Raw genomic sequence first — 72,089 nt, 5'->3', positions numbered from 1 at the left:
CAACAAAAGTGCCAATTCCCAGACTTGTTTTTCATCTGATTTTATTAATGAAAGATTAGTGGATGTCAATGATCCAGTTGATAAAATATGTGTACTGCACAAAAGATATTTAGAAAATAAATTAAATTATCTTCTTAGCAAAACTGAATATACAAGAACTCTAATGCAATTCAACAGCAAAACTGCCAAAAATTGTATAGTTTATCTGTTAAAAATCTCATCACAAATGATTAATACACAAGGATCCTTGTAGAGTTTCAGAACAAAAATGCTCTTTATGAGGGTTCCATGGACGTTCACAGAAAGTGAATCAAACATAAATTTCTTATTTTATTCATACAGTAGCATATCTAGTGTCTGCCAACATGATGAGAAGTATCTAAAGTTACTATTCCCAATTCAATTTTTTTCATTTAGTAGGTAATTCATCAGTTATGTAAACATCACAAGTGTTTAATTTTTAATAATTTGGCTAATTTTCTAGATTAGAATCTGATAAAAGTTTATGATAGCCTTTAATTACTTTTTACATATTTTTCTTTTACTTTAGTGCCTTGTCCATTTTCCTTCTCCTCCATTAGTAAATAATGTCATTCAGGTTTTTCCATTTCCTTATCATGTTTTTTCTTATCTGTTATCGCTCTTCCTAGGGTGGCTAACCCTCCTGCAAAGGCACCATTAGCAGCTAAATGTGGTAGTGTAACCAATAATAAGAAAATAATTCCCCATTGGTATTTTATAGGTCTAGACCCTTTTCCTTTTTCGTTAGGTATCAATGTCTTTTTTGACAATAGGTAAGTTTAGTGTTGTTAGTATATCAGATTTTAACTTATTTATTGTTTTGAACATCAGTTAAGAAATCATCAGTAGTATGTAGTGATCATTATTCAGTGTCATTTTGATTGCTTTGGCATTAGTTTTGCCAATATGTAGAAACTGTGAAGAATGTAGAAATCATTCATTTGTATGGTATAAAATGGTGTGATGAAATCATGCGATTCTATTTACATAACATCCTAAAATCATCAATTAATTTCTGATTCTTACTATGCTATATTTTCATTCTCAATTTAATTCTTTATTTTTCATTTTCATACTATTCTTGGTGTTAAATATGTCTGTGATAATAATCTGTTCCAGTTTCCCATTCTGTTTTCGTCTCTTGACTTTCCATGTTTCTAATAATATGGTCAAAGGACATCCAATTAAACTGACTTATCATTTGCACAGGATAGAGTAGCATGGAGAGCTGCATCAAACCAATCTCAGGACTGAAGACCACAACAACAACAACATCATACCAATGTATTTTATTCTGCTCTCCAATTCCGAGCTCTTATCTTGATGTACTGCCAATATGCATTTTATTGTCAAAGCTTTTCGTAATCTTATATATTGTGCCATGTATTATAATGACTTAAATACAAGAGGTTTTCAAAATAAACAAATTAATTTGGCAGTGCCCAGTCGCCAGTCGATATGCATATATGGACATACGAACAAGTTCAGAGTAAGAGCAGTTGGGCTGTAAAATTTTTTCAGTAAACTATCGGAGTATTCGTAAGAAACTGCTCGGATTTGTTGCCCTCCAGGTAAGTTCTCAATTTCAAATTATTCTTGTGACTGAGGACTAGTCAAAATTCGAAGTTAAAAGCTGTGAGATATTTAGCGAGCCTTGTGAGGTTTATCGCTAAGACAGATTAGATGTGGTAGGAGATGGAGTGTTCATTACAGTCGCCAAAATATTATTTCTACTGAGGTTGAAACTGAGTGTGATAGTGAAGTTACCTGGTTACGCGTAAACGGTGTAGGTGAAACCAGATTAATTGTTTGATATTTCTACCGATCACCCGCCTCTGTTGTACAGTTTTAAAGTCATTCAAAGAAAGTCTATGGTCATTTGTGCGTAAATGCGCTATTACGCAATAGTAGCTGGTGGTGATGTTAACCTAAAGTACAGAATAGGACGTGTATGGATTCATTGGAGGGGGTACAGAAAGACAATCTTGAGAACTACATTTGACGTTTTCCGAAAACTGTCTTGAGCAGCTAGTTCAGCTACCTAGACGCAAGGGAAGTATCTCGGACCCTGTAGCTACAAACAGGATGAATCCTTCTTCAGTGTCACTATAACGACGGTGATTAGTGATCATGATGCCACCATAGCGACTAGGGTTCAGAATGTTAATAAATCAGTCAAGAAGACTAGAGGAGTGTTTCTGCTAGAATGAGCAGATAAGCAGTTGTTAGCCTGTCACTTACACAATGAACTGCAATCATTTACTTCCAGAATGATGGATATAGAGGAATTCTGGGCAAAATTTAAACTGACTGTAAATCGTGCTCTCGAAAGTATGTGCGTAATAAGTGGATTAAGGACGGAATAGACCTACCGTGGTTTAATGTTTAAATTCGTAAAATACAAGGAAGCAAAGGCTCTTGCAATCTCGGTTCATAAGAGGACGCATAGATGACGAGAGGCAAACAGTAGCAGAGACTCGTGCGTGTGTGAAAAGACATATGCGTGAAGCATACAACAGCTACCAGAGGACGCATAGATGACGAGAGGCAAAAATTAGCAGAGACTCGTGCGTGTGTGAAAAGACGTATGCGTGAAGCATACAACAGCTACCACCGTCATACCTTGGCTAAAGTTCTGGTGGAGAACACGAGAAAATTATGATCCTATGTAAAATTGCTAAGCGGGTCTAAGCCTTCTTTCCAGTAACTCTTTGACCAATATGGTTCGACAGTAAAAGACAGCAAAAAAGAGGCAAACGTTTTAAAATCCACTTTTAAAAAATCGTTCACGCAGGAGAATCGTACAAACGTGCCGTAGTTTTACCATCGCCAGAGTACCGTATGTAATAAGCATACCTGGCGTAGAGAAACAACTCAGAGTTATACAAAGAGTAGTCTATGTCATCGGCCCCTTACTCAGTCTGTATTTACCGCGAACATCACGGTCAGCGAAAGTGCCAAGCGACTGAAAGAAAGCGCAGATCACTCCTGTATATAAGAAGGGTAAATGAACGGACCCGCAGAATTACAGTCCAATATCCTTAAAACCGGTTTGCTGCAGAATTCTAGAGCTTAATCTGAGTTCGTATACAATAAATATACTAGAGACCGAAAAGTCCACGTCCAAGAAAGAGGGCGGATTTAGAAAGCATCGCTTGTGCGAAACACAGTTGCTCTTTTCTGATATGATACATGGCGAACTGTCGATGAAGGTAAAGTGGCAGATTACCTATTTATAGATTTCCGAAAAGCATTTCACATGGTATCTCACTGCAGATTGTTAACGAAGGTACATGCGTACGGAATATGTTACCAGATATGTGACTGGCTCGAAGACGTCGTAAGTAATAGAATCCATTATGTTGCCCTCGACGGCGTGGGTTCATGGAAGACAGGAGTAACATCAGGAGTGCACCACGTAAGTGAGATAGAAACGTTGCTGTCTTCTGTAGACATAAATGATCTGGCTGAGTATCGTACAGGAAGGTATCGAGGGTAAGGGATTGTAGGATGATACAAATTGAGCCAGACAAAATTTCTAGTTACTTTTGATAAACGGCAGCTGGTTCTCAGTGTCAAAAACTTAAGTAAATAAGAATGAGTAGGAAATCAAACCCGCAATTTTCGGATACAGCATTGGTAGCGTCTTGTTTGAAGGAGTCACGTCATTTAAATATGTGCCCGTAACGTTTCGAAGCGATTTGACATGGAATGAGCATTTGAGGATTGTGACAGGAAAGGCGAACGGTCGACTTCGGTTAATTTGGAGAGTTTTAGGAAAGTGGAGTTCATCTGCAAAGGGGACCGCATATAGGACGTTATTAGGGATCCGCACCAGGCCGTATTGAAGGAGACATCGAAGAAATTCGGACACAAGCTGCTAGATTAGTTACCGGTAGCCTTGATCAGCATGCGAGGGCTACATATATGCTTCGGGAGTGTGAGAATCCCAGGGGGAAGAAGACATTCACTGCGAAGAACACTACTGAGAAAGTTTAGAGACCCGGAATTTGAAACTGACTGCAGAACGATCCTAAGGGGTGCATTTTGCGTGCTTACCACGAAGATAAGATGCGATAAATTAGGGATCGTATGCAGACATATACACACTCGTCAAATGGTGCAAAGTGATCGAAATTCTGAGAAATTTGGGTTTAGCTGTATGGAGAGATGGGCTACGTGCAACATGTACAAGAGTCAAGGGGGAATAATAAGAGGTTAAGGTCCGCCACCCGTAGCTGAGTGGTCAGTTCGTCAGGATTGCAGTCCTAAGGGCCCGGGTACGATTCCTGGTTGGGTCGGAGATTTTCTCCGCTCACAGCCTGGGTGTTGTGTTATCCTACTCATCATTATCTCATCCCCATCGACGCGCAAGCCGCTGAAGTGGCGTCAAATCGAAAGACTTGCACAGGACGAACGGTCTACCCGATGGGAGGCCCTACTCACACTTTTAAGGACAAGAACGAAGTTCTCACATTAAAAATGTTGTAAGACAGGGATGTAGTCTTTCGCCCATCACTGTTCAATCTATAGATCGAAAAAGCAGTGATGGACATAAAGTAAAAGTTCAAAATAGGAGTTGAAATCCAGGGTGAAAGGATACCGATAACAACATTGATAGATGACGTTGCTATCCTCAGTGGACGTGAAGACGAATTACAGGATTTCCTGAATAGAATGAATAGTCTGCTGAGTACAGAACATTGACTGAGAGTAAATCGAAGAAAGACGAAAGTATTGTGAAGCAGGAAAAGGAGAATAACGAGGAACCTTACGTTAGGACTGATGGTCAGGAAGTAGGTGAAGACCGGGAGTTTACTACTTAGGCAGCAAAAAATCCCACGATGTATGGAGCAAGCTGGGCATCAACAGCAGCCTATTGCTGGCTAAAAGGACACTCGTGGCCAAGGGAAGTCTACTAGTACCAAACGAAGCACTTAGCTTGGGGAAAATTTTTCTAAGAACGTACATTTGGAACACAGCATTACTTTGTAGCGTAACATGGAGAGTGAGAAAATCGGGAGAGGAGAGAATCCAAGCATTTGAGACGTGGTGATGCAGACGAATGTTGTAAATTCGGTATCATGACAAGACAAGGAATAAGGAGCTTTTGCACAGAATCAGAGTAGAAAGGAAGATATGGAAAACACTGGAAAGAAGAAGGAACAGTATGGTAGAACATCTTTAAGTCATCAGGCAATAATTTCCATAGTAACAGAAGGAGATGTAGAGGGTAAAAATAGAGGGTAAAAACTGTAGAGAAAGACAGAGATAGGAATACATCCAGCATATAACTGAGGTCATTTGTTGCAAGTTCTATTCTGATATGACGATGTTGGTACACGAGAGGAATACATGGTGGGTCACGTCATACAAGCCAGAAGACTGATGACACAAATAGAAAAATAAAAAAAACTAGGTTCTGAAGGATTTATGCCCTCATCCCCATGTGCTAGGCTTTCATCTAGTTCAGTGTATGGTCCACAGTATTAATTTCTTCGTAGATATTTCTCTGGCATTGGGAAGTTACTGAAAAATCAATTTACTTCTCCCTCACAATGCTTTTCACACTCCAAAATGTAAGAGGAAAATTGTGGAGAAATCTGATTAAAAATGGATTAATCTCTGGATTAATTAATTCACCTCATTCATCCAGACATATTCATCTGTTGTTTCTGTATATTTTTAGTAAGCCATATTCTGATTCCTCATCGAAACTTGATTGTAAATCAGCTTTCAGATTTGGAAAGTAGAAATTGTTTCAAGCTTTCTGATTTTACCCTCTACTTGATATGGATTGCTATTAGAATATAATGCACCAAACTGAAAAAAGTCTACATAATTTGACACACCAACACTGACTTTGTGTTTAAATCATCCATAGTAATCAATTTTTCTTTTAGCTCTATGTACACATACCTTTCCAGCAATAGTTAATTCATCTCCATTGAATTCATCTGGCAAAAACTAACAAATTTAAATACAATAACAGGTTTTAATCCAAAAATGTTGTCTTTGCTATGGTTAATGTGTTTAACATTCATTCACTTACCTTTAATTGGTGGTATTCTCATATATTCATTCTTTTTTTAAGTTTTAACATTTCTACGTTTCGTTCTCTTCTTCAGGGAAGTGTCCAGGCGTCTCGGATGAACCAAATCTATGTTTTTCGGACATGGAGCAGATACGGAGAGACAGGAACTGCCATTACATGCCTCGCTCGGGCCGTCCAACGGCTAGTACTGCAGTGGATGATCCCTAACAACCGATTACGGCTCGGAAGAACCCTAACAGCAACGCCACCATGTTGAATAGTGCTTTTCGTGCAGCCACAGGACGTCGTGTTACGACTCCACTGTGCGCAGTAGGCTTCACGATGTGCAACTTCACTCCTGACGTCAAAGGCGAGGTCCATCTTTGCAACCACGACAACATGCAGCGCGGTACAGATGGGCCCAACAACATGCCGAATGGACCGCTCAGGATCGGCATTACGTTCTCTTCACCGATGGGAATCGCATATGCCTTCAACCAGATAATCATTGGAGACGTGTTTGGAGGGAACCCGGTCAGGCTGAACGCCTGAGACACACCATTCTGTGAGTGTAGCAAGGCAGACGTTCCCTGATATTTTTGGGTGGCATTATTTGGGGTCGACGTACGCTGCTGGTGGTGCTGGTGGTCATGGAAGGCGCCTTAAAAGCTGTACGATACCTGAATGCCATACTCCGACCGACAGTGCAACCAAATCAGCAGCATATTTGCGAGGCAATCGTCTTCATGGACGACAGTTCGCGCCCATGTCGTGCACATCTTGTGAATGATTTCATTCAGGAAAGTGATATCACCCGATTAGAGTGGCCAGTATAATCTCCAGACCCTATCGAACATGCCTGGGATAGATTGGAAAGGGCTGCTTATGGACGACACGACTCACCAACCACTCTGAGGAATCTACGCCGAATCACCGTTGAGGAGTGGGACAATGTAGACCAAAAGTGCCTTGATGAACTTGTGGATAATATGGCATGGCGAATACAGGCATGCACCAGTGCAAGTGGACGTGCTACTTGGGATTAGAGGTACCAGCAGGTATAACGATCTAGACCACTGACACTGAAGGTCTCCCTGCATGGTGATGCAACATGCAATGTGTGGCTTTCATGGGCAATAAAAAAGACAGAAATGATGTTTATGCTGACCTCTACACCAGTTATATGTATTGGTGCCAGAACTCTCGGAACAGAGGTAATGCGAAAGTTTTTTTGATGTGTGTATATTTGCTGGAACTTTTGGGTCATTTACTGAAGGCATAATACATTAGTAAATTATCTTTTATTTGAAGCGTTGAGATGCTGTAGAAAATCAGTAATTTGATGTCTGTGGTATCTTTCATTAGGTTTTCTAGTAATGTTAGCGTAAAAATTCCGAACTGATCCTCATTCCAGCATTTACCAGACTATTCTTCGAAATTTATCAGACTTAAAATTACCACCAAGAAACTCATGGTAAATATGATTTAGATTCATATCGCCTTGTCTAAGTATAGTTAAGTAATTTGATTAGCTCTTAGTAATTGTTTTGATTTCTTTTACATATATATATATATATATATATATATATATATATATATATATATATATATGAGCTAAATAAAAGTAATATATCCATCACGTCTGTATACTTTGAAATATTCCCTAACTGCATACTGATTTTCAAGAATGAAGTTATCAAGTACTACAGATAAATTATCTTGATATTGATGTGGTGGATTAATTTCTTCATTATTTTCAAAAAAATTATAATATTCCCATTAATTAGGACACAGTCAGAAAACAAATTTGTCTGTCACCTGGATTCCACATTTTAGTATATTTTTGTAAATTGTTGGTAATTGTCTGTTCTAAACTTTTAGAGTAAATACACTCCTGGAAATGGAAAAAAGAACACATTGACACCGGTGTGTCAGACCCACCATTCTTGTTCCGGACACTGCGAGAGGGCTGTACAAGCAATGATCACACGCAAGGCACAGCGGACACACCAGGAACCGCGGTGTCATCCGTCGAATGGCGCCAGCTGCGCAGCATTTGTGCACCGCCGCCGTCAGTGTCAGCCAGTTTGCCGTGGCGTACGGAGCTCCATCGCAGTCTTTAACACTGGTAGCATGCCGCGACAACGTGGACGTGAACCGTATGTGCAGTTGACGGACTTTGAGCGAGGGCGTATAGTGGGCATGCGGGAGGCCGGGTGGACGTACCGCCGAATTGCTCAACACGTGGGGCGTGAGGTCTCCACAGTACATCGATGTTGTCGCCAGTGGTCGGCGGAAGGTGCACGTGCCCGTCGACCTGGGACCGGACCGCAGCGACGCACGGATGCACGCCAAGACCGTAGGATCCTACGCAGTGCCGTAGGGGACCGCACCGCCACTTCCCAGCAAATTAGGGACACTGTTGCTCCTGGGGTATCGGCGAGGACCATTCGCAACCGTCTCCATGAAGCTGGGTTACGGTCCCGCACACCGTTAGGCCGTCTTCCGCTCACGCCCCAACATCGTGCAGCCCGCCTCCAGTGGTGTCGCGACAGGTGTGAATGGAGGGACGAATGGAGACGTGTCGCCTTCAGCGATGAGAGTCGCTTCTGCCTTGGTGCCAATGATGGTCGTATGCGTGTTTGGCGCCGTGCAGGTGAGCGCCACAATCAGGACTGCATATGACCGAGGCACGCAGGGCCAACACCCGGCATCATGGTGTGGGGAGCGATCTCCTACACTGGCCGTACACCACTGGTGATCGTCGAGGGGACACTGAATAGTGCACGGTACATCCAAACCGTCATCGAACCCATCGTTCTACCATTCCTAGACCGGCAAGGGAACTTGTTGTTCCAACAGGACAATGCACGTCCGCATGTATCCCGTGCCACCCAACATGCCCTAGAAGGTGTAAGTCATCTACCCTGGCCAGCAAGATCTCCGGATCTGTCCCCCATTGAGCATGTTTGGACTGGATGAAGCGTCGTCTCACGCGGTCTGCACGTCCAGCACGAACGCTGGTCCAACTGAGGCGCCAGGTGGAAATGGCATGGCAAGCCGTTCCACAGGACTACATCCAGCATCTCTACGATCGTCTCCATGGGAGAATAGCTGCCTGCATTGCTGCAAAAGGTGGATATACACTGTACTAGTGCCGACATTGTGCATGCTCTGTTGCCTGTGTCTATGTGCCTGTGGTTCTGACATTGCGATCATGTGATGTATCTGACCCCAGGAACGTGTCAATAAAGTTTCCCCTTCCTGGGACAATGAATTCACGGTGTTCTTATTTCAATTTCCAGGAGAGTATGTCGACTATTGATTTCATTTCACTTCAAGCATCCCAGAGTCAAACGATAATGGTCAGTCATTAATATTGTGTTCCTACATCTGTTTGACCCTGTCAATGTACATTGAATGGAATTGGGCAAGAGCCTGTTATGCTTATTTCTAGAATTATTCTCTGGAATTCTTATTTTTGGGTCCCCATCGGTTTCCATCTAATTAATAATATTTTCATTAGTAGTAGGCTTTAAGTGGTTCATCTGTTTCAGCTGATTGGTAAGACATCTGTTCTCAAGAAAACATTTACTGATCCTACACGACACAGCTGTTCTAATGTCACACCAGTAGGTTTTCATACAATATATTATCTCCAAATACTTCATAGGAAAATAATAACTTGTGCTTTAATGGAGAGGCAATAGGAATATTGTTCAGTTTACTTTGAAGAGTTAACAAATATTAATTCATTAAGGAAAAACTAATATTCACATAAAGTTGTTACTGAAAGTCATGTTAAATCCCAAATGGGTATATGAAAAGACTGATGCCCATGATGTTCCTAAAACTTTTCCATTTGAATTAAGCAGGATAAATTTAAGCTAGGTGATGGGATGTTTGTGAAACATACTGATCACTTTCATTAAGAAACTAATATTTTAGTTTAATTCAAGCTTAATACTGAATTTTGTTGATCACTAATTGATGAACCTCATTATCCTGTACATACCGCATTTCTTAGGACTATTTAGTGTTTAGAATTAACTGTAACTGATGTTAATGATAATTTAACTAACTTCATTGCTGCTTGTGTGACAGTTGTTTTAGTAATAGCACAATAAAATTATATAGTTATTAAAAGAACAAGATTGAAGGTTACCAATTTTATTCATTCCCTGTGAATGAGAAAAGTGGATATTACATAAATGTTCCTAACAAGGTTAGTGACATTAACAATCATAAATGAGATGGATACCTTCACCCAAGTCACACCCAGTTGTGCATGAGCCTAGATTTGTAATGCTTATGGATCAGATTACCCAACACGTGATGGACAATACAAAAAAAGAATTCAATCGAAATTTATCTGGAAAAGCTATTTAATTTTATAATAATAAAGAAAGATAATGATATCTTATTTAGAACTGAAATTCCCTTCATTAAATCATTAGTTTTGCTGCATTTGACTTCATTTCTTGCTAATACAATAAGCATGGAAGGTCATCACTTAAAAAAGGAAAATATATAGCAATAAAAATGAGGCGCTTAATGCATGCTAGGTCGATATTAAAAAAATATAAAGAGGTCATATTGAGGACTATCTTCCTGTAATTATTCTTAGATGGACTCAGGGAAACGATTCTGAACTGAAGTAAGATGTAATCTCCCAAGAGCAGGTAGAATTTCTGTACAGCCCATGGAAATTTGTGTGCCTATAGTGAAATATGAACATAGTTATGAGCTTGAGATGGCCGATTTATTTGTATGAAGTACAAACTGGGGATCTCTTGCATTTGGTGGTACATAGATTTTTGGATTAAATATTGTGAATTCCTACAACTCACCAGTCCACAGCTCGTGGTCTCTCGATGGCGTTCTCTATTCCCGAGCACGAGGTCCCAGGTTCGATTCTCGGTGGGGTCAGAGGATTTTTCCTGCCTCGACATGACTGGGTGGTGTTGAGTCGTCTTCAGCATCATCATTCATCCCCAGTACTGTCAGAGGAAGGCAATGTCAAATTACCTCCACTAGGACCTTTGAAAGTCTACCCCTAGTTTATTATGCTGATTATTTTTCATGTAAGAAGTATCTCCCTTTAATATAAGCGGACGCAGTGCTCCATGGTTCCCACTTCTACTGCTATGTGTTTAATTCTTTCAATTAGGCCCAATAAATTGAGATATGGGTTATCAATCCCACTAGGAAAAATAGTATTCTAATTTAATAATGAAACAACGGATAACACAACATTGGTTAATGGCCTGGGAACAATATGTGCACATTAGGGACGGTAAGACATTCTTTTTTTTGGTACTATGAATTCAGTTAGTCGCATGAAGTTCATAATGCTTACAATGGATATGCCTGGATTGAAAATTCATAGACTATAGTCATTACCTCAGTGGTATGGATGAAGGATACTGAAAAAGGCTAAGAGAGAATATCAATTATCATTCTGGTTTATTTCATTATATTTAAGAAAACTATTACCCTCTATGACGAAACATACATGAAATCTATTATATTTAAGGAAACGATCACTCTCAGTGACAAAACCTTCATGAAGCACTCACTATGTCTTGCATCTCGTCATACCGGAAACATAGACAACACTTCGTCGCCAGTTACATCTACTAATGATTGAAATGGGTAAAAATGAATGTTACTGAATGGTGGCCACATAACACCATTTAGTTATTGTTGTTGTGGATTGGCAAGAGAGCCAACCCACTATGGGAGGTAGCCAAAAGGCACGCGTTTTAGGTAACGCAGGTTACCGTGAGGTCTGGAACAGGTCAAGGAAATGAGACTAATAAAAAAAGTACGTAGCTGCTGGAATACTTAACTTTAATTCATAATTGGTGAACATCGCTCTTGACAGTACATGTTTTACAGCATCAATAGTAACTGGTAATGGCGCCTTGTTAGGTCGTAGCAAATGATGTAGCTGAAGGCTATGCCAACTATCGTCTCGGCAAATGAGAGCGTATTTTGTCAGTGAAACATCGCTAGCAAAGTCGGCTGTACAACTGGGGCGAGTGGTAAGAAGCCTCTCTAGACCTGCCGTGTGGCGGCGCTCGGTTTGCAATCACTGATAGTGGCGACATGCGGGTCCAACGTGTACTACGGACCGCAGCCGATTTAAAGGCTACCACCTAGCATGTCTGGTGTCTGGCGGTGACACCACAGTTGTCACACCTATTTAACACGTGGAGTAGGGAAGGATATCGCCTTTCACTCTCTGAATCATTCCTTGGGTTACTACACATGCAGTACCATGCGGATAAGTTCATGCTGAAACCGCGTATTATGCAGTAGTAATGCAACGTGGGCAAACCGGCCCAGGCTTCATGACTCCACATTATTCATGCTACGATTAACGAAAGGCAAATCCAGTGACTACCATTGTGAATGTTGTCAGCACGTGCCCAAGTTCGACAATAAAGAAACGAGTAAAGTAAACCGTTGAATCATGAAAAATTTATATTGCTTGTATCCAGAACTAAACTATGCAACAAATGAAACTTTAATGAACCTATCCGCTACTGACCTAAGAACAAGAACCGTTGGTTCATGCCCTCAATCACCTCGCACCCATTTCCTCTAGTTGAAACACATTAATGTAAAAAATTTCTACAAACAAAATATCGCTGAACGTTTCCCGGTATTAATTCACACCCAAACATGTTTCATAATAAATGTTACCCCAAAAACCCTACTTTATGAATAACTTTTCTCACCATCCCTGACGAGCGCCGCCCCCCATGTCCGTCTCGTTCAATCGGCGGCCCCAGAGTCCTCACATGGCACGATGCAGGACCAACCGCCAACCTTTCAAAAAAACTGGTGATGGGCGTAGGATCTCAGTGAGAACCAACCTCACAAACTCTGCCCTGCTCATCCCCACTATCTTTGCAATCACGAACTCTCTGCTGAATAAGCTCACGTTGGTGCTATACTACCCTACTGCTACCATCTTTGACTAACCCAGATTATTATATATTCCGCCGTGTGGCGGCGCTCTGTTTGCAATCACTGATAGTGGCGACATGCGGGTCCAACGTATACTACGGACCGCGGCCGATTTAAAGGCTACCACCTAGCAAATGTGTTGTCTGGCGGTGACACCACATTCCTCCCCCGCAAATCGGTGGACGGTTGTGGCATAAGGCTTCCGCCCGCCGGGGGAAGGACCCCATGTTGACGTATGCGACGTGGTGGGGAGCCTAACAACAGGAGAGGATGTGCCACCCGCAACCTGCCATTCGGACCGAGGGGAGCTAGGAACCGCCAGAAATCTGCTCCAGGGTGCACGTCAACATGCGGTGTATGCGCCCGTAGAGAGACAGGAGGGGCCGAAGGGTTGACCTCCATCGGGCCGGTGCACCCGACGGGCGAAGACGACGTATGATCCGCAGCGGGCAGGAGTTCCATGTCGGAGGACAACTGATCACGGGAAGCGATCGGCGGCGCGTGACCCAGGGAGGCGCCCGGCGGTTGGAGCGACGGGTCCACTGCGGGCGTCGCCGGCGGGAGAACAGGCGGCGGCGGCGGCGGCCCGTCGCCATGGAGCAAAATGGAAGGCAGCGTCGGGAACACCTGGGGCTGAGGCGAGCCAGTAGATGGGTCCCCAGGGCGCTGACCGGACGGCACCGTCGATGAAAGCAGACGGGATGCGGCAGATCCCGTGCGACGACAGAGGCGCAGCTGATTGAGATGCCAACGAACCTCACCAGAGGCCCCCAAAACCACATACGTAGCGTGGCCGAGGCAGCGAAGAATACGCCCTGCAAGCCAACGCCGTGAATCTCGATAGTGGCGGTAGTAGACAACGTCGCCCGGGGCAAAAGCAGGTGTCTGCCGCTGCACAGGAACCTGATGCGGCGGATGTAGCAAAGACATCAAGGTTCGATGAGGACGACCGTGGTGCAACTCAGCCGGCGAGCGACCATCTCGGGGCTGAGAGCGATACGTGGACAAAAAGAGCAATAACGCGTCCTCCCGAGAATGCGACTCTTTTAACTTCAACATCTGTGACTTGAAAGTCCGGACCAATCGTTCAGCGGCACCGTTTGACTGAGGCGAAAACGGCGGGGATGTCAGATGTGGAATACCATTGGCCTTGCAGAATGACTCAAATTCTGCGGACATGAATTGTGGGCCATTGTCGGAGACAATAGTCTGCGGAAGACCTTCAATGCAAAAGATAGCAGATTACTCTTGGATGGTGGCAGATGACGTCATGGAAGACATCCGGACAACAGAAGGAAATTTACTGAATGAATCTACCACAACCAACCATCGAGCATTCCCGAATGGACCAGCAAAATCGATGTGTCAGTGTTGCCAAGGGGAAGTGGCTGTTGGCCATGCAAAGAATTTCCGCGGTGGTGCGGATTGTTGTTCGGCACACGCCATGCAAGAAGAGCACATATGTGTAATCGCAGCATCGATTCCGAGCCAAGTACAGTGCTGATGAGCAAGTTGTTTCGTTCTCACTATACCCCAATGTCCTTGGTGAAGAAGCCGTAAGACAGAGGACTGTAACGAACGTGCGACCACGACCCTGGACTGATCATTATCAGAACGCAGCAGCAAAACACCACGTCGTACAAAAAGTCTCTCCTTGTGAGCAAAATCGGCGAACCAACGGATCCTCGATCCGTGACTTTGACAAGGGCCATTGCGTGGCAACAAAACGCAGAACGGTAGCAAGGTCAGGGTCGGCAGTCGTGGCTGTAGCTACACGACGAAAATGAATCGGAAACGAGTCGACCACGTCATCGGTTTCTGAATCAATGAACATGCAAGAAAGTTCGGAGGAATCGAATGCTCTATCCTCAGCAACAGGCAAACGGGACAACGCATCGGCGTTTCCGTGCTTAGCAGTGGACCGATACAAGATATCGTAGCGGTAGTGCGAGAGGAAAATAGACAGCGAATGAATTTCTGCGCTGTACGTGGAGGTACAGGCTTGGTCGGATGAAAACGCGATGTCAAAGGTTAGTGGTCTGTGATGATGGTAAAGTGACGACCATACAAGAAATCATGAAACTTTGTAACACCAATACGAGAGCCAATGCTTCTTTCTCGATCTGTGAGGAATTTCTTTGCGCAGACGAGAGCAATTTGGACGCAAAGGCAATAGGGCGATCGTGCGAACCATCTTTGTGCGCCAGCACAGCACCGATTCCGAAATCCGATGCATCCACCATCAACAAAAGGGGCTTCCGGGGATCGAATGGCGAAAGGCAAGTATTGGAAATCAACGCCGATTTCAACTGGCGAAAGGCGCGTTCGCATTCCGTCGTCCAGACGAACGGAACACCCTTACGGTGTAAGCGATGAAGCGGAGCTGAAATGGAAGAGGCATGTGGCACATATCTGTTATAGTAATTTATTTTTCCCAGCACACTCTGTAGCTGCTTCAAATTCTGCGGCGAAGGCAAGTCTTGTATGGCACGGAGGTGCTCTGTACTGGGATGTATGCCTTGGGCGTTGAGTACATGTCCCAGATAAGTTAAGTCACGAGCAAAAAACATACATTTGTCCTTCCGCAAGCGAAGACCATTTTGTCGCAAGACCTGAAATAATGTTCTGCGATTGGCTAAATGTTCTTCTTCCGTCTTTCCGGAGATCACAATATCGTCCAGATAGTTTGCTGCAGTAGGCACCGATGCACAAACAGTTTGTAGATATTGCTGAAACAATACAGGGGCGGATGCACACCCGAATGGCAGGCGGTTGAATCGATACAAACCAAGATGCGTGTTTACCACCAAAAGGCGCTGGGAGTCTTTGTCCACCGGTATTAGGAAGTACTCATCTACTAGGTCCTACTTCGAAAAATATTTACCCGGGCACAGTTTGTCAAAAATATCTTCCGGGTGGGGTAAAGGAAAAGTTGCAGTTGCTAGTTGTGGATTCACTGTTGCCTTGAAGACCATGCAAAGTCTCAATTTTCCGGAAGGTTTTTGCGAAATTACTAAGGGTGATGCCCAGAGATAAGCCTGCACACTTTCAATTACACCTTATGATTCCAAATCGTGTAATATTTTTGCGACCTCATCACGCTATGCGTGGGGAACATTGCGCGCTCTGAAAAATTTCGGTTGCGCGTTTACTTTCAGTTCCAAATGTGTTTTATGGTTCTTAGCGCAACCAAGGCCCGGTGCAAAAATGTCTGCAAACTCTTCACATAGACGAGAAACACTGTCTGAAGGCACAGTCTGGTTCACTGATCGGACCTGATTGACTACAGACAAGTTAAACAACTGAAACAAATCGAAACCAAACAAGTTCACTGCAGAAGAAGAACGAAGGACATACATTGACACAAGTTTTGTTTGTCCCTTGTATGTTGCAAGAAGGCTGCACTGTACTATCACAGGGAGCCCGTGACCTGAATATGTAGTTAGTTAGCTTAACATTTGTGGCACGCAACGGAGGTGTGCCCAGCTGTTTGTATGTGTCTTGATTGATTAGTGAAACTGCAGCTCCGGTATCGAGCTGGAATGGTATCACTTTGCCGTTAATGTCCAAGTCTACAAAAAGTATCTTGTCCTGCTGACGACAAGAGCGACTGTCTCGTGCAATGTGAACTGACACTGGTACAAAATCACTTGCGACTTGACGGGAGTTTCGGTGATGTCGATGCCCACTATTTTTGGGATGAACACAGTCACTGTTAGAAAGAGTGGCACTGGGCGGAGTGGCATGAACTATATGAATTTCCATAGGTGAAGTTTCACGAGCCTGAGTATCCTTGGTTCGATTTCGGCGCGAAGCAAAGGGCCTGGAATGGTTGTGAGTGTCTGATCTGAGCTTTTTCTGGCAAACACTCTGAACATGGCCTTTTTTATTACAGAAAAAGCAAATAGCTTTGCGTGATGGGCAATTCTCATGCGAATGTCTAGTAGCACACCGCGGGTATGATTTCACTTCATTTGTTTGCCGGCGCGGTACACGTGACCAAGAGCCAGGCAGCTTTGGCGCGGCCGGGCGCGAGGACTGTTTACTGTTCCGTGCAGCTCGCCCGGCGGGCCGGTTAACCTGACACACGAGTGGCGAAGTTTCAAACGATTCCTGAGTAAAGTCAAGTGTGTCCTGCCGATCCAATATATCCATCACTTGTTGAAGGGAAGGATTGATGAGTTTCAAAATCTGTTCCTGTATACGAACATCAGAAACATTCTGTGCAATTGCATCACGCACTATAGTATCTGAATAAGGGAGTCCACATTGACACTCAAAAGCAAAATCCCTTGTAAGGCCTTGCAAGGTTGCAACCCATTCCCGATTAGTCTGACCGGCCGTACGTTTAGTACGAAAGAAGGTATACCGTTTGGCAACGACATTCGCAGATTCTTTGAAATATGCATATAATGCAGACAAAATTTCGTCGTAGGCCAGAGTTGCTACGTCGCGTTGGGGAAATAATATGACTATCACACGGTACGTGTGCACGCCGACGGATGCTAACAAAAAAGGCTGCCGCTCGTTGCCTTGAATTCTGTATGCGGCGAGATGGAATCCAAATTGGCGTGACCACTCCGTCCAGCTTTCCAGTGCTGCATCAAAAGGACGAAATGTTGTTGCAACTGCGTGTTGTGGCTGCGTGAGCGGGGGAGCGGCGGCCGCCGCATCGTTTTGCATTGCACGTTGACCCTGGTCGAGCTGTCCAAGGGTATCCAGTAAGGCCTGCGTCTGCTGCTTCTGCAAGCGATAAAATTCGAAAAGTACATCTGAGTGGTGGCGAAGCCATTACACAAGTAAATCAGGGCAGTATAGTTACGAACGCGGTGTGGCCTCGTCGCCAAATGTTGTGGATTGGCAAGACAGCCAACACACTATGAGAGGAAGCCGAAAGGCACGCGTTTTAGCTCACGCAGGCTGGCGTGAGGTCTGGAACAGGTCAAGGAAATGAAACTAACAAAATACGTACGTAGCTGCTGGAATACTTAACTTTAATCCATAATTGGTGAAAATCGCTCTTGACGGTACATGTTTTACAGCATCAGTAGTAACTGGTAATGGCGCCTTGCTAGGTCGTAGCAAACGACGTACCTGAAGGCTATGCTAACTATCGTCTCGGCAAATGAGAGCGTATTTTGTCAGTGAAACATCGCTAGCAAAGTCGGCTGTACAACTGGGGCGAGTGCTAGGAAGGCTCTCTACACCTTCTGTGTGGCGGCGCTCGGTTTGCAATCACTGATAGTGGCGACATGCGGGTCCAACATATACTACGGACCGCGGCCGATTTAAAGGCTACCACCTAGCATGTGTGGTGTCTGGCGGTGACACCACAATTGTCACACCTATTTAACACGTGGAGTAGGGAAGGGTATCACCTTTCACTCTCTGAAACATTACTTGGGTTACTACACATGCAGTACCATGCGGATAAGTTCATGCTGAAACCGCGTATTACGCAATAGTAATGCAACGTGAGCAAACCAGCCCAGGCTTCATGACTCCACATAATTTATGCTATGATTAACGAAAGGCAAATCAAGTGACTACCGTTATGAATGTTGTCAACACGTGCCCAAGTTCGACAATAAAGAAACTAGTAATGTAAACCGTTGAATCATGAAAAATTTATATTGCTTGTATCCATAACTAAACTATGCAAGAAATGAAACTTTAATGAACCTATCCGCTACTGACCTAAGAACAAGAACCGTTGGTTCATGCCCTCAATCAACTGGCACCCATTTCCTCTAGTTGAAACACATTAATGTAAAAAATTTCTACAAACAAAATATCGCTGAACGTTTCCCGGTATTAATTCACACCCAAACATGTTTCATGATAAATGTTACCCCAAAAACCCTACATTATGAATAACTTTTCTCACCATCCATAACGAGCGCCGCCCCCCATGTCCGTCTCGTTCAATCGGCGGCCCCAGAGTCCTCACATGGCACGTTGCAGGACCAACCGCCAACCTTTCAAAAAAACTGGTGGTGGGCGTAGGACCTCAGTGAGAACCAACCTCACAAACTCTGCCCTGCTCATCCCCACTATCTTTGCAATCACGAACTCTCTGCTGAATAAGCTCACGTTGTTATGTTGGTGCTATACTACCCTACTGCTACCATCTTTGACTAACCCAGATTATTATATATTCCACGCATAATTACGTCTATCCATCCACATACATTACCTGATCACAGGTGGAGAGAGGAGATGTGACACCAACAGAAGAAAAAATATACACGGAAGCATTCTTGAATCCACATGTTAATTAGCTAGATGAAACAATGAAAGGACGCTCTCGGTGTAAAATGAATTATTAAACATGTAGGAATTAATCAGTTAGTTAAATGAAGTGTAAATCTGTGACGTTTCACCCTTCTTAGTAAGGCGGCGCGGGTGTCCCGCGTCGTTCCCCTTCGCTCTGTAACGAGGTATGGGACTTTATGATCATCATCATAACTCAACAGTATTTGATATGACTTACCGTGTATTTGTTACATTTCAGGCAAATCGAAAAAATAGTGAGCTGTTAGATTCATCATTACTAGACCATGTTAAACAAGGCACACTTCATCTTATGAACGAAAGAAGTGAGTTATTTCCTCAAGAAATGTGAAACTTTGATCCACCAAATAATTATTTGAAGGTCTACAATTCTTTTCTGGATTTTAAATACGTAACACACCTGAAAGATTATGTTTTCATAAATCCATATAATTTGATAACCAGTTATCCAAATCATATGATAATATGACCTATAGAAAGAAAATAGTTAACATTCGAAAAACAATGAAACTTCGTGCAACATTTAATAATAAGATTTTTGCTTATGTAACTTAATTATTATGTATGACATAAACGAGACTCGCACATGATGCACAGCACAGAATATTAACTGGCAATATTTAAAGAAGGTAGATGAGATAGCTTCCTTCACGTAGATAATGCTAACTTTTTGAATTTTTAAAAGCGGTTAATATTTGGCTGAGAAATTGTGGAGATCAGAAGCGGTGACGCATTAAATAGGTCCTGCCTGCGCGAAAAACCTGACTCAGTTGACCTATTCAGGAAGTGGGCATGACTGATGTAATCATCAGTTCACTACTACTGCTTTGGTCAGCCTTCATCTCTCCATCTCGCTTGCTCAGTTCATTTGCACCAATCATACAGCAGTTGGCAACTTCATTCATAGATAGCAATGAGGCAAATTGTATTCAACGCTTTTTAAGAATGTATTTTATATTTTACATGAAATATTCATATTCAATCTTCAATAAAACATGAAAGCGTCTCAATTTCAATGAAGCTTTTCACTTAAAATCCAACTACATATACAAGCTTGGAGACGCTTTATTCTGTCATACTATAAGTGAGTACAACTCCAGAAGGGATTTGGCCATTATCTGATGGAGTCGTAAAAGCATCGCATGTGGAGAGAGCTTGCCATTTGACAAAAAATTTTCTACCGTCACTTCTATACTATTCATCATCATCCTGGAAAAGGTTTAATACATGTCCTACAGAGGTGATGACGAGTGTCAGCTCACTTCGAACGAGCGCTCTTTGGTGCGCTGACTCGCGGACTTACAGAAGCTGGAACCTCTGTCTAATCATATCACTGAGTGGAATGTGTTCAAAAGGTAATGTTAGGAACCTTTTTAGTGTATGGTATGCAGCTCTCTGAATAAAAATTTTTTCTGCATCAATGGAGCATCTACTCAAGCAGCTCAATAACGCAATCAATTTTAATTTGTTTAAATAATTAGTGAGCTTGAAGTAAATGCTTTGTAGAACATTACCAGATGCGAATATTTTAATATGAGATCTGAAAAAAATTGTGTGGATCCTGATGAAGGCTTTAATATTCTTTTACCAGGTAAATATTAGAAATTAATTATTAAATCTGATTTTCAGTTTTTTGACTATGGACCCTTACAATGACGTAACATGGATTAAGGAAAATGAATAAAGATAATAATAAATTTCAGGATTCGGAATTTTTAGTTTAACTGAAATTCATTACTTTTTTTATTATTATCATTATTACTATGCCTACCTGCCGCTGCACTGAAGTCCATGTCCGCCCACTGTTCCCTCTTACTGTTGATGAGTAAGAAATAAATGTAACAGGTAATCTAGATCTTAATTATTTTTAGTGTTTAATAAAATTTTGTTTGGTGATTTTAAAATCTTCAGCGAACGGGCCCAAATCATCTGCAAAAGTGTAATGAATAAAATATATACGTATATATTTAACTTAGATATGTTGATTCCCGTCGTTATTTAGATTTTTATTGTTCTTAGTTTGATGTGAATGATCTGAAAGAAGATAAGGACAGGTGAATGAGTTTAAAGGAAATTATGTTTTTACTCATAATCTGTACATTTAGGCTAATTTTATTATAAGAAGAAACCAAGATTTCTTGTAAATAGTATGAGAAAATATTTTTTCTTTGGAATATTTAGCAGACATCTTTATTTTTTCTTATAATAGAATAAGTATGAACCTACAAATTATGTCTGCTGACGTTGACACATATACTGACTCCATTAATACAATCCTCAGCTCCATCAGTTTATGACAGTTGTTATCTCCAGCATCTGGAACCCGTACATTGTCTATAATACCAAATATGTGATTTCTTTTGACAAATCAACTGTAGGAATGCACATCAGTGTCCTAAGGTGCGAGGTGGGCAATGTCATCTGCCTTTAGGCCTCCAAGTTAGGGAACACGTTGTCTTCATACGGCGTCCCCATCCAGATAAGTTTTTTTCGTCTTCAAACAAATATGTCTTACTTGTTTACACATTAACCTCCGATAAGCAGAAATGTAAAATAAATCGTACATAAAAGAACAGTCAGTCTGCTACAATAGTACATTCGCAGTATTCCTGTATTCCATAAATTCAGTAGTTATGGACACAGGACTGGTAGTGGAATATTACAGAACAGCATTTTGTCCAATACCTATCATACATACTGAAGCACCGGAAACAAGCTCCATCACTTTTTCTGTAAAGCAAAGTGCCATTAATGTGTGATTTTTACTGAATGGAAGTACGCCATGATGATCGTAAAATTAACATAAATGGTAACTCATATCGTGAAGCAAAATATGTATTTAATTAGAAGAGAACGAATGCTTTCTCTACAAAATTGATGAAAGTGTTATAACTGAAATTTAGTGCATAGTTACAGAAAATAGAATGGCTGAAGTATTGCATTCCAACTTTATCAATGGGGCTCTACTGTGTCATGGCTAGTTAATTACAATAGCTATTGTTTTCCGTCGATTTGTAAGGAATATTTTTGTGACGATGGTATACATCTGTTGCGGCAACTGACATGCAGAGAAATGTTCACCTATTCCGACCTAAAATTGTATAAATGACCTACTTGCTGAATCCTTCTTAGCCGGCCGAAGTGGCCGTGCGGTTAAAGGCGCTGCAGTCTGGAACCGCAAGACCGCTACGGTCGCAGGTTCGAATCCTGCCTCGGGCATGGATGTTTGTGATGTCCTTAGGTTAGTTAGGTTTAACTAGTTCTAAGTTCTAGGGGACTAATGACCTAAGCAGCTGCGTCCCATAGTGCTCAGAGCCATTTGAACCATTTTTTTTTAATCCTTCTTACTCGTATATGGACTGAAAAATTGGGATCCTTCGATGGATACGTTATACTACTGTGTAAAATATTTAGATCCCTCACAGATGCGTTATCTCACTGTCTTGTTTATCATAAATGTCGTCTTTTCAGTCGTCGCCTCGGTGTCCATAGTTCGTTGCAGAATTAATCACTGTACAAACACACAGAATAATATGCTTTCGGTCATCTATTGTTTGTAATTTTTGTCATTGTCTACCATAAACACAAAAATTATTATTATAGTATTCATTGCGTACCCGAGTGTGGGGCAGGTCTCAATGTTGCTGAAACCCTTACAAATTCCATTATACCTGCATAACTAATGCAGCCTACTTCAGTTAGCTCCCAATTACTATTTGCCACCATTCGTCTTCCCACACGAGTTCTACTTCTCCATTTCAACCCACCAAACCAACATCTCCTTCCGCTACCAAATTAACTATTCCTTGACGCATCAGGACGTGCATTATCTACAGTGGTACCGACAGAGCCATTTTGCGTGAAAATCCTTCCGTTACTTCCTTTGTAGTTAAACCATTTACGAATCGAATCATAATTTTTCTGCAACACGACGTGTCCAACTACTCTTTTGTCCTCTTGTCTGCCTCATTTATCGTCGACGTTTCACTTCAGTACAACTCTACACTGCATTAAAGTATGAAGAGAATCTCCTAGCACTCAAAACTACTTTCACTGTCAACACATTTCTATTCTTCAAAAAAAATTTCGCATTATTACTAGACTGCAAGTTATATTCCCTGTAATTCACACGTTTCGGGTCTTTTTCTGACCAAATAGTAAAACTCGTCTATTTTTCTCAGGTTTCAATTGCCAAATCATTTGCTTCTTCACCACCTGAACTGACCAAACTACACTCTTATTGCGTTGTTAACCTTTTAATGTTAAGCATACAATCTCAGGAATTTTTTTTTCCTTCATTGTGTTAGTATGTTTTGTGTGTGTGTGTGTGTGTGTGTGTGTGTGTGTGTGTGTGTGTGCCATTGACAACAGAATTAAAATGGTATCTGAAAAACTTCAGATTATTGGAAAGTAATCTACAAGCACTGTAGAATTTTAAGGCCATTATCATTCAATAGGAAATGTAAGTGAATGTTTTCGTATGCTGCATAATATATATGATAGAATGCAACATTACGGACAGTGTGCTACATAAGAATTACGTCGCTTGGCCAATTAATTCGTCTGTAAGTATAACTACAAGTTCAGTTAAGTGGTACGTAAAACAGCATGCGGCAGGGCGTGGTTCTGTTCTCCTTATATTGTTATCACATTCACACGGTTCAGTCCACCTATCTCGAAAGGCTTCTTGTCTGCTCGTTCTCTCTTCACTGTGTCAGAGCATTGAGATCGTAGATCTACGAACCATCGGTACAACAGTTATAAATTATCGAAGTTGTTGCTACAAGTAATTGGTCATGTAGTGAAACTGAAGTGTATAGTTCCTGTTTCTCAGTATGAGTAGAGGTCATTCTTCGTAACTGCAAAAAAGTTGTAATCGGATCCTTTTATTGAAGTCCCAACTCAGATGATACAGTTGCTGAAAGGTTCGAAGAAAACTTGAGTCTAATATCAAACACATACTCGACTCGTATGATCATAGTTGGTGGTGACTTCTATTTACCGTTCGAGGTGTTGGCGGAAATACATGTTTAAATCCAGAAGTATGTTTAATACATCATTTGAAATAGTGCTAAATGCATTCACTGAAAGTTATTTCCAGCAGTGAATAGTAAACGGTTGTGGAATCACAATTGACTTCTTAGCATCAAATAATCTTGAGCTAACAACGAGCATAAAAGTGATAGAAGTATTAGTGAAAAAGGGGTTGACATAGCGAAACAGAGTGTTGTGCCTCCAGACCCTCCAAAAAGAAACGAATAATACACCTATTCAAAAAATCTGACGTTATTTCACTTTTCGCATTCCAGAGAGGCAATCTCTACGCCTCCCAAATTAACAACGTACCTATAGGTGTAGACCTTATGTGGTTTTAATTCAAAGAAATAGTATCGACAGCAGTAAGAGATTTATACAAAATATATTAACAAACGGTGGAGCTGATCTCCGCTGGTACACGAAACAGGTCAGAACAATGTTGCAGTAACAACTAGATAAGCCTGCCACATTTAAACGGGCGCAAAACCTCCAAGAGTGCGATCTTTTACAGAAGCTCGAAATTTAGTGCTGACTTAAGTGCGAAATGCTTATAACTGGTTCAACAACGGAACTTTATCTCTAAACCTGCCAGAAAAAGCAAAGAGAGTCTTGTCTTATGTATAATATGCTAACATAAAGACACAATCCCTCCCTCCTCTATGCGATAGCATTGAATATAGTATTGATTGCAGTGCTGCAAAAGCAGAGTTACTAAAGACAGCCTTCCTAAATTCCTTCACCATACAAGCCGAAGTAATTATTCCATAATTTAAATCAAGAACAGTTGCCAGCACGAGTAACTTAAAAGTAGATATACTCGTAGTAGTGGAGCAACTTAAATCACATAGTAAAAGGAAATCTTCAGGTCAAGACTGTATATAAATTAGATTCCTTTGAGATTATGGTAATGCAATAGCTCTGTACTTCACAATCCTATACATTCACTCGTCTCGACCCAAGATCCGTATCCAAATATCGAAAGTTTGAATAGGTCACAACAATATTCAAGAAAGGCAGTAGCGGTAATCCACTAAAGTACAAGGTCACGACAAAATCGTCGGTACGCAACAGGATTTTGGAACATTGTGTTGAACATTACGAACTACCCCGAAGAGAACGGTCAATTAACGCACAGTTAGCACTAGTTTACAAAACATTGTTCGTGGAAACACAGCTTCCTCTTCACTCACACGAAGTGCTGAGGGCACTTGACGTGGGATTTGAAATTGAATCCTTTCTTCTAGATTTCCAGAAGACTTTTGACACTACTTCACAAGTGGCATGTAGCCAAACTGCGTGATTATGGAATATCGTATCAGTTATATGACTGGAATTGTGACTTCCTGTCAAAGTTCACAGTTACGGATAGAAAGGCATAGAGCGAAAGTCGTTCCTCAAGGGAGTGTTATAGTCCGTCAGCTGTTCCCAATCTATATAACCGATTTAGGAGACAATCTGAGCAGGCGCCTTGGTTGTTTTCAGATAATGCTATCATTTATCGTCTAGTAAAGTTGTAAATTGCAGAACGAATTAGAAGAGATATCCGTATGGTGGGAAAATAGGCTAATGACCGTAAATAACAGAAAGTGTGAGGTCATCCATTGAGTTCTAAAAGGAATCCCTTATAATTAGATTACACGATAGTACAGACAAAACTAAAGGCGGTGATTTCAACTAAGTAGCTGGGAATTACATTTACGAACAACATGAACTGGATTGAAGACATACAAAATGTTGCGGGGAAGGCGAACCGAAGGCTGCGGTTTATTAGCAAAACGCTTAGGAGATGTAACAGGTCTACTAAAGGGACTGCCTACACTACTCTTGTCCATTATCTTATGGAGTACTTTTGAACGGTGTGGGACCCTTACCAGGATTAACCGAATACGTCGAGAAGCTTCAGGGAAGCGCATCACGTCTTGTATCATTGAGAAATTGGGTAGAGAGTGTCACGGATGTGTTACAGGATTTGGAATGGACACCAGTAGAATCAAGGCGTTGTCTTTGCCTCGGAGTCGTCTCACGAAATTTCTGTCACCAATTTTCTCCTCCGAATGCGAAAATATTTTGTTGGCACCGACAGATACGAAGAAACGTGTATCATAATGAAACAAGGGAAACCCGAGCTCGTACGGAAAGATATAGGTGTTGGTTTCTTTCGCGCGCTTTTCGAGACTGGAGTAATAGAGAATTATTGTGAAGTTGATTCGATGAACCCTCTGCCAGGCAAGTGTAATTTGCGGAGTACCCAAGCAGATGTGGGTATACATGTAATTGTAGATGTAGACGTATTCACGTGGTGCAAAACAGCGTTAAACAAATTACCATTTAATACCTACAATATGTAGGCCACTAAAATCTATCTAAAAAACAGTTCCTGAAAGTTCGTGATAAGAATCGGGCATTCAGGGCCTACATTATCGTAGCAAGATGTTCAATGTTCTGTACGTATTTATTGCCACAATAACTCAAGAAATCGCTATCAAGTTGGTATTTACGTCTGCACTAGTAGAGTCTCTTCAAGTTTATAGTTATTAATAAGGGCTACACATAGTCACTTGAAGGTAGCCAGAACTTTAGCAAGTTTGTCTCGAATATTATTCACTATCTAAAGAGTCACTGACCCACATCTTTACGCGAGTTTAACATGCTGTCAGTTCATTGGTTTTCCTTTACAAATGTGCTCGCCACACTATTCCGTCAAGAACGCTAAACATGTGCACAGTTTTTTTAAGTTCGACCAGAGGATATAACAATTATCTTTCACATTGAAGGACATAATCCAAACGTTCACTGAAATGCTTCTCATTCAAGTTGCTTTCTGTTAGCAATAACCAAATCGAATTAATGTCTGCAAATTTTTGTTTTACCTACTATTAACGAAGAGTGGTCTAACATTATGTGTACAGTACAATGGTCGGAAGCGAATCCCAAGGGCAGCGTCCTCGTACAGACAGCGTTCCTCGCTCCACACAGGAAGTTCTCAGTTATGATTGGCTGTTGACCTGGATAACGAATTCTTTCTAGATTATTTCCGCGGAAAAATCCTGTCTTATTCAATCGCAATTTAGAAAGTAATTTTATGTAAGCGAACCTTCAGTTTATTAGATTAGATGTAATTGTAAACCAAATAAACTGTCAAATATTTCCAAAAGTAAACAAAAAACCAACTTCGTTCCTAACTTCTTTTCCTGCTGCTTTTTACACAGCATGCTGACTCAGACATATATCACATGACTTACTGTTCTTCCCAGGAACTTATCCCTTGATTTGGATTCCAAGTAGATCTTCACAAAATAAAATATTTCATACTTTCATTTGTGTTTCATTCACTGCTCAATCAGTCCTATGCACTGACATAAAGACATATAACTGAATATTAAGTTTAAAATGTTCCAATATCCCACCAAAATTACAAATTTTATAAAATAGAAATTCTAGTTACTCGATTTTTACGGAGCTGAACTTTTCATAACAATTAGATATGATGTTGAAAGTTAATCTATTGCCGTTACTAGATCAGTTTTGAAATACAAGAATCGTTTTTTTAGTGATTTTGCGTTAAGAAACTTTATCTTAGAAAGCGCAATAATAACGAAATGAAATTATTTAAGAAATAAAAGATATTTGAATCGGAGAGTAACTGATGTAGTTTAATTAGGTTCATAGGGAGTAAATAGTAGTGGCGTTCTACTGGCAGGCTGTCACTGATACAGGTGGCATCTGATATAGTTGCGTAGCTGCGTTCTAACTAGAATAAATAAATAAATAAATAAAATAAAAAGAACGAGTCTCCAGCAGTTACTGGACCAGAGCCCCTCACCACTACATGCTTTACTGTACATATGATTACACAGAGTAGCTTGCTATGTTACATACGAACTTTTTGTAACAGATTTTCTTTTCGTATGAGTAACATGAAGCCGGTCTTAAATTGTCCAGACACAGTTGATGAAGTAAAAGACAGTTAAATTTTTGTAATTGCACAATTCAGTTTGAAAACTACCAAAAGCTGCTTATCACAGCGAACAGATAACAGTTCTGAAGCCTTTTAAACATTCACCATAAAGCGTTGTTTCTTTTTTCTTTTACAGATTTCACTTGAGCTTCGTTTAGCAGTTGCTCTCAGTACAGACTGATTTATAAAGGCGATAGACTACAACCGTTGTACCGTTCCACCTCTACTACAGAGTCTGTTGCAACTCCTACAACTATAGTCAAAGAGTGAAAAGGACATTTCATGCACGCCAGGTACTTTCATTCGACATAGGTCTGTCAGTGCTCTGTCATACTATTCTGCTGGTGCTTCATCTGCCTTCTAATCTTTCTGAAATTCCATTTCTACAGCGTTCTAAATAAATAAAAATTCAAATGTTCGTTTCTTCAAAATCTTAAATCTCCGAAAGTTATTCATCGATTGCCTAGAAATTTTGATACAACGTTTCCTTCGATTACGCAAGTGTTTGTATATACCGATTTGCGACGTTGTGGCATACACAGTCAGTTCCACAAGAAAGTGTTCGCCGTTATCTGTATGAAATAAAAGACAGTATTATAAATGTATGTTTACGAGAATATATATGTCATTACTAATTGCACAATTACCTCACAGTTAATCCAATCGCCGCCATTATCAATTATAGTTGGGCACTTCAGTAAATCACTCACGTTTCCAAACTCTATATGTCATTCGGCCCATTTCGCAACGAATGTCTTTGACTTCCTGAGAATTTTAGCAGCAGCTGCATATGAAAGTTTTGGTCCCTTTGGGTGATTTGCAAGGGTAACTGCCTACTGACGCATCAGATATTTTCACTCTTTTTAAGCTGGAACCGACAAAACAAAACATTTAACTCTCACACTGTTTATGTGTACACTGTGCGAAAGCGAATTGAGTACAGATATGGAACGTCGCTGCGGATATTACATTAAAATTATGGCATACAGTCTCTTGCGGAACTGACTGTAAATACGTATTTAACGTAGAAAGGTGGAATATTGTTACCAAAAACCTCAAAAAGTACGTGACTTATATCCTTCAAATTGTTACTCGATGCAATAATGAACATTGGGATGGAATTACATCACACACTTTTGAATATATATGATACACATGTACATGACAACACATACAGGGGAAACGTTGGTACCAAAAGCCTCGAAATGTTCCTCAGCGATTTGCTTGGTATTTTTACATATTACTGTAATGAACTTTCTGACGGATATATGCCATATTTTTAATAATATGTCAATAGACATGAAATATATGAAGGGGAAATGCTGCTACCAAAGATCTCGTAAAGCTCTTGACCGTTTTAGTTCTCATTTTTCCACGTTACTCCAACAAATATTTGTATGGTCACGGACAACATATTTTTAATTACGCAATACGTAAATGTCTGTATATAATACAAAAGGAAAACTCTGTTAGGAAATATCTGCAAAAGCTCTTGAGTAATTTATTTAAAAATTTTACAGAACTCTAACAAGCATTCATACTGGAATAGGCTATATGTATTTATTAAACAACGGCGTATAGATTGACATTTAGAGCCAATAGCGGGAGTTAATATGCTGCGTTTTGGTCTTCCGTTATTACATGGTCATTTGTTTTCTACCTCGTAGTCAGTTTTAACTATGATAGAAGAGCATTTATCCCTTTCAAAAAATTGCTTCTCTCATTCATGTAGTTTCCCATTATAACTGCAGACAAAAATTATATACAAAACAATGTATTTATGGACTATCAGCTTATGATGAAAATATCACTACGGAATATAAATTTGCCACAACAATAAACAAAACACAAGATCAGTGAACGAGAGAGGTGTAGCTAGACAGAGGAAGTAGGAGGATATAGATATTAGAGAGGGGAATGGACAGAGAGAGGGGGTAGTAGGTGATAAATACAGGGGGTAAGATGTGGAAATGGACAAATAGAGAAAGAAAATGAGATGCACAGAGAGAGGTGGAGAGGTGTTTTACGACACATATCCAGTTCCCATACATATTTAGCAATTAGGAAGCATTGCCGATTTCGCTAGTACTGTCTCTAAATTTGTTTCCTTCAAGTATCCCTTTCTTGTATTCTTCATCTCTTTCAGCCGATTGTTCTTTGTTTAGTAGTTGCATGACATCTAAACTGTCATATTCATAGTTTCTTTTCCCTATTCGCCTTTTTTAACTCTGTTTTCCAATTATTGATGACGCTTCTACAGCTTTGAATTTGTTGTCTAGATGTTCCTGCTTTGTCACTTTTCTCTTTCCGTTCGTATACGAACTTTCCTGCTCCTTTTGCCGTGTATGTATATACTCCATTACTCGTCAGTCCAGTTTAGTATCTCCTGTGTTACCTATAATTTCAGCTGTGTCTCAACTGTTTGTCTACGGAACATCTGTTGTGTTCACTAATTTACCTTCTACAGTATTCGCCTTCTATTTTGTTCCTTACAAATCGATGGTCAAAACTCTTTCTCAAATTTCTTGAATCACCGCAGTTCCAAAGATAGTTCTAATTGTATTGTGTATGCTACTCGCACCATAATTCGACTAGCTGATTGGCCACATTTACAGAACGAAGTTCACCCAAAATAGAAACTCATTCCGTCAACTAATATCTGATTATACAGTTCGGTATTAGTTTACTTATAACGTGATAGGAAACACCACTGTACACCTCAAAATAGTTACACTTAAAAAAAAAATACGAAGTTTAAAGACCGGTAGAAGGGTTTTCATGTCGAATGTGATTTAAATGAGATATATTCTCACCAGGAATACTCAGATTATTATCGAGATTTATATTCATGTAAAAAACTAGGCGTACCGCTGATAGCGTGGGACGGCGCGTAGTATTTTATTAGTGTTTCTCGAGTTTGTTGTCAAATAGAAGACGTATGCAATGCTAGGAATAGAGCACAGACATCACTCAACCATTTGCTAGAATCTGAGTGATGTAGCTGGTGATCTTGTGTCACAACTAAATTCCACTTATTTTTGAATTTCGAAGCTGATGAAGCGTGCAGTTTTAAACATCGGTTAGTACTTTAAAACATAAGAAGTAAAATTATAGGTCTAACAGTAATATTTATACAGACTAATGTAGACTGTATCGTAATAGTGAAATTCTGGTTACTGAAACCGGTTTATGTTTCTGCGTTTTTCTTAATGCGAAAGGTCAGTCGAGTAGTGTGGGACGTACCACAGTGCGGTGGCTTGTTTGTTTTATTTTTAGAGCACGATAACGAGCTTGATATAAAAAAAGCCGGGTGAGTGTCAAGAGGAATGGTCTGAGACTGAAATGAAGCATGCAGCTACAAGTCTTTAGGAAGAAGACATGAGAGAAAGAGATGCTGCTAGTCGTTTTAATATTCCTAGAACCACACTGCAAAGGACGTTAAAATCAGTTGTAGCGAATCTGAAGACAACTTTGATATCTCATAAAGGTTTTTCATCAAACTTTTTAAGAAAATTACGAGTAAGTGCGTAGATGTGCGTCCAAAGGAACTTTACATCGTATTCGGAATAATACAGACAGTGAAATATTGTATTTATCAGCCGACATGGGGGAAGTAACTTTCAAATAAAATGTCTCGCTTATACGGGAATATACACAATGGATGTACGAGTATAAGTTATCAACACATGGTTGACGCCGTACGTAAGTTTGAGTGTTTCGTCTGAGTCATGCACGGATAGCCAAATGTTAAGTTGACCACTTGCGATAAGCGGTAAAGCCGGGTTCGAGTCCTGGTCTGGCACACATTTTCACTGTCGTCATCCCATTCTACAAGTGATGGTTGTCCATATTCCCAATTGCGAATACATTCAATATATATGTAAATCATCAGTCGCTGACCTGGACTACCGTTTCCGGATGGCAAAACCAGAGTTTTCATTCCATTACCTTATTAATTTGGGCAATACACAGGGAACGTCAGTGGTGCTGTAGCTGGTGTTCCGACACGTGATTTCAATTATAATGGGAATAATAATACGTTACCACGAACAATTATAGCATGTGGAGTGGCCACAACAATAATTTGTACACTAGGGAGCAGGAAACAGGCCAGCGTAGCTGGACACACTAAAGAATATCAATAGACAGTGCTGTAATTGAATAGTCACTCACATTTACTTACCATTTGGCAAGGACTCATATAAAACAAAAGAATTTCCAGTCCCAGAAAAAACTCTTTTGTCAACTCTACAGTAAACTATCTCTCTACGTGCCCTGGTCCTCGCAGACCTAACTGTAGCGTCGGCAGCCGCAGTCCCGTGAAGCTAAGATGTCGAACTGAGGACGCGATCTGCCCTGACGAACTGACGCCGAAACGTTGTTGTCGTTATCCTTTATGCCAGCGTTGGAGAGGGAGCTAGTGTCGTGTAGCTGAGGTACATCGCCTGACTTGCACATACCGCCACTCCTTGGGATCGGCAGGTACTGACGTTCGCGTTGGCGGGCTTCTTACGGCTAGCGCACGAGTGGTGTCATACGATTTCTTAATAAGATTTCTAAATCAGGAACCCGCTAGATCTTTCCTCATATGATGAATGTAGTTCGCATTACACCCACCAAAATTTGTGCGGTTGCCCTAAATGCTGCTTGGCAGACTGTTAAGAAGGCTTGACCCACCCGTCTATATTAATATTACACAGGTGGGTATAGCTTCCACGTTGAGAGCTGTACATCAAAAGAACACCACCAACAACCATTCCACTACCTCCAACATTCGTTTTCATGTAAAGACCGTGCGAGCGAAGTAAGCGGGGTTAAGTGTTGTACATAATCACATAGGCCATCATTACGACCTAGCTCCATTAGCGATTGAAATAGAACGTGGAATGACTACCAGTCATACAGGGTATTCTCGTCTATGAAAAGAACAATACTTCCGAATTATGAGTGTACAGAGGCAGCTATACATTAGCAGTTTTGTAAATGTGACTATAATCAAAAGCTCACTGATCCGACGTAGCTCAATGTTGTATAACGTTAGTGGTCGAGCAATCTGTAACAGTGCACAGTGATCGATTTTTTCGACAGGTGCGACTCTAACGTAACGGAACCATGAGATGTAATGCAGTGCTTCGTTATTATGGTATCGTAGTATTTCATTAGCTACGTATTGCATATCATATTGGTAATCCGATCAAGTTATATGCAGGTTGAGGATTTCACTGTACGCGACTAGACTGTTACACTTGTCACTCACTGCTTTGTATGTTACATTTCTCGTACTTGTCTGTGATGCTCTGAACGTATTTTCATCCGGTATGTCGCAGTCATGTACCTAATATCACGTCTATAAGGCCAGTAGGGTGTAAAGTACGTGTCATACTAATTCCATTAACGTCATCTGGAATCTGAAAAGCGTGTCCCTCAGCCAACTCCTGCTCAGATAAAATCATTTTAAGTGTTAATTTTAAATATGTACTTTTGTAAGCTCTCATCGTGCACAGAGGTATCTTAAATTCGATGGAGTCTGCACAGGGAAAATCATGCATTATTATTCTAATTTTATTTGCTTCTTCTATAGTTCTTCTGATAAGGTTTACTCTTCTTCATCGAATATTCCGCAGGGCTGTATCTAGCTCAACATCTAATTATGTGAAGCTCTCTCTCTGTCCACCATGTATCAATAGTTTCTTCTACTTGGTGCACAAGATTTAATTTTCTAGAACTTTGTGGGACTTTAAACTGTATTTCAGGCCGCGAATGGAATCCAGAACTTTACCTTTCACGTGTGGAGCTGTCACCCACTCAGCTATGTAGACATGACTCACAACCTGCACTCATTCTCACATCTTCATTTCAGTCAATAACTCTCAATTCCAGAACTTCAATGAGGCTTTCCTGCATACCATGTTGTGCCTCTCATGGAAGAAAGATTATTGAGGAATCGGCTTGGCCACAGACTGGATGATTGCTTGCCGATTTAACCATTTTACAACCTATTACCTTGCTGTATGCTGTTATAGTCAGAGTTCCCAATCGCTTTTCTTTTAGTACTACCACAATGTTTTGTTTTACATCAATGCTAGATTTTCTCGAAGTATGTCACTGCTGAATGCACTATAGCACTATTGTTCAACTATAGCAGTGGCAGAAATGAAAACGTACAAAATATTTCTCTCTTGCCAACCTCAGTTACATGACATTCTTGTTCTTTGGGTAGGTCTCTGAAAATGTGTCCACGAATTGACCCCTTGAGAATAACATGGCGATTTACTTCTTTATTTCCTGATGTCTAACGTGTCTCTACACTAGTTGTGGACACTGATGTAGAGCACACTTCACATGTAGTACTCTTCCATTCAAACCAGCATCGTTTCAAAATGTTTGAAGGAGCGTGTGCTGTCTTTCATTGATGAAGCAACAGCTGGAGCTCTTTTAATGGCACTAACTCGTCAGGTAAATTGTCGAAGGTGCCTTTGATGTCAATAATATGTGTACGTTGTTTCAGTTAGTACCTGCATCACCTGGGTAAAGCCATCAACATTATACTGTCCAACCAAACCGTAAATTACTTGATGTACAGGTTTACCGGGGGACTGTCACACAGGATACACTGCAATATTTCGCCCAGCGTACTGACTAGAGAGATAAATCTATACGTTTTAACATATGGTTGTTCGTTGTCTAGGTGTTAAATGAATCTTATTATACGACAAACACATGAAGTTTACATTTTTGTTATATTCTCTCCGAATGCCTAATCTAGATATCTTCCCTTTTTAAAGGGTAGCCAATGAGTACTCACGACAGTGCGTTGTTATTGTGTTCATCACTTTTCCTTGGGCACAAATCATATACAACTGTCAATATTAGTTTCAGTGAAACTCTGATCTCACCAAGAAATGTTTCAAGATTGGTTTCATCCATTAGAGCATTCTCAAGTGCTCATAATAGACTATAAATATATATTCCTATGCCTTGCAACTTTTGTAAGTTAGACAGCAAATGTTTTATTTATAACGACATGAAAGAAGGTCTCCTGTCGTGTGCGTTTAATATGTTTATCAACATAAGTCTCACTTACAAGTAGTTTAATAAATATTTTAATTGTGACGAGTTGTCATGCAACATTATTCATAATTATGCTCTGTATCGTTAATAGTGCCTTATTTTCAAATATTTCTTATCTGTTTTTATGGCCAGTTGTGGACTCTTGAGAATGGTCTAAGAGACGTAAACAATCGCGTAAAAATTCTCGCTGCAAGTGGATCTATCACACAGTACAACCAGCAGATATACAACCAGTACATACGATTTGGATAAATGTATATGGATACATTACTTGTTACACTTTAATACAGTAACAAAAGCTCTTTAGATCTTTCTTCTCTAATTTATCTCGTCGTTAATCATACGTATTTTACCGAATAATTAAATTTAATGATTTAATTGGTTTCCACTTCTCTTAGTGATTTCAAGCTGATTACTACCAACTGAAACTGTTAACAGGGATATCGTAATTTTTTGCGATGGGACATAATACATAAGGTTGTTACATAACAAAGCATTGAACACATTTTCACGCTATATAGATAAAAATTCGAGGTATTACAAATCGTTGCGAACACTCATTCACATGCGTATCACACGCATGGTTGTGACTTTTCATGTACTGTCCAGGAGTAAACGGTTCTAGTGCACGACCTCTGAAAAACACACAAGGTTTTTCCGAAGCAGAAGCTCTTGTTAATGCACTGAAAGTGGAGCAGCTTATATCCAGGGTAATGTATAACACTGAACATTTCATAGTTGTCCTACACCGAAGTCCTACTTATATGTTCAAAACTTTATGATTTGTCCAGTATATGATTAGATCCCAATGCAAATAAATTTTTTGGTATCTGTCACTTAGAAAACCTTGAAAAGGTCATCTCACTGCGTTAATGTCGCTGCATGTGATTCCAGCTGTCCAGTGTACAGGAATGCAGGTAACGAATATATTTTTTATTCCATCGACAACGCATGAGTTCACCCAAAAATTCTTATGTTTCTTATAAACCAAAAATGCCACGTGTGTGCGAAAGTCGCTCTTTATATAATACGTCACATAAGTAAAGCTGTATTGTTTCATATGGAATCATACGATGAATGAAGAAGCTCGCTGACGGGTAAGGGTATCAACGCGTAAAGGTTAATGAACTCTGGATAGTATGGCTCATCGCATATCACCTTTAAGCACCCTTTTTATACTGAATATACGTTTAGTATCGGGGAAAGTTTGCAGCCATGGATCAGCTTGCTCGTATTGTCCCATTGCCCTTTGTGAGGAACATTCGAATAGCTGGCGAATCGGAGCGAGTCCTTTGTCACGGGGGTGTAATGTCGTTGCTTTGACTCACAGAGGAGCGTTTGGGGCGCTTCTCTCTTTCAGTCCCTGTTTGCACTGAACTTTTCCGTGGATTTAATGTCTGGCATTCAGTCCCCGATCAGACGTTGCGTCTCTTTATAAGCGTTAAACGTGCCTCTCTGAACAAATAGCACTGTTAAAATATTTTTCCATCAACTAATCAAATATTGAGATGTAGACTCTGCACTTTTTCATTATGCAAGAGGTTCGCGTGTTACAAGTTTTTCAAAGAGTGTTCCACAGTTAAATTTGTATAATATCGCAATGAAAAGTAATGTCTAACATAGAAGCGATAGTTCAAAGGAAGAAGAAACACTAAATCCCAACGACCTCTGGGCTACTTTGCATCTGCCCTGCTTATAACTAACACGTGATTTCCATTCGTTGGTGACAATTCCCTGGTGTCAGAAATATTAGATGGGTCTTTGGAGAGGTGAAGGAGGAATATGGACCATGGGATAGTAAATGGTTATAGTGGTAGATTAGACTAGTGTGTACTTCCAAGAGTCAGAAAAGTTTCGATTTTAGATAAGGGTATGTATGATGTTATTGATATCGAGAAAAGAAAGCCAGTGCTCAAACGCCGAAAATAAACTCTTTTGTAGAGCCTTATTTCGGAAGTGAGCCGAAGTAAAGGAGCAGACGTGAGTTGATTTTGAGTACCAGATTGGGGATTTTTATGCACATTTTATGGTGATACATGCCTTGGCAGTAGATGCTATATTAGGACTCGATTTCTCAAAATAGTGTTAGATGGTTCAACAATTACAGGAGACCTTAGTTACTCAGAAAGTAGTAGATAAAATTATGGTACTGCGTTTAAATAACAGTGTGGAAAAGGATGGAGGACAAGGAGTCGTGGCACTGAAAATAGTAGAAACCGACATTCACAATATCGAGGCAAATCATAGCTTTGTGGAAGTCGTAAGTCGACTGAAAACAATCACATTTCAGACTTGAAAGAATTTACGTTGTTAGAAGCATTGAATAAACTCACAGAGCCGCCCTATCTACCCCTCCCTTCTCACCCTCTCCTTCCTCGCTGCATGAATGTGATGTCAGGTGGGGACCATACTAAAATGTGTACATGCGCTTAGTTACACATATGCTAAGTTGGCAAGCTCTTAGATGAATGTGACATTAGGAGACATAACTTGAAGTGAATTCATCATTAGACTTTCTGATAAATGTGCATGAACAACGATCCAGTGTCGAAGCATGTCATAACATACCAAGTCAACATAAATGCGTGGGCACATTCACAGATGAGACTTATCAATGTTCACCCAATCTCACTGAAGGTTTGACAATTTTGTTCAGCATAGATACAGTTTGTAGCTCATATACTGTCAGCTTATGGTGTTAGAATACAATTTCAATTCTGAATGAGTAATTCCTGTGTCAACTGACACTGCCTTGTTTGATTAGCGTTGTAGGTTCCACTCTATATTACTGAAAGCAGCTCATATACTGTCAGCTTATGGTGTTAGAATACTATTTCAATTCTGAATGAGTATTTCCTATGTCAACTGACACTGCCTTGTTTGATTAGCGTTGTAGGTTCCACTCTACATTACTGAAAGCAGCTCATATACTGTCAGCTTATGGTGTTAGAATACTATTTCAATTCTGAATGAGTATTTCCTGTGTCAACTGACACTGCCTTGTTTGATTAGCGTTGTATGTTCCACTCTACATTACTGAAAGCTAACATTTTCAGCAGACAATCACTAATGCTTTGAATACGGGGCACTGTAATATATTTTGTTTAAATAGGACGATGTCCAGTTTGCTATAGCTTCGTTTGATTCTTATCTGCAACTGATTACAAAATGTGTCACTTCGTTATTGTTTTTCTGTAAACATGGTGACATACCTATGAAGTGTCATGTAGTCTACACTGTCTGTTAGCATAAGGTGGCAGTATTAATGGAAGATGACAAACGTTTTGTTCTGAAAGATAAGGTTAATACCGTTCATGGAGGCAGTGTTAGTTTGGGTGACCTTGAAAGTGGATGGAGGTGGGTACTGAATACACAGCAGCTCTCCATTTCTACCTGCAAAGATGTTTACTACCGCTGTTCAGGATGTTGTTTCACCCAAATGTCATGCAGGTTGCACTACCTTCGCTGTGCACAGCTTAGCCAATAAGATTTGTATTGCCGTTTGTGTTTAGTGCTATTATTAATGAATTTTTTTACATATATCGATAAATAACAGACAATTTATGGTTCCTTTCAAGTATGGTACTAGGATCAAACTACGCTCATTGCCCAGTGCAAATTAACATTTAAGTTCGATCATCTCTACTGCAATGTGTATTTTGGTAAGTAATGCAATAATTTTGGAAATGGAAACATATAATTTAGAGCGTATCTTGACCATCATCAGTGCAGTAAAAAAGTCGAACTATGCTCAGTGACGAGTGTAGTTTAAAGAGTAAGTTACATCATTAGTGTTAACATGAGAACTGGTTGCGCTGTTCCTTACTGTTATGGAACAATTAATTAGCAACTGTGGTTCCATGGGTAACTTTGTGCTCATAATCTTTACATATTGTCATAAATAACGCACAGAATTTAATTTTGGCAAAAATTGAATTTTCGTTCATTATCAGATCCTGTAACTATTGTTAGCTATTGTAACAGGCCAACTGGTTAGTTTTTGAACACTAAATATTTATGTGGTTTGATAAAAAAAAATTCGTTCAAAATGTCGCTTTTTAGAATGTTCGAACTTTCCTCTTTTTTATGAAGTCTGTCCATCATTATTTATGACTATTTATGTTTGCATTTCGTATTTGGTGCGTTAGAAGATACATTTGTGTCATACATAAATACGCAGTTTCAGTTCTACAGTGCATCATACATCTCTTAAAATCTCATATTTTTAGTGCAGTTTCTTGTGCTAAAGTGCCAGAATATATAACGACAGTGGATAAACGTTGTGGCGGTACGTCACATAAATGGACATTTGGAGAAAGGGAAAAGAAGTTTTTCTAATGCGACGTGTGAAACATAAATTACCTAAAGGCTAAGTACGTCTGTGCGGCGTATAAGAAATAGTAGAGAATGTAAATAATTATTATCAAATATCAATGTAATTAACAATGTACGGCTTTTTGTATAATCTCTGTGCAACATGGGCCATGATGGTCAGAGACAATGCTTGGATTGAACTCTCCTGTGTTTGTTTCGTCTAGAGGTAGGCCACCATTGTAGCGCTGGATAATAATTCATGTAAGTTTTTTCTGTATTTTTGCAAAATATAACAGAAATTGTTATTAGAAAGTGTGTATTGTCGACTTAGTTGTCACCTCTCATGGTCGCAACCATTAATTATCACCAACAAGTTTTTTCAGAAGTTCGAGTTGCGAGGAGCTCTTCTCCCCTGGCAGCATTTGGTCGGCCATTAACGCTGACGATCTTTCATAAATAATAATTCATGTTATAATATTAAATGTAAATGCGAGAGACTTCTCAGTTTTGATCTTTCACAAATTTCAAAGTTAAAAAGAGTAGTGATAGATTTCATTTACAAAAATGTACAGCACTGAATGATTTCAGTATGTTTCATTTTGGTCACTTAACGGCAGATCAGATTATTTCCAGTTTTGCCTTGAAAATAATAAACAAGAAATATTAAAAGTCATTCCTTTGAACTAGCTCCACAATATCTCTGATAATCTTTGTGAAATTTGGTACGTAAATAACCAGTAGCCCCTGAGACCAATATTAATAATTACAGTTTGCGTAAGAACACGCATATTTCCTCTTCTTAAAAGCAGCGCTCACGCAAACTATCTATTAGAAAGCGGTGAGTTGCGCGTTGTGTTTAAAAATTACTATATCGTACGTACATCGGGGCAGCCGATATCCGTACGAGTGTTATCGCGGTATAATTTAATTAAATGTCTCATGCTGGCCCACAATATTTAAAGACACCCCAGCCACAAAAAATTATAAAGTATAGTTAAAAAACTAAAAATAGTTAATTATACAGTTATAAGTCACCATATATATAGTTATATCGTGATAAGTGGCGCCTAAGAACGCGGGCCTCGTATTTTTATGGACCAACATTGTATACAGAAAATTCTACAAAAATTTTAGTAAACATTTATGTGTATGTAATAATGTGTTGGATGCAAGGACTAATACCATATATGTAACATTGATCCATGTACCCAATATCAAAACATTCACCTGTACGAGACTGAGGCAGTGACGATTTGTGGACCTGAGGCTGAATCGAAACGTACAATTGTCTCAACTGAGACATACTCAGCAGCAACAATACTAATTACTAAAGCTAAAGGTGTAAGTACATGTGCTTCTGGGCTGAAACCAAGAAGAGGAAGGAATCCGTGGGCCATGCACTGTGCTGACTTTCTGGGCAAAGATTTGTCATAATTGCGTAGATAAAGTGAATCACGTTCTTTTGCTACAGTGAGAGTTTGGTCAGATTCATTTACTGTAACTTAGTATTTCTGTGTCATTTAGTGCTAGAATTTGCTAGACACTGAATAGTATTTGACATAGAGGTCACACAAACAGCTGTGTGCATTTCAGATAAACTCAAGTGCAATTAACTATAGGTCCACTTGTGTGTGTGTGTGTGTGTGTGTGTGTGTGTGTGTGTGTGTGTACTGTTACCAAAGCAATATTTCCGTAGAGATAGATTTTTTGTAGTGCACATGAAGTATTGTGATAGGATTACGTCATAAAGTGGGTGTTAGAGGATAGGTGATAGCTTCGTTAGTAGTAATTAGTAGGATTTGATTAGATTATTTTAGTATTTTTGTATGTGTTTTGTATATTTTGTGTATGTGACATTTTGGAGGACAGAGTTTTCTGCGTATATTTGTGTCCAGTTAGTGAGAGTAAATTTATGCAAACATGGTTAAAACACGAAAGGGAAAAGTAGTAGAGAGCGAGAATATGTCTAGGTATGATACAGATGACAATGTACAGGAATATCCTGTAATGAATCCACCCGAAATGTCAGGCTCTTAAATTCCTAGACAGGAAGGTGAGCGGCATGTGACAGACAACGTATCAGGCAATGGTGAGGATCAGGCTCGGATGAGCAGAGAATTTCACTTAGTTGCTGGGACAAGGAAAGATGATGCTACTGCATCAACAGCTAATGTTGTGCAAGCACCTGCACCAACAGCTGATTTCTTCTCTGTACGTATGGCACAATTAGATCTAAGAGTGAATCAACGTGAGAAAAATCAGCGCGAACGCAGGAAACACAAGTGAGATTCTCAGATCCTGGCAAAAAAGAATGAAATGTTTGAACAACGTGACATGGTGTCATATTTCTGACAGGAGATCGAAGTGATAAAACAAGTCGCAAAATTGGTTGAACAAAACAAAGACATTCTCAAAAGGTAACACAATTAGACGAATGCGTAGATCGATCAGACAAGGCGCATAGCGTCTTACAATACCAAGTGAATAATGTTTAGTTGGAGATAAGAGTTCAAGCAATTTAGAAGTAAAGGTTGATGACACTGTCATGGAAGCTGCGCGTAGATTGGAGCTCTAGGCGTAGTGATCGATATGCGCATTATCTGGCTAGAAAATGCAGATTTAAAATGTGCCATTTAATATATGCGAGCTCAAAAAGTGTGACTGCGAGAGAATGCAACCGCTCTTGCAGATGAATTATACAGGTATTGTCGCTGCAAACGAGGCCGGAATGCTACCAACCATAGCACAAGTAAAACATGAAGAATCGTTAATCAAAAACCGGTAATTTCGAATATTTAACGATGAAAAGAAAAGTGTACATCCCTTGAGTTTCGTAAAGAGCCTTCGAAACGTGTTACCTGTGTCATAGACTGAACATCAAGAAATTCAGTTCGTTATCTCATTTATTACGGGTGACACGGCTCTGTGGGTAATGGAAATCGCGGAAGTGTCAGACGTTCTCGGTATTTGAAAGCAAATTCCTAGCCAGGTACTGGTCTAGATACGTACAGGAGAGTCTACGTAAAGGTGTACAACATTGAACCCTTTAACCCTCGCTGTGGTAATATAAGGTCGCAGGTTCGAATACTGCCTGGGGCATGGATGTGTGTGATGTCCATAGGTTAGTTAGGTTTAAGTAGTTCTAAGTTCAATGGGACTGATGACCTCAGAAGTTAAGTCCCATAGTGCTCAGATCCATTTGAACCGTTTGAACAAGACGAGATATTGGGATGAACCCATGCCTGCTAGAGGTTTTACAAATACTAAAAGGTAAATTACCAATAGCTATTAGGGAAACATTAGTGCACATACCTGGTACCGACCTGCAACTGTTCATGGCAGCAATAGATTCTTTGGACTTAATACATGAGGATGACCGGCAGAATGAGCAAAGGATCTCAAAGAACGATCAAGGTAGTAATCAAGCAAGAAATCAGGGTAATGAGAGCCCTCGTAAAAATTGTTGTGGCAAAAACAACGAATATTCGCATGGAGAGAACTTCCATAAGAACTGAGTGAATAATGGGCCGGCTGCGAATAACAACTGGAGTAGCGATGTTTATAATGCGAACCAGTATGCCTATAAAAAGGGGGGGGGAGGCAATTATAAGTGAAAGAGATGGAGCGAAGAGGGGGGACATTCCCTCGTCCATGGTACATCGCAAACTGTGACTGATGCGGTGAGAATCACAGACGTGGCAAACCAAGTATCGGCAGGGTGCGACAGTCCGTCAAACACTGGCCGACCTCTGTAAGTCATCCCAGACGGTTGGCAAAGTTAAAGAGGGGGTCAGGGAGAATGTGGGTGTGCATTTACTCTGTTATAACGACAGACACGATATGAAGGAAGAATTAGTAGTTGATCCGCGATCGGCAAAACAACAGGAGGTAGTACATGTATAGGCTGCATTCAGAGCAAAAATAAATGGCGTAGAAGTGACAGTAGTACTTGATACAAGGGCGAGTGCCTCTTGCATAAATGAGCAGATATTCAAATTTATAGATCGTTAAAGAAGTTGGCCAGTAGAAAATTGTATGGTCGTAGTTGCTCTACTGGTCAGACTACAATTGTTAAGGAATCCGGTGCAGGCTGAGATTTTAACAGAAAAAGAAGCCATATTATGCTCATTCCTTGTGGTTAAGTATCTTACAGTACCTTGCATACTGGGTGTTGATGCGCAGCGGGAATTGAAGGCTAGAATTGACATCTCCCGGGCCTACTGCACTTTATCCTGTCGCAACCGGCGATTTGACCTGGCACTCATAAGGACTCCGGACGCGGATATAAACGTCTGCCGAAATGTCCGTGTAACTGTAAATGATCCAGATACAATTAATATCAATGACTGTATCATTAATCAAAACAGTAATGAACAGAAACCCGTTTGGGATTGGGAAGCTGTCACTATCAAACAACAACTTGAAGAAAACGTAGCCGAATCAACACGAATGACTGTGGAGTGCTTGAAAACTAATAACATTTCTTTCAGCACTTGCGATATGTGTTTTTGTCTTGTTTTGCTGATGAACTGATACCCAGGTGAATATTTACTTGTTGTGCGAGGCGAGCTGCCGGCAGATGTTTCTGACTGCACAGCTGATGCGTCTGTCACAACAAGCTGACTTAAGGCAAGTATTAAATCAATTGGTGAAAGTGTTCTCAGAGGAACGAGGAATCACTAGGGGATATGAATTTGACATGCAGGTTAAGCCCAATCAAACATTCTGTCGTGCTACCTACTCTATACCGTGGTGTAAATGGCCAACCGCAGGGAAAGATACAGAACTACTTAAGATTTATTTAATGTACTTAGAATTTTGTGTATATGCTTATTATACATGTGGTAGTTTTTAAGTATGTGTATGAGTGAATTGCTTGTGAATGAGGGTCATGCATTTAAATATGCGCAATCAAATAAAGTATTGGAAAATGAATCCGCATAATAGCGCTTTGCACGAACGTGGAAATGGGAGAGGGGCATTGTGCATAGTTCTCGGAAACGCATACTAGCCGCAGATCATTGACTGATTGATAGAAATAGGATGATATATACTCTGAACAATATAATACCTGAAGGTATGACGGATAATTAACATCTGCACAGATTCCAGCTTGGAAACGCTTGCAGTTGCACCAGCACAAGCAAGGCAATAGCAAACGCAGCAACAATAAAAGCAATGAATGAGTGTTGAATGAATGTAAATAACATAGGTAAAAAACCTACTGAACGAGTTGGTCGACACTTTAAATAAGAGGTGCCAACTACATCAATCACTTCGTACAGAGTGATAAGGCGTATCCAGAAGTAACTCTGATTTGTGTAACGTATGAAATAAGATTACGTAAAGTGACAGCCGTAATTCTTATGTAGCTCAAGTAATAGGTGTTAACATATGTTCTAATTTACAAGTGAGACTATCCGGACACTTAGTGCAGTACGGATAAACTGAATAACTTAGTGGAATGTGATGGAAAAACTGAACAGTGAACTATATGGTAGCACACTGAGTGTTGACTGTATTTGGTAGTGAAAAAACTGTTGTTTATGTACAATGAACTAAGATAAACAAAATTAACGGCATGCATGGTGGAGCCTTCCGCAAGAAACAATTTCATATGCGAAATAATACTGATACTCATACTGTGGAAAAATGTGTCTCTGGACAAGAGAAACTTCCTATGAACGGAATATTCTCAGTGGGCTGTGAATGGACGCTACAGGCACCGCACAGCGAACTGCGGACTCCGTGGCCGACAAACGCACGCTAGAAATGATGCAGGCCAAACATACTGAAGTGAAAAGTGTCACAGCAAGGTTCACGCATGAACACTCACCACAGTGTGTAGTGCTGAGTAGTGATCAATCAGAAAAGAAAACAATGATTAACTGCGAGTAGTGAAACGTGTGAGTTCAAGCCAGAACCTTATTTAAAGAAGTGGACCTCGTACGTTCGTACATTATATCAGTGGATGCAAAAACAGTAAGCACGAATGACTGTGGAGTGCTTGAAAACTAATAACATTTTTTCAGCACTTGCGATATGTGTATTTGTCTTGTTTTGCTGATAAACTGATACACGGTTGCATGTTACGCTAGGCGAGCGGCCGGCGGATGTTCCTGACTGCACGGCTGATGCGCCGCGCCTGTCGACTCGTCGTCAGCTGTCTGCACGGATGTCATAGCCCAGGTAAACGAACTATCGCTCTGTCACTAACTGTGGCAGGCTGCCGTACTCGCTTCTGTCGTTGTCAACAACGATTCGCCGACAGTTCAACAATACACCTGCGTCAAGGAGTCTTTCTTCGATGCAGTTTCGAAATGTTTTTATGGTTTAGGACGAATTAATGAATACCGACTACAATGTAAATTTGTAACAGACATGTGCAAAGGACACAGAAATTGAAAAACTGATTGCATATTTCAAATCAAACGTACTGTGTATGTAATAACAGTGACTATATATTTCTTATTATGATGCATATGTGTACGTGAAAAAAAGTGTGCCAAGACAATTACAAAGAATACAGGAACAAACGAATATTGTTCACAAGATGAACTTTAATACTATATGACAAACATACTGTGTACGTAGTTTCAATTAACATCAATTTCTTGTTGTAGTGTATTTGTTGATTAATTCAATAGACATATTATCAGCATAAATTATATAAAGAGAGACTGAATGTCAACAATCCAAAGACTCCGGGAGACGGTTTTGACCCATTTTTCCTTACGCCTGTAACCCAAATGGGGAAACGTAAGCTAATTCGCACCGGATCTTTAAGATTACACATTGTTAATATTCCTCGTGGGAACAAATAAATGTAATAACACGAAAGAATGAGATCGAAACATATTTAAATGACACGAATATAACTATACATGTGACTGTGACTTGAACACATATGTTACCTACCTTAATCGTGCAAACATGAACACTTAAATATTTATGTAAGACGGTAGTGAGATTGTACATAAAGTAGTAAACAACATTAAGTACACCCTCACTATGGGGCCCAATTGACAATACGTCATATAAATGGAAATTTGGGGAAAGGGAAATGTAGTATTTGTAATGCGACGTGTGAGCCATAAATCATCTAAAGACTAAGTACGTCTGTGTGATGTATAACAAATAGTAACGAATGTAAATTATTATTATCAAATATCGATGTAATTAACAACAAACCGCTTTTTGTATAATCTCTGTGTGGAAGTTGGCATTCAGCATGTAGTATTCAATCGCGACGCAATTTCTCTGTGAAATCGTGAATGTGGTAACATGGGCCATGAAGGTCAGACACAATGCTTGGATTGAACTCTCTCTTCTGTTTTTCTTTCATCTAGAGGTAGGCCGCCATTGTAGAGCTGAATGATAATTAATGTATTTTTTCTGTATTTTCGCAAAATATAACAGAAATTGTTATTAGAAAGTGTGTACTATTGATTTAGTTTTCACCTCTCATGGTTGCAACCATTAATTATCATTAACCAAGTTTCTTGAGAATTTCGAGTTGCGAGGAGCTCTTCTCCCATGGCAGAATTTGGTCGGCCATTACGCTTACGATCATTCATAAATAATAATTCATGTTATAATATTAAATGTAAATGTGAGAGATTTCTCAGTTTTAATCTTTCACTAATTTCCATGTTAAAGAGAGCAGTGATAGATTTCATTTACAAAAATTTACAGTACTGAATGGGTTCGGTATGTTTCATCTTGGCCACTTAACGGCAGATAGATTATCTCCAGTTTTGCCTTGTAAATAATGAACAAGAAATGTTGAGAAATCATTCCATTCAATAAGCTCCGCAAAGTCTCAGTTAATCTTTGTGAAATTTGGTACATAAATAACCAGCAGCCCCTGAGCCCCTATTAATAATTACACTTTGCGTAATAATACGTATATTTTCTGTCCTAAATAGCAGTGCTCACGCAAACTATCTGTTATAAGGCGGTGAGTCGCGTGTTGTGTTTAAAAAATAGTATGTTGTACGTACATCGGAGCAGCGGATATCTGCACGAGTGTTATCACAGTATAAGTTATTTAAAAGTCGCATGCTAGCCCACAATATTTAAAGACACCCCAGCCACAAAATATCACAAAATATAATTTAAATAATAAAAATATATAATTATCCTGTGATAAATACTCCATATATACTTATACTGCGATAACGTTCTACTCCATATATGGTCTTGGTCAAAAGTAGTAAAAGTAAAGCTATGTTAGTGAGTTAAATAAAAATATTTATATTTTCTTGAGTCATTATCTTCTCACCCAACTCCCTCTCCCACTTGTATTTGTTCGGTTTTCTATTTACACTAAAAATAACATAGTGTAGTATCACCTAGGCTAAGACGAATTGTTAGCTGGTTCTGCCACATTTTACTTTAACAGAGCACGTTAATTTTGTACTGTTACACAAGATGTGGGTATCGGATTGTGGCACTTAATATGAGACTCCAGAATCATGTTGCCGGCATCAAATGTAACTTACAGATTAAATTGATTCGTCCTGTAGCTGGCAGCTACAGTTTACTTATTTATTTGGGTCAACAATAACTGCTCACATGCTTAGCACTTATGTTTTCTAGATTTATAGGCTAGTTCGAGTTCCCTTTTCTATATAGCATGATTTAAGCCGAAGATGAAGTTGTAGCTGCTGCTTAGCATGATATTTTAGTCGATTGTTTTGTTTATTATTATATCAGAATAACAAAGATATAGAAATATCATACTGACGGTTAATTTTAGAGTCCGCAGCTATGTTTTAGACAATAAGGTCAATTATGGATTAATTGAACTCTTCAAGTATCCGACAAGTTGTTTGCTAACATGTGTGCTGTACAGTTTTCGATCTGAATGCATTAATTTAAATGGGCACATATTTAACTTGAGAAAACATTGTGCTTTACACCAAGTGTGGTACAATGATTGAACTATTCTTATTTACAACAGCTGCATTAACTGTAAGTTGCATCTGAATAAATGACATGTGCACTTTCATAAGTAATACTGATACTTGACATGCAGAAATACTTAAAGTTATCGTCCACTGTCCATGTCACCTAGTGTGGTACCATGACCTACGTTCATTGATCATAAACATAGATCATAAATATTCTGTTCTGCGAAGTATTTTTTGGACTGAGAGGTATTATAAGCTACGTCTTTTAGATGTTTTTGATGAACAGTAATTTTTTAAGACATGAAAGATAAGCCACATCATTAGTATACTTCGCTTGTCCATACAGGTTCATAAAGCATTTTCTGTTTCTTAGATACCCTCCAAACATGTATCCTACACAACCCTAGGAGCAGCGTTTTGTTAACTCAAATTTTATGTAACCCAGGGTCATCGATTTCTAAGTTTTCAAATGCTTCACGCCCTTAAAAATTTCTTGGGAGTTAATTGGCCTTGTACAAGAAAGTTCGTCCTCGTACATCAAATTTAGCAGCCCTTGTATGAATTCATTTATATTTTCCGTGAGCCAGATTTGGTAAGCTTCCCCTGGTCCTCCACGTATATTAAAGTAATCTTAGCGCGATCTTTCTTTTCCACACACATCGTCTTCAGTATCATCCACGCTTGGCGTGCTCTAGCACCACCAAGGTTATCTTATATACCCCTCTGACATTCTTGGAAGCCACATTTATGTTACCAGCAATTGCTCTTCGTGATTATTTCTGTTTGGCTCAATCCTGTTTACGATCCGCATCGTGCGGAATGGTCAATAATTTAGTACAGGCCCCCTTTCTCGTCTCAATCAATTTCTTTTCTTCTTCATACAACTATGAATTCCGCTTCTCTTTTCTGAAACTTGTTTTCTCACCCAGAGCTTCAAAGGGCGCCTCACGTATCACTACTTTGAATGGTTGATACACAGTCTCTACAGTATGATTGTTGATGTGTGATGCCTTGGTTGCCAATCTGAGTTGACAGAGGAAGCATACTGAATCCTCCTAGATACAACAGATTATGCCAAGACTTCACACCTGCCAACTCTTTACGTCCTACACCGTTCCTTCTAAAGAGAAAGTAGATTCTTGAAACGAGAGTGTAGTGGTCCGATCCACATTCGGAGACCCATAGAACTCTCATGCCCCAGTGATTTCCGAAAACTGATAAATCGGAGAGTAAAGTTGATCCACATCAAGGACGTCCCAAAACTGCTTCTGTGGATGAAAAAAGGGAGAAAGTGAAATTACGTATCAGGAGATTGACGCGAGGTGCATTAAACATTTGGGGTTGAAACATGTTGGTCACAGAATCTTTATTGAATATGGACTCTCATTTTTTTTTCATTTCTGGCTGCACATAAAGATGCAGACCAGATTCTCAGTTATGAATAGCACATGTCATAACAGATAGGAACCATCCGTTTCGTACAGAATAATAATTGTGTATACACCATAACATACCCGTTTGAAAATAAGCTGTAGGTAAATGCCAGTGGTGCTGTACAAATATACGTGAGGTGGAATTTGTCTGCTGGAAAGCTTGTGGCGAGTGTTTTAAAGGATTCAAAATGAATTCTTAGTTATTCAAGATTCAAAGAATATTAAAAGATGTTTCTTAAAGATTCTACAAGAATGAAGGTAGCAATTTGTGGGGGATATTAACTTACGCCTGGAAGCTTCCAGTTTTATTTGGCACCATTTCAGTGTTGCAGATTCATGTGTTTGCTGACACGAGTCTCCAAGATCATCTTGCTCGTTCGTAAGATTGTTCATTTCTAAATTAAGATGACTTGCAGAAAAATCTTGTATTTCAACAGCACAGAACACAACCTACCGACAACTGAATGAAAGAGTGTTTCGTATTGACGACATGTATCAGCGATGAAATGATCGCAACGGACGTACTAATCTTGCTTCGCACCACTGGCATCCAGTATCGTCTGGTAATGGGAATAACCTTGTTTCGTTTACGTTTTTGAAATAATACGTCTCTGTATATTCATTTCCAACAATCGTGGCTGAATTGCGACGCTGTGATGCAAAAGCATTTGTTGGAACTTTTGTTAGGGGTAATCAGAAAACTTCCATTCGAAACGTGATTTCGGACAGTTGTTTCGTAAATAAGGACTTTGCTGCCTTTTTCGTATGTTAAGATTGAAACTAAGATTCTAATTTAATTCTTGTAGAGAATGTAGTCTTTTGAAATAGAATGAATCTATATGAAGTCCATTGCCACTTTCTGGTTTTCTGCATATTCTATATATTTGATCACGAACTGGCTGTCAACTCCTAGGCCATTGTCAGGAGACAAAGAATGATGGCATGAGAAGCCGAAGGCCTGTTTTTAGTCAAATCAATGGATGCTGGAAGACATCTGGAAAGAGAATGTACTATTCACATTCGGTAACGACCCGATTGAGAATTAACATAACGCCTGCCAAATGCAGTACAATCCTCTTGATCATAGTGGATGGAAACAATGCGTGAAGCAATTTTAGTAACGAGAAATGCATTTCTTTAGGACGATGCTCTTACCTGTGAAAGTGATTATGAAACTATGTGACATATACTTTAAATGAAGAGTTGTTAGACTACGATATCCTATTCGTCAGATGTAATATCCTCTGGATACCACCAGTTGTCGTATCTAGTGAAATCAGTTATCTGAATACGTATTGTGGCCAGTGGAATGGTAATTGAAGCTGTAAGTGATTTTGTAAACCTTTTAAAACAACGCTGATTTTGTCAAATAATTGCCAAAATTTGAGTAACGACATTCATTCACTACCAGGCGCAGACAATCCATTAATTTCCTTAAGAAAAGAGTTATTGTTATTAGTTTTAGAGCTTAGCTATATACAACAAATGTGGAGGTTTGGCAATCATTATGAATAGAAAATAGTGCGAAGTGTAGCTTACAAGAGAACTGGTTTTGAATATTTCCCACATCTCTAAAATACTTAATGATTAAACTGTGATCTGACGACATCAGTCAGACCATAAGTAAGTTGTATAATATTTGTGCCTTATTTTTAACACGTTCGAAAGATAGCCGTGAACACAACAACTGTTATCGAATTGCAACATTTTCGCTCTGTAACTGTGTCGACTGTGTTTGGTAATGTCGACATAGTTGTAAAGTTGATTATTAGTTGTCGAATTTTGTCCTCTGAATCTTTCATGGTTGCATCGTTCATTAAAATCTTCTCGGTTTACAAGTCTCGTCACTTCGAATCAAATACCATAGATTCCGAAACCTCTCTCCGCCATCGTCATCAGGTGTAAAAATCACTGAAAGGTGGGCTGGCATGGTGCTCCATTTACATATGCTCCATTTACATGTATTATTTAATTGAAGGTGGATGGGGGAGATAGGAAGGAAAATACAGAGAACTAGAGATACCAACTTACTTAATGCGAAATTAGAGGCGGCGAGTGAAAATGTATGCCACACCGGGACCCGCGCCCGGGATCTCCTGCTTACCATGCAGTAGCGTTAACCACTACACCATCCGGACGAAGTATGGTCGTAAAAGCACTGACTATCTCGGCACGCTCCAGGGATGATCACAGTCACTCCTAGTGCCACCCAGCTGCAGTCTCCGTCCATGTCCAGCATGCTCGCTAATGTTAGATTTCCATTGGAGATGGAGCGAAATGTGCATCCACTCCGAATATCGTGGATTCATTGCCCGTAGACTGATTAAATCATGTGAGTGCCACAGCAGCGTCTGGGACCTTCGAGAGATGACCAACGTGACGCATGGGCGGGAGGCATGTTGGCCAGCTCATTGCAGATCTGACCTCCACAAGGAACTAGGCAGTTCTGTTTGTCCGTCTGTGAAAACTGCAAAACTGAGATAAAGTCACTTGTCACCTATGGACCTTCACAGCGTTGCCATCTTTTGGAAGAATCTGTAAGGTCTAGGAATAGGCAAACCAAAATCTTCAATGAACCTCTAGCTCCTAATTAGGATCTGAAACAGTATTTTGCCAAGCAGATATCTTTACAAACGCAAACCATCTATTCTCTTGAAGAATCAGTGGTAGGTACATACGACATTATTTTCTGTTGCCGGTAAACCCCAACATAGGAAGTCAACTTCAAGAATTCTCACAGTGGCTGTAGGGCATGATAGTATTACTTTGCAGATGATCAGTTTCCTCATTTGTCGACTAGTAGTCTAAATAACAGACACTTGTAACGATACTTTGCTCCAAATAACGGATTTTTTAACGATTCTCTGACCTCCAGTACCTTCCAAAGATCCAAAAGTGGGACTCATGAACCCATTACCCAAGAAGGAATCTGTAAAGCAACCATCCGACTGCAGGACAATTTGTATTCCACCAGTATTAATTAAGGATTTAGAATTCATAGCTCCCTAATGGCTTACTGATTACTTAACAGTAAAGAAACTTTTACATCACTATGTCTGGTTTCCTGCGAAATCACAGCATGACACTGCTCTTACAACAGTGACTGATGAATTGAAACCAGCTGTGGACATACAGGAGGCTACTCTTGCTTGAATTTTAGAGTTCAACGAAGTTTTCAGCAATGTTGATTTTGACGTTTTACTAGTTTAACTCACCTATCAAAACTTTTCATGTAGTGCTGTATAGTGGTATGTGCATGGTCATGACGTGTGTCCGATCACAATGTAGACACTTTTAATTGCATGTTGAAATTCTGTTAATGCAGCCCACACCACGAACCACTGCGAAGCTGTTGTGTTATACAGATTTGCACTGATACTATTTGTGGCTAGGCTTTGTTTGTGGCTAGATATTGTTTGTGGCTAGTTGTAGCTACTGGAATATAATAACGATGACATTAACAGCGCTCATGATTGTCAAAAGATCTACAATGTTCGCACGATTAACTACCACCAACAAAGATCTCAGCTTCATTGGAAAATGCTATGAACTGTAGTAAACCAGATACTTGACCTAACCAGTCACAGCCACAAATTAGATATTCCACTATGTTAGTAGTACAGTATGTAGTAGTATACGACAACGCACCTCTCTAGCCAACGCCATAACAGAGATGATCAGCTCGTTTGTGAAGTACTAGGTGTTGGCCTCGATAATACCGTATATATATCAATTCAATTCGAAACCACACCCACATTTCGTAGAGCCAGCAGTGTGTCTGTCTGCTCTTTTAAGTAATATTTATTTTACATGCACTTTCAGAGGTATAATTTACTGCCTTGTTTACTTGATGACATTAATCAGAGATAATTTCTTTACGTATCAACCACGCTACAACAATATCGATGAATGACTCAAATACCCACGCGTTAATTCGTTTTAAATTCTCACCCTCTCAGCCATAAATAAATTCTCTTCCTTTCAAGAATGAATCATCTTCCCCCTTAAATAAGATCCTGGAGATATTTTCTCTTCTATTTAACTTAAGAAATATGAAATACGGTCTCTCTTTGTAATTTAACAAATCTGTAGTCGTATTCCAATTTCTCTGGAAATTAAGAGTATCCTTGCTTTTTATGTTGCAGTTGTTTCTTTATCTAATCTTTGACTTCATTTTCTCACTTTACGATATTTGCTAATAATTTTTTTGCTATGAAACTGAACATTACTTTAAAAATATCCTTGAATGTTAAATATGGGGCAAATGAGGCTCTGGACACTATTTTCATTTTTTTAAAAGAAAATATTCTGTCTTTATTTCTTGTCTTCCTTCATGTACAGGTACAAGTCAGCTTTGATTTTACGAGTGCTGGCAAATCAACAAACACATCTCAGCGAAAAAAATCAAACAAAAAAATCCTGAGCTTCACCGTCACTTTAAAGTGCATGAACTTTAGAACAGATGCAAAGCAATCCCTAAAACATAGCACTCGCACAATAGGAGAGACAAATAGCGTGTCCTCAACAGTAATGGTTCTTGCTTTGTTGTTTAAGGTTTCATAGGAACAGCTACTAAATTCAAGGTCGTGTGTGAAAGTCTCCTACTAACTTAGATTGGTTCTCGGTGTAATCCCATGCAACAGTAGGACTTCAGTTCTCCTAATTACAAAGATAACACATTCTGTGTATCCGTAGACTGATTTCCAAACACTAACTAAAATACACTGATATGATCAGGTCGTAAAATAAGCCCTAACACAACATCGCAAAGTCACTATTTTGTAAGTGCTTGCCTTCATCTTGAAATACACTACTACAACAACCCAGAGGCATTATTTCCTTAGCACGTGCTTTCTCCAACTGTAAATGGAAATAGAGACTTCACGTGACAGCGTCACTTATCTCCCACAGCAAAATGGAAAATCTCCAATCTAATCGAGATATGGATCGCGTGAAAACGAGTGGTTATCAAGCTACACTTAGTTCAGCAGCTGTTTTGGCATAAAATTATCAGTCACGAGAAATCAGTCCTCAACTACAATATATCGTAACCACTAATGCTACCTCAGGCAAAATTCTAAGATTCCACACAATGCAATCACTTTACGCTTTTCGCCCCACAAAGTGAGATCAAAATATTCACAGATCGGCGTAAATATCTTTGAAACAAGCCGATAATAATTTCACTCTAGCGTTTGACTCAAATAGTCCCGAGTGTAACCCCGATCCGGACTGATCTTAGTCCGGCTGCCAACCAACAACGACTAACTGAATTTCTCATGGAACAAACCAAGAACCTTTCTAAAAGGTATAACCGCCATTTGACTGAAACAGGTTTTTTCCCACAATCTAGATTTCGGCCTTAGGCCATTATCAAGTGTTACAAGTATTATAGATAACTATACCTGAGAAGAACCGAACTCATCGTCAAAAGCTGCTTCGACACAGTGTAGCAAAGTTTAAAACCAGTGATGTGCTTATCTATTTTTCCACAACCATATCAACTGAGTCTTGCTAATTGCAAACAAATTCGCAGTTACAGAAATGTTCTCGGAATTTTTTTACATAACTGGTTTACATAACCTAAGATACATGTTTTGATGATGATTTATAACAGTTATAAGACTTCATAATGGTCTATTGCCGAAATCTAGATTGTGAATAAAACCTGTTTACGGTCAAATGGCGACTACACACAAAAATTTGCAGGTACTCCTGTATCCGAGCTCGCTAGAAAGATAAGTCCCGAAGGCCACAAGAAAAAAAAAAGAAAAAAAAAAAGGAACTGGTCAGACATACTAAAACCCCAATGGTGGTAACTAGTCGATAAATATCAACGCACATAAGCTAAATACACTAAAATGTACGAATCTGCATATAGATTACAATGAAAACTCTATAGCACTTCCGCATTATCTATAACTGCCCCTGCGCATCAGCACATCTCTAAAAGAGAGCGCTTTTCGTAACTTATCTCAAGCTCTTAGAGAATATTTACGAGGATCTGATAGGAAATCAAAACTCCAACATTGCGAGAAATTATACCCTTAACGACTGCGAAGACGGGCAACCGGATTATAAACTACACAAGTTTTAGAGCCGGCGTAAATCCTGACGCCGAGTACGCCGTGTGCGCTCGCTTTAATAGCGCACTTGTCAGCGGTTTATGCGGCACTAAAGCTGCGAGCCTGCCCTGGGGCAACCGGGGCGCCTGAATGTATGCAACCTGCAGCACTGTGCTGTGCTGCGGCTGCAGCTCGTGCGCAGTTTGATGACGAGTTACGCCAACGAGTGACTACGCTCATGAGGCAAAGTATCCAAAGTTACTAGGTTTCAAGTCAATGGCAAGCACAGTTTTTCTCATATAAGCGTTGTTATTAGAAAACAAAAATATTATACCATACATCGACAGCGTCGCTCAGTTTTCCAACACATTTTGGCTTTGTTGGTCGAGTCTTCATTCCACAGTAATCAAAACCCATTTTATTGTATCGCTCCAATGACACTGACGTCCTCGACGCTCCTTCGTTTGCTACGAAATGCTGTCGAAGGGATATAGTCTGTTCAGCCATTGTCCAATGTTCGTCGTTAAACAACATATGTTGCGTAATAACAGCAAAAACGACAACGATACTGCATGCCGAACGTGTCTGGAGATTAACATCTTATGGTCTGGTTTCACAATCATGTAGAACTTTTTGAAAGAGATCATGTTTGCCGTTGATAGCTGAAAATTATTTATTACACTTCACTGTTGCAGTTTCGGCCTTTGAGACATTATCGAGTGGTGGTGCATGTGCTTATGCTTCAGCGCAAGTCGACTTCAAAAATCTTTCGACGTGTATATGTGTAATAGTCAATGAAAAACCTTTCACTGTAGAAATAAACGAACACAAATAGAACCCGAATTACATCGTGGAACGACGTAAATTACACAAACTTTTACCAGTGAATACATCCTTAACATGAATCGCCACAAATCAACTTTTTAGCACGCTGGTTACATGTGAACTGAAGCGGTTGGTTTGAAAATACGCAATCGAAAACATGTGTTTTACAATTGCTTGTGTACGTGTGCTGATGAAAAACCGTTTGGAGCAACGCTTGATAATGATCCCTAAGGCCCAAATTGCGACAGGGAAGTGAAATAAATAATTTTCTAGATTCAACGCCTAACATGTTGTGTTTCACAAAAATAAGTAACAAATAACAAAAAATCTGGAGGTATATACCGTCTGCAGAGGATGCAGGAGTCAGTGTGTCACATACCCCTTATATTTCAACGAGCTTGAATGACCATTACGCAACACTGATATTGATGCATTGACTGACTCACATACATCAACTTGCACTGTCAGCGTTCTATACTCTCTTCCCACGAAAATCTCACGTGACTGATTCTGTCGTGGAATAGCGTGCCACCAGTAACATGTATCACGTTACGCAGTGAGAGAATGCTCCCTACGCCTCCTGCTTGACCTGCATGAGAACGTGACACAGTCTTCGAAATTAACTATTTTCCAGTACCACGTCACTGAAACTAATACTGAATATAAGTATAAGAAGCAATGCGATTTGTTCGTAAGTGCAGCAATGTAAGGCTTATGAAGTGCAAAGCTACAACAACTCTTAATTTACGAGATAATTCAGTTCTGTTAATAACTTTTAGTTGCACCAAGAAACAAAAGCTACATACCTGTAGCTTTAGCAGCAAGCGTATTAGGATAAGGAATCATCAACGAAAAATGACGCAATATGTTATCACTGCTTTCTAAGTAATTTAATGAAGTTTGTATTTGTAACTAAAAAGTAGATCATCACAAATTGCCACCCATTGTCGGTTATGTGATCTTTTTGAAACTTCAGCGACGTGTTTCTTAAATTATAGCTACGTTTAAGCACTTTTAAAATTTAAATTATAATAGCCCAGAGTACAGAGTTTAACTCTGTTTAACTATTATTGAATTCATCTATATAGGAGCAGATGATTTTAATTGCCTTCATTGCATTAAGAAAACTTCTTCCACTAAGGAAATTCCGTTTTACTTTGAATTCACAATTCTGAAGGCTATTTAGATTTTAGTGTGATGTCGGTGAGTTTGTCTTCGAGCAGAGGGATAGCTGTGAACAGGTGGTGAGTTCCACGCCCACGACCAATGTCCAAATCATTTTGGAGCAGTCCGCGTGTGTACGCTAAGTGATGAGTGTGAACAGTCTATGTGGCGAAATCTGCGCAGTCAGGCGATGCTAGTCTGCCCGAAGCTGTCGCTGTAGAACCCGTAGTATTTTCTCTCGGATGTCTATGTTTTAATAAACGACTGTTTGTGGAAAGGATAATAAGAGTATTTCATAGAGCTTAAGGAAAATGTTTATTTGAAGCCATATTCTTATAACAACACTGAAACTTATTAAGAGAGCAACGATTTAGCAAAAGAGGTTGTGAGCTATCTGCATAAAATTCCGCATGGGAAGCGATTTTACTTTCGAACTATTCGGTGTATAATTACTTCAATTTAAAGAGTCGAACACTTGAACATTCCCAGCCTTGCATTTGAGAAATCTGAAAGGTGCTGCTTGTTTTAGTGTTGTAGACGGGCTTGCATTTGATGTTAACTCTGGAGATTCAACATATTTCAATTCCATCAGATTAAAATTTCTGCTTCCCCAAAACCATATCGCACTATTCATTACCAGGCTGCAGGCAGTGTTTCTCAGCAAATGGAGCAGTAATGTTAACCAGTAAATCGAAAATACAGGTATTTCGTTCAGACTTCTCTCAGGTTACTTATTTAAGTGTTGTCCGAGCACTTGTTGCCAGGGTGGCAAATTTAAAAAAACCCGCTACTCGAGAGTGAATGCTTAGTACTGTTGATTACGTAAAGGTATTGAAGTTTTTATTTGCAATTTCCTTAACAGAAGCCTAAAAATTTTACCGACACCGCTCCTTGCACTGGCGCAAATAGCTGTTATTTGTTCACCGAAGCAAAGTTAGATTAATGGAAGCTAGGCTTCTGCGGCCATTGTAACTGTCAACAAAATTCTTCTGCGATATTGACCGCATTGTCGATATATAAAACTGTCCGACGTTTAGGCCACTATTTGTAAGTGGTGAAGGACACAAGACATAAAGGGAGGGAAGCGAAAGAGGCTATAGAATCCGACAAACGGAAGGAGAGAGACGAAAATTCTACTTATAGGAGAAAATATGAGTACTTGCTATATTGTATGAGAGAGGGTGCCGGCCTTAGTGGCCGTGCGGTTCTAGGCGCTACAGTCTGCAACCGCGTGACCGCTACGGTCGCAGGTTCGAATCCTGCCTCGGGCATGGATGTGTGTGATGTCCTTAGTTTAGTTAGGTTTAAGTAGTTGTAAGTTCTAGGGGACTGATGACCACAGCAGTTAAGTCCCATAGCGCTCAGAGCCATTTTTTTGAGAGAGGGAAGTGACTACAATTATTATAATTTTAGGGGGGACAGATTATGATGTTGGCAACCAGAAGTGCTTCAGCTCTTTCTTAAATCGAACAAGGAACAAATTCTGCACATAGTGTTGAGTATGTTACTGCATAGAAGCACAGTAACAGCTTTGATAGGAGGTATGTGAGATTTGTCGTAGGCTTTAGGTGAGACAACAGTTGTTTGATGTCCGCTGTCAGATGTTAGACAACATGTATACTAAGAAGCCGATAAAGTAGATATAGCTTATGGTAGTCGTCAGGTTGCAACCACACTAGCTTGGACCAATGACCCACTCACATGAACAGAGAGACGGCTATTGCATACGTAATGTTGATAGCATTTAGCGTTCAGTCTACCACACCAGAAGTTTTACTTGGACGTGCTCGATTACACGTCAATGGTAAAGTTCCAGCAGAACGGTGAACGCACAAGTTAACTTTTCACATCCGGAAAGAAATGGATTCTGAACCTTCTGGAGGACTTACAGGACACAGTATTTCCTACTCAAATTATGTCATCAACCAGTGTTACACTTCAGATCTGCAAAGTTTCTTATCGTTTACAGTAAACAGTCGACATGTACAAACGTATTCAGTTGGAGGGTAGCCCATTAGGGAATCCGGAGAAGTATGTTAGTTAGGGGACATAGCTATAGACGAGAACCGTCTTGCTGGACCGAATTTTTGGAAGTTGTTGGTGAGAGTGTGGAGAGAGCAGTCACAGACGTAGTGTTTGGAGAGAGCCTCTAGTCCACAGTTGCATAAATTGCTAATTTGAAGCGGCCAGGTATGTTGCGCATATACCCCACTCTTACGTGTAATGTTGCTCGTATATTATACAGTTATTTAATGGACAGCCTGTATAATGATGAAATGGACATCAAGAAGTGTGTGGTCTGGTAGTTAGCTAGCTGTAGAAAAGAAGCAGCATCTTGTATGGAATCTTACCTGCTTGGTGGAGCTAAATGTGTAAAACGCTGCAGTCGGCGGAATTATGTAGCTGGAGTTACTAATATGTCCTATTTACGGTAATCTTACCAGACCGAACCCAGTTATCTTTACATTGAAGATTACAATACAAGTTTTTCAATCTTACCATTATTTCTCGATATAAAATTTTCAAGTGTAGTTGCGTAAATAGATTATTTTATCGTTAGATGCATGTTGCAGAACTAGTTTCAGAGGTTCATCAAAATGCGATTGCTATAGTTTTAGTTAGATGGCTTAAGGTGAACTAAAGTCTATTCGTCATAAGGACGGATAATGAGGCTGAAATGAAATGGTAGCACAGCAAAATACAGCTAAACATTCCCTTGCACTTTGCTTGTGTTTATTAATTCATATCTGACCTACAGAATTATTCCTGACAAATACAACTCAAATGCAATCTCACTGCTCAAATAATTAACACAAAAGAATGGCCCTGAATTAGAAGAAATCCTAACAATAACCTATACATTGCATAACACAAGGTTTTGCGTCATCACCCTTTTCTCAACTAAGTCAAGACTCTCTCTCTTCTTTTGAAAATCCGAGTATTGCCGGTGCAAATATTCTGCCAAAATGCACAAAGGAAGACGTTTCATACACTAATACATTGCTATTGCGATTAATGCAACAAGTAGAACAAAGTCTTCAAACGTTAAACACAATAGAACAAAATCAGATACAAGCACTGCAACAAATGGAACGAACACAGCAACAGCTTCAAAAGATAGACACAATTGAAGAAATTAAAGGAACATTTCAACAAACACGTGGAGGTTTAACTGCTGATATACTTAAAATCGAATCGAAATGTCAAAAAATTTGTGAGCATTTTCTGCCTATTTTTATGTGACATGAAAACAGATTACAGAATAATGAAGCAGCCATAAAAGAACTGCAGATTATTGTCCACAAAAATCACGACACCTTGCACACAAAAATTAACTCAGTTGCCTCTACCGATACGGTTACGCAACCTGCAAAAAATCAGAAAAACTCATAGGACACAGTAGATACAATTTCGACCCAAATGGACACTCTAAAATTTGGTTCAGAAATCAGCACATTATCGGAAAGAGTAGCCGAACTTTCGGATCAGTTAACAAATTTATCTACGAATGTAGATGAGGATTTGAATCATACAAGACCAGTAGCCTTTACTGACGCAGAGGACTACGAAGAAACTCGAAAATTCAAACAAAGTCAGAGACAAATCAATGCGCAACACAAAAGAGAAATGTGGCCAGTACAAGATCAATTGGCATAGGTGATACAAGAGTTACACATTTCAGAGGATGCTAGCGCACCGACACGTTAACAGGGATGTAAAAATAAGGAAGACTCTGAGCCGTGGTAAAACTTGCTGTCTTGAAGAGCTCGCCGCAGCGCGTAGTGTGAAGGAGTCGCCCTCCGTTTCTGGCGGTGGCGCCGCTGTGGCAATCGCAGCTTTGGTGTCTCCCTCTGTTGGGAAAGGGGAAAGGTTGCCTGTTCACGTGCATGTAAGGGGCGCTAGGAGCCCGCCAGTTGGTCAGTTTCGAGTCAGTCTGGGTCTGTCTCACGTCCGCATTTGTTAGGCAGTTAGTGTCTGCCTGTCGGTCGGAGTGCTAGTATGTCTGTCGTTCGGATGAACCTTTAAAGCCGGCAAAATTAGAGTCTTTCCACACCGCCAATAAGAGAACTCAGCGAGTTTTCGCCCAGTCGGGGCTTAGTTCCTGCATTTCAGTCTGCGCGTTAGGTCGAGAGTCTGGTCGAGTTTGCTCAGGCAATGGTCACTGTCGGTTGGATCGATCGGTTGGTTGGTCGCGCTCTGAGACACGAGATGACTAGTCCGTCTTCAGTGTCGGTGCATGTGAGGTCACCACGTGAGTCCAGTGGGCCGCGACGTATAGCGAGGGGTAGTGGCTACGCGGTCGACACGAGAGCAACTGGAGTCAACCCACGATATCAGTCTGGCCGGTGTGAGCTGCGACGCTGTGGTGTAACTGGTTCTCCAAGCGCTTCTGGGTCCCTCAAATTACCATCTTGTGGAGCTTCCCTGTGCAGGGATGTCGCTTTGCCAGTGGGTGTGTTCCCTCTGAATGGTTGGGTCCGAGCCAGTATTTCCGCCTTCGTGTGTCTAAAAGTGAGCGGGAGACGCACCAGCAGTGCAGTCGCGACGGAGCAGCAGTTGCGGACGGAGCAGCGGGCAGTCGGTCGGTTGGTGTGGACCAGGAAAGACGGGAGATCGGCGCGCCTTCCTGCGTCCGTTGAAGTGGCTGGCAGCAAGGGTTCTGGAGAGCGATTAGAGGGGAGGGGGGGAGGGGGTGCTGCGCCAGGTTTTCTCGAGAAATCGTCGTTTACTAGAAGTTAAGTGATTGGTTATATGTTGTGTGATTACTCTTGTTAAATTCTATTTGTTTTCTTGGTCAGTCTCTCGTCCCCAGCTTGTTCGTCTGTCTCTCGTCCGCATTTGTTAGGCAGTTAGTGTCTCTCTGTCATTTGGAGCTGCCTCAGCCATGTTTGTCGGATTTGGTGTGTGAACGAATTTATTGCTTGGACTGTAACTACCTAATTCCTGAAATATGTTTTGATCTTCCCTATCATCTTGAGAGGCGGTACCTGTGTACTGCGGAGCATGTTAGCTTGTTTGGCCAACCTTGTATATATTTTATAAGAATGGATTTCTTGGGATTTCATTTAAATGGTCATTTTGGTATATAAATTTGCCAGCCTTCCACTATGAGATTTTCCTTAGAAGTTAAAATCTAGTTGCACCTTCGGTGGCAAAGTTAATTTTTTTAATTTCAGTGTTTGTACCATTTCCATCCCTCCTACAGGGTGCATAGTTTGTGTGCTTGTGTGAATTGTTAAATCTTTTAGTTTAAAGTAATCTGGTGTGTTGCAGATTTGTACCAGTGTAGGCTTTCAGAGGTTGTTGTGAGCGGTCTTAACTAAAGCCGCGTCAAAAGGGAGCGGCAAGGTTCTCAGTGAGGAAGCTCACACAGTCAGAAATTTGTTTCTTTCTTCCTCTGAATAAATTGTAACTTGATACTTAGAGGGTGCTTTCTGATTTTAATCTGTTTCTTTTTAAAAAATGCTTTAGGCACCATTAAAGTGAATAAATTACCATTTATTAAAAAGCAATTTGGTTATGATTTCATCAGTTACTTCCTGGCAACTACTTCCACGCTAACATGGTGTGATCAAATGTGTTAATATTCTTGATGAATCGTAAGTAAATAAAATAAAATTTTAACAATATTCTTTGAAGATAAATAACGGTTCAGAGCCACAAACTAATAACACAAAGTATTTAGGAGATTTTGAAAGGAGTTGGCAAGGTGCAGCGAATCTTGAAATAGAACCGCCGACACGATGTAACAATGACCGATTTGCAACTCGCCGTCATGATGATTTTGACTATACGCTCTTCATCACTACCCGTAAATTTCAAATATTCTAGAATTCTGGTAATGACATTCATCCACAAGGTTAGCTTGATCAGTTTTTTTTTCCTTTTTTCCCTCCTAATTGATCATTAGATCACAGATTAGAATTTATGCGTGGAATCTAGAAAATGAACCAGCTGTAAGAATGCGATCGGTTATTCGCGACTGTCACAGTGAAGGAGATTTCTGTTATGCCTTCCTTTCTGCATATTGGTCTCAGGCTACACACAGCATTGTAACGATGAAACATTTCGAACATACTGAATTTTCGAGTCCTGTAAAATATTTTGAAGGTATGTTGCACAAAAATCAGTATTTGTCTAACCCATAGAGCCCTTGGAGCTCATCCACATTTGCTTAAATAAGTTGCCTGAGAATTAAGGCATGTTACTTTGGCTGGAAGTTGTGAGGATAATATCGAGGCTTTTCAGGGACTTTTACAAGAATAGGAAATTGACACAGACAGTCGCAGAGTGCGAAAGAAGGAAAACACTAACAATTACAGATCACATCCATCACACTTCCGTGACGACAGAAATAATAACCGAACACACAAGGCTTTTACGATAGCGGAAATCGTGACCAAAAGGGACACCACCCACATGACAAGCGTTGGCAGAATAACAACAGTTACAGGGAATGATCACCTCTCTTTGGTAACGAATATGACAGAGATAACTGTAGAAACAGACAATATAGGAACAGGAACTATTATTATCAAGGGAGACAAAATAACTTCAGACGTAACGGTCCACCTCGCATTTACGATTCCGGGAGAAATTCTCCATCACCTAACAGACAAGAAAGAAATTACACAAATTACCCACAAGACGAAATACGCTATAATCATGACGACAGACCTGAATTTAATGAGAACTGGCGTGATTCTAACAGGGTATGGCCCTCTCGACGAGTTGAAATTGTAGAAGTTAGATCTCCAAATCCCAGAAACGACGTGTGACAAGAAAGAGATAACAGACAATGACTTGCACCGCAGGCAGTCACAAAACGTGCTTATGAAAGTGACAACGTAGCTGCCGTGGCTATCAATTACGTGAAAATGGAAGACATTACGGACATATTACTCCTGGAGCATGACATTAAACAGAACAATATTGTATCTCCCGTAATTCACAGCACAGCAAATGACATAACATCTTCGGCAGTACTTGACTCTGGTATTACTATTTCAGTAATTAGTGAAGCAGCTTTCAGTAAATATAACAAATCTAAGAATTCCCCCACACTTCCTTTATCTAAAATTACATTACAAAGTGTCATTTTTGGAAAAAGTGTATATTTACGCCAACAAACTAACCTATAATTCTTTTATTAAAGTCACAGAATTACTATGAACTTCCTTATTGTTCCATTATTGGATGTAGATTTTTTGAATGACCATAAGGCAATTTTAAACTTTCACGACGTTAAAATAAGTTTAGAGCCACAAGGTAAGTCAACAGCTTTGAAGTTTGAATATTGGCTTTCAAAACCATGACGAGAAAATTGATTGGCTTTATCTTTTGTTAGATCATAGTTTGAAACTTTCGACGGAACTTGACACTAATAACCACTTTGCAAGTGCTGACAGGCATGATATTGATGGCGTGTTAGATACTAATGTTTAAATTTAAAAAAGTTCAGACAATTGAGAACTGTAATAACACTCATAGGCAACCTTTTTGACATTTTACAAGCACATTCCACAGTTTGTACCCACAAAACACGAACAATTCAAGGATTTCAATAGCAATTCCGTTTTCGTGAGCATACTACATTTTGCGTCAGACCATACGTAACTCCGGCACATTACAGGGACCGTGTTAGAATGGAAATACAATCTGTGCTTGACGAGGGTATTATTGAACCTGCAGTAAGAAGGACAATATGCTAGAATACCTAATGCTGTAGCAAATGAAAACAACAGGCATGGTATGGAAAACTAAATCCCATCGATGAGGAAACTGGCGCTCAAAAGGCGGTTACAGTAACACAGCCAGTAACAAATACACAAACAACTGTCAGCCATCATAGACGTACAGCACACAGGAATGGTGAAATAGGAGCAGTAAGTGCCAGTGATGTGTTAAACCACTCTCATAACGTAGTGGACAGTATTTTGGATACGCTAGGAAATGGATCAAAGAAGAACAGGAATACACTGAATCTTAAGTCTTCCAACTATGTACACACCGACAGATAAAAAAATCACAACGCTAAGAATGAGTTGTGCGACATAAACGGAAATTGGCAGGAGTTTTTACACACCTGAGAAATGACGTCTATAGAGATTTCGTGCCAGCAGCTTAAGAGCAGCACTAGTAGCACCTCTACGAGGTTTGCTTTAAATACACAGTGTAGCGGTTGTAAGCGTTACTTGTCTTTGAGATTGGACGTCGCCAGTTGATGTTAAAGTTTTTAACGCAACAGAAACGCGATTATCAGCAATTCACTGCGTATGAACGAGATCGTGTAACAGGTGAACGAGAATGTGGATGTTCCTTCCGCCATACTGCACAAAGATTTGGCAAGAATGTAGTTACCGTACGGGATTACTGGCAACGGTGTTCACGAGAATGTACGGTAGCAAGAACACCGGACTCCGGACGGCCACGTGGCATTACCGATAGTTGACTATCGTGTCTGGTGGACGGCTCTGGCGCATAGAAATGCATCTGCATCAGCAGCTTGAGCAGCAGATGGCAAACACAGTGACACAATGAACTGTTAAAAAGCTGTAACTTTAAGGAGAGCTGCGAGATAGACGCCCTCTAGATTGCATTCCTCTGACTCAAAACCACCACCGTTAGCAGTTTAATTAGTGTCAAGCGAGAGCTTTCTGGATGGCAGGGTGGAGATCTTTGGTATTTTCTGACGAAAACTGTTTCAGCTTCGGTGCCAGAAATGGCCGTGTGTTGATTGGTAGGAAGCCAGTCGATGGACCTACACCTCTAATTATTGGCTGTGGTGCTACTTAATATGACAGGAGGAGCAGTCTCATTGTTATTTCACGCACGCTGACTCCAAATTTGTACGTCAGTCTAGTGATTCGATTCTTTGTACTGCCATTCCTGAACTGCATTCCCGAGGGTATTATCAACAGGATAATACGCACTTAAATACCGCTGCTGTAACCCAACCTGCTCTACAGAGTGTAAACATTATGTTTTGATCACCAGATTTCTCCAGTCGTGCAACTGTTAGACATAATTGGACGACAACTCCATCTCATCCACAACCAAGATAACCAACATAAACCGTCTCTGTATCGACCAGTTAACTGCAACAGACATGCACCCCGCCCCAAAAACTGCCATCCAGTATTTGTACGATACAATTCATGCTCTGGCGGTTCTCTCGGTTATTACTGTATCAGCATTTCATATTTGGTATGTCTTATATCACCCTTATTTATTCTGTTTTTTGATCTTAAATATATTACCTACGTCGGCTGGAATGGCCGAGCGGTTCAAAGCGCTACAGTCTGGAACCGCGCGACCTCTATGGTCGCAGGTTCGAATCCTGCATCGTGCATGGATGTGTGTGATGTCCTTAGGTTAGTTAGGTTTAAGTAGTTTTAAGTTCTAGGGGACTGATGACCTCAGAAGTTGAGTCCCAAAGTGCTCAGAGCCATTTGAACCATTTATATTACCTACACACGTGTATTCCAGAAATTTCATTTACATTACTTACTTTTTGAAGTATATATAAGATTAAAAATGCACCGCGCTGGGTAGCCACGCGGTCTCATGCGCCCTGTCACGGTACGCAAGGCTCCCCCAGTCTGACGTTCGAGTCCTCCCTTGGGCAAAGCTGTGTGTAAGTTATTTTAAGTTAGATTAAGTAGTAAGCCTAGGGAGTGATGACCTCAGCAGTTTGGTCCCATAGGAACTTACCACAAGTCTCCAACTTTTTAAAAATGTGATAAGCCCAGCTGCATAACAAAGAATATTTATTTAATTACTTTCATACTGCGTTTACCACACAAATGGCAGTCGGTCTTTGACCTCACCAATCAGCCTCATCCAGCGTCCTCAGTCCATGTATTCTTCTTCAGACAACCCCACCGCACACATATCCACTCTGACCTCATCAATCCATCGGAGTCATGGCTTTCCCCGTGGTCTTTTGCCTCTAATATCTTCCTCCACTACCTGCCTCACGATCTGCCCTTCTCAACGCATTACGTGTACTTCATTCTTCTTTCTTTGATCACTGCCACGATGTCCATCGACTTGTATAGCCCCTCTAATTCACACTTCTTTCTTTCCCTCCATTCATCTCCAACCTCCACTGGCCCAAAAATCTGTCTGAGGATGGCACTCTCAAATGTCAGTAGATTTCTTTCCACCTTTTGGGAGATGGTCCAAGTCTTTCCTCCATATAAAACTGAAGGTTCCACTATTGTCTAGTAGATCTTTGTCATGGAGGATCTCGATGAAAGCCGGGACTTTAACAGTATTTCCAGAGCAAACCTTGACCTGATTCCTGCTTGTATTCGTGTGGTGATTTCCTGGTCTGTCTCATCCTTTCATTGAGTATAGCCCCAAAATATTTTAAGTATTTTACCCTTTCAAAGACTTAGTCCTTCATCTTCAGGAGTCGGTCATTATTTTTTCTGTTAGCTATAAGGTATTTTGTCTTATCCATGTTCAACTTGAGGCCTGCTCTGATTGTCTCTTCCATTAATGTTATTGTCATCTGAACCAATTCTTGCTCTTCCTCTGCTATTAATACTACATCATCCGCATATGCCAGGGTGTTTCATCCTTCTTCCCAGCTGTATTCTTGCCTCTAGGCTTGCTACCACTCTCAGGGCTGTCTCCAGTACCAGGTTAAACAGAAGAGGAGAGAGGTAGTCTCCTTGTCGCACTCCAGTCCTCACCTTGAACTTCTTTGATATGTTTCCATTTACTTTCACCATGCATATTATCTCCTGGGTGTAAACCAGTTTCATTTTTATGAGTTTTCTGGGAGCTTGAGCCCCTTTCCAGTTCCTGCCATATTGCTTGTCTATTCACACCATCATATGATTTTGGAAGTCCACAAGAAGGAAGTGTATATTTTAGGGGAATTCCTAGCTCTTTGCTAGCACTGGCCGTATTGAATGTAAATGGTCTACAATTGACATTCCCTTTCTGAAACCTGCTTGTTAAAATCCTATTACTTTCTCGTAATGTGGTGTTATTCGCTTCAGTAACACCATGGGGGAGGATATTTTTTAAGTTATCTTAAAATGATTTAGCCAAACTGGCATCGTAATGATATAAAAATTAAATTCAGTTTGCGTTATCGAACAGTTGCAGTGCAATAACACGTTAATAAGCCGAAATATTATGACCACTGCCAATAATCACTTCCAACCGTGACACTGAATGCCGCCTGGTGACAAAGTCACATTATTATTGTGGTGTCACCGCCAGACACCACACTTGCTAGGTGGTAGTTTTAAATCGGCCGTGGTCCATTAGTACATGTTGGACCCGCGTGTCGCCACTGTGTGATCGCAGACCGAGTGCCACCACAAGGCAGGTCTCGAGATACGGAATAGCACTCGCCCCAGTTGTACGGACGACGTAGCTAGCGACTACACTGACGAAGCCTCGCTCATTTGCAGAGCAGATAGTTAGAATAGCCTTCAGCTAAGTCAATGGCTACGACCTAGCAACGCGCCATGAGTAACCTTGCATGTATCTAAAGAGTCTCACTTGTATCGCCTCAATCTCCAGATGTACCAAAAGGCTGGATTAAAGTTAAGTATTCCAGAAGCTACGTACTTTTCTTTATAGCATTCATTACGTATCCTGTTTCAGACCTCACGCACCCTGCTTTGGCTTAGCGCGTGCCTGTCGGCTTCCTCTCATTGTGCCTAGGCTGTCTTGTCTAGACACAACAATTTTCACGCAGAACCTTTGTACGATTATCTCGAAAACGGCGAAGCAGGTCGAATAATCTGAAGCTACTGCCGTGAGCATCTACGGAAAGAGGTGGAAGGACATTGAAATTACCGCCAGGCGCTAAATGGTTGGATGTCCACGATCCTTCACAGAACTTGGGGTACGGGAGCTTGTTACCCCTGTAAATTAAGATAGATGACAATACGTGGCATCTCCTCCGAAAGAGCACAACGCTGGTGCACGCACAATTGTTTCGCAGTACACCGTTCATCGTACATTGCTCAACATGGAGCTCCGCAGCCAACCACCCCTATGTGTTCACATGTTAACCCAACGACATCGTTAATTAAGATTACAGTGGGCACGGGAGCATCGGGAAATGACCGTCGATCAATGGAAACCTGTCAGCTCTTCCGGTGAATAATATGACTGTTACGCTAGGTCGGTGGTCGTCTCAAGAAACGCCGTCATGGAGTTGAACGGCGTCTCGAAACGTGCAGCTCGCCACGGAAGCAAGCTGGAGGGAGCAATATTATCCCATGGGAGACATTCTCCTGCGCTTGCATGTTGCATGGGACCTGTGGTAGAATTCTACGACTCGCTGACAGCTCTGAACCACCTGCATCCCGTCATGCTTAATATCATCTTTCAACCCACATAACTGTCCAGGACTCGGAACCAGAAGCGTGCTACAGTGGTTTGAAGAGCATTAGAGTGAACTCACGTTGATGTTTCGGTGACAAGTTCGTCTGATTTACATATGAGACCCCTCTGGGTCGCTATCGAGCGCCATCACCGTACGCGAATGTACGCAGATCAGCAGCCGACTATTTAAGAGAATTATAGGATCTGTGCAGAGACATCTAATGCCACATACTTCCACAAACCCGCCAATAAACTTTTGGGTTTCTGATACGTACAACCAGGGATCTATTTCGTTTCAAGGACGGACAAACAACATGCTAAGAAGGTGGCTGCAATGTTTTGGCTCATCAGTGTAGAGTGCAGGGGAGGCCACAGCGCCGGAACGAATAATATGAATGACATTCATGTTCCCAACTAACTAGGACGTAGATGCGACACGAAAAAACATGAACGTGTCGTAACACCTACATTTGACAAACATGTAAGTACCTTTATGCAAGAAAGTTACACCTCACAAAAAAAACTATTCTGGAACTAAAATAAGTTTTACTTTGTCAGAATAATAAATAAAATACAGTAAAGCTCGGTAAATGACATAATATCTCTCTTTTTCATTTATTGAAATAGGTGAGTGATGATTTGTGATGCCGAAAGACTACACACTGATCAGTTTTGTGTTACCTGTGAATCCCTAGCATGCACAGTGAATTAGAGATTCTGGAAATGTACATTTCTCACGGGAGCGTTTTATGCAATATAGTTGATTTAAATACAGCTTAGTTCCTTGTAGTATATGGATAAGAAATGGAACTGAAACTGCTATACAACTATCTTCGACATGCTTTTCTGCGACCCTGTAAGCACGTTTCTACAAGATGTACAACGAGCCCCGATTGCCTTCGTTGAATGGCAAGAAACCACATTCCTCCAAACCGACATAGTCCAGGTGTGTTTCGAATTTCACACACTCGCGTAGTTTACGTGTGGACATGCCTACTGAAGCAGAAGAATAGATATTGCTACACAGCAGAGTAATTTTACTGTACACGTAAAATGTACATGTAAAATTTCTTCCACGCGAGCTCTGAACAGAGGATCTGTGTGCCAATCGGAATGTCAACATTGCGTACTGCTACTGTTATGGTTCAGTACGGAGATTCAGGCAACCTGATGCATATCACAGCCGTCGTTCGCCGTGGCCTATTTGGACATCATGGATGAGAAGACTCCACTACAGGTCATCGCTGATGATCTGCAAATGTCGTCTCCACCCTTACCAGGTTCAGCACATTTGCGCAGCCACCTGTCTGACTCTTGGACGTTCACTGTTGACTAGGATGGTCTGTGGTCGATGATCAAGTCCCAATCTTCACGGTAAGCGACATTGTGCACTATAGTGGGTTGTCCCGACCTGAGGAGGCGACAGGCTCTTAGCGATAGGGCTAAGGTGGAGCCGCACTGTATCACAGTGTATCACAGAAATTCATAGCATGCGATGCCTTCTCGGCCTCCCGCTGCCGGCAGAACAGCTTCAATGTATAACTCCCTGGCCTTTACGTCAACATCCCATCTTTCTGGTAAGACATAAGCACTTCTTCGTGGCACACACTTATGCCTGGC

The sequence above is a fragment of the Schistocerca americana genome, chromosome 7 (genome assembly GCF_021461395.2).
Source record: "Schistocerca americana isolate TAMUIC-IGC-003095 chromosome 7, iqSchAmer2.1, whole genome shotgun sequence".
NCBI classification, from domain to species: domain Eukaryota; kingdom Metazoa; phylum Arthropoda; class Insecta; order Orthoptera; family Acrididae; genus Schistocerca; species Schistocerca americana.
The sequence above is the reverse complement of the archived record's forward strand: the minus strand, read 5'-3'. Positions refer to the sequence as shown.